At 40.5% G+C, this 60,000-nt stretch overlaps 2 protein-coding genes and 3 long non-coding RNA genes across 6 annotated transcripts; 2 read left to right on the top strand and 3 right to left on the bottom strand.

Annotated features, from left to right (window-relative positions):
- The first annotated feature begins 8,242 nt into the window (after window positions 1–8,242).
- LOC118938158 (GTPase IMAP family member 7-like) lies at window positions 8,243–10,608 on the top strand. The gene is made up of 3 exons (XM_036939929.1): window positions 8,243–8,394; window positions 8,574–8,645; window positions 9,003–10,608. Exons 1-3 carry the CDS (start codon window positions 8,385–8,387, stop codon window positions 9,956–9,958), a joined length of 1,038 nt encoding a protein of 345 aa, XP_036795824.1. The 5' UTR covers window positions 8,243–8,384; the 3' UTR covers window positions 9,959–10,608.
- Window positions 10,609–13,761: 3,153 nt separating this feature from the next.
- Window positions 13,762–16,351, bottom strand: LOC118938157. Its single transcript, XR_005035417.1, has 2 exons — window positions 15,225–16,351; window positions 13,762–15,058 (listed from the first exon to the last, which is right to left on the bottom strand). It is a non-coding gene; the product is annotated as an uncharacterized LOC118938157 (long non-coding RNA).
- A 931-nt stretch (window positions 16,352–17,282) lies between these two features.
- LOC110485435 (receptor-interacting serine/threonine-protein kinase 3) lies at window positions 17,283–28,287 on the bottom strand. 2 transcript variants are annotated; one of them, XM_036939927.1, is made up of 9 exons: window positions 28,125–28,287; window positions 26,100–26,263; window positions 20,975–21,305; window positions 20,582–20,730; window positions 19,497–19,558; window positions 19,150–19,305; window positions 18,857–18,939; window positions 18,556–18,703; window positions 17,283–18,417 (listed from the first exon to the last, which is right to left on the bottom strand). In XM_036939927.1, exons 1-9 carry the CDS (start codon window positions 28,128–28,130, stop codon window positions 17,459–17,461), a joined length of 2,058 nt encoding a protein of 685 aa, XP_036795822.1. In that variant the 5' UTR covers window positions 28,131–28,287; the 3' UTR covers window positions 17,283–17,458. The 2 variants fall into 2 exon arrangements, with proteins under 2 accessions (XP_036795822.1, XP_036795823.1); XM_036939928.1 differs by lacking the exon at window positions 28,125–28,287 and adding an exon at window positions 27,592–27,809.
- An 800-nt stretch (window positions 28,288–29,087) lies between these two features.
- On the top strand, window positions 29,088–30,824 carry LOC110485437. The gene is made up of 2 exons (XR_005035416.1): window positions 29,088–29,227; window positions 29,993–30,824. It is a non-coding gene; the product is annotated as an uncharacterized LOC110485437 (long non-coding RNA).
- A 20,359-nt stretch (window positions 30,825–51,183) lies between these two features.
- LOC118938156 lies at window positions 51,184–59,693 on the bottom strand. The gene is made up of 4 exons (XR_005035415.1): window positions 59,507–59,693; window positions 55,826–55,923; window positions 54,931–55,065; window positions 51,184–52,034 (listed from the first exon to the last, which is right to left on the bottom strand). It is a non-coding gene; the product is annotated as an uncharacterized LOC118938156 (long non-coding RNA).
- Between the last annotated feature and the right edge of the window lie 307 nt (window positions 59,694–60,000).

Here is a 60,000-nt window from a genome sequence, read left to right as displayed (position 1 = left end):
AAGATAGAACTTCAATATTCTCAGGCCAGTGGCACAACATATTAATTTATGGTTAGATCAGAATGCTGTCATAATCATTGACCTGTGTTAGAGTTGCGTCAATTCGAATCTGGTATCAGGATAAATATGACAATGAGTCACCGATTGTATGCTATGTATTTTTTATTAGCTAAGCAATAATTGGTAAATGCAATTTTCGTATATACGGGCTCTCTGTCCCACCTCGCAGGACAAACAGAGAACTAGCTTGTTCTTGACAAATATATTATAAATATACTCTGACAGAAAAAGTTCCTGCTTCCGAGCCGGCCTGTCAGAGTAGAGACTGGGCGTGGTTTAGATTCACCCAGCCCATCGTTGATTGTTGGTGCAGAGGCTGGTCCCAGCCCCCTAAGCGCTTCAGCGGTCAGTCGCTGTAGCTGTGTAGAATATGCAGTTGTGTAGAATATGCAGTTTTCAGGCACCTGGCTCCTGTTATCTAACAAAATACAGTTTGTTCTCGCAACCCCACGCTCTGAATGTGCCCCCCCCCAACTCATTCTGTATTTTTCCACCATGAGAAAGGCCCATGGCCCTGAAACGGTTAACAATGTTTCAAGTCAGCTATGTTGCCTAACACATACATACATCCACACAAGCCAACAGCAGATAATATTCAATCACATATATGGTAACGGGCTATAGTGCATAACACAGAATCCTCATACCTGTACAGAGAATTAAGTCAAAACTAAGTCTCCATCCATGGCTTAGGAAAGGGGCAAGTTAGCCAGCTAGCTACTGCAGGACATCAACACAAACAGACCAAGTTAGCCAGCTAGCTACTGCAGGACATCAACACAAACAGACCAAGTTAGCCAGCTAGCTACTGCAGGACATCAACACAAACAGCCCAAGTTAGCCAGCTAGCTACTGCAGGACATCAACACAAACAGACCAAGGACATCAACACAAGCTAGCTACTGCAGGACATCAACACAAGCTAGCTACTGCAGGACATCAACACAAGCTAGCTACTGCAGGACATCAACACAAACAGACCAGAAACACACACGTTTTTAATGAGGATTACCTTTTTCTTAGGATGTGATTTGATTGGTGTATCCCTTGGGGCTGTTTTGCTGCACCAGGACAACCCACATTTCAGCTCAACGCTGATTAGCTAATTATGTTATATCGTTTTTATCAAGAGAGGCTAAATGCTTGCTGGCATCAATCAACTGCTATGGCGGCAACATGTTATATATTCTATTTTGGTCCAGACGGCATCAGACACATCCTGAGACAGAGGGGCGTTTTCCTCGCTCGGATGATTTCTCTGTTGAGATTCAGCCACTTGCAAATGAACGGAAAATTATGTTAACATGGGTGAAAAGTGATTGCATTCGTTTTGGAAGAGGCTGCCTCCTGGGCCTCACTTTCAATAAAAGTGACGAAAGTTATGCACGTAGAGTTAAGAAAGATGCCCCTCCTTTCCCCCTTTTATCCGTTCACGTCACGGGACAAAGCCCGGTGCACCACGGTTCAGGTTAATCAAACTCCCTCAGTGGAGGACTCAGGTAATCAAGAAAATGTAACTGAGATCCTCCTTCAGAAGTGTGGGCCTTTTTGAAACCAGCACCGCCTATTCTGTCCTCCACCTCCACCTCCCTCTTCCCCTCTTCTCTTCTTCCTATTCCATCCAGCACCTCCATCCGCCTTTCTTCTCTTCCCTCTTATTCTGTCCAGCACCTCCCTCAGCCTTTCTTCTCTTGCCTCTTATTCTGTCCAGCACCTCCCTCCGCCTTTCTTCTCTTCCCTCTTATTCTGTCCACCACATTGTTCCGCCTCTCTTCTTTCCATATTCTGTCCACCACCTCTGTCCCCTTCTCTTCCCTTCCACCTATTCTGTCCACCACCTCTGTCCCCTTCTCTTCCCTTCCACCTATTCTGTCCACCACCTCTGTCCCCTTCTCTTCCCTTCCACCTATTCTGTCCACCACCTCTGTTCCCTTGTCTTCTCGTCCACCTATTCTGTCCACCACCTCTGTCCCCTTGTCTTCTCGTCCACCTATTCTGTCCACCACCTCTCTCCCCTTCTCTTCCCTTCCACCTATTCTGTCCACCACCTCTGTCCCCTTGTCTTCTTGTCCACCTATTCTGTCCACCACCTCTCTCCTCATCTCTTCAACACCATCTACAGGACAATAAGAAATACTGCAGGCCAGTTATGGTTTATTTGTGTGTGCTAATTATGATGCCATATTTTTGAAATGTAAAATAAAAAAACTAAATTCTTCAGCTTTTGCTCGTGGGCGTGGAGAGGTGTGGCCCTTTCTATCACATTTCTGGGACCCGATCAAATGAACAGGGTCCCAGAGCTACTGCCTTGAGGAGCAGACAGATAGGGAAGCCCTGGCTACACAGACCAGAGTCTGAGGGACCTTTTCTTGTAAACAAGCTCTTGTTTTAGACACTTCCCCTCTTTCTGGTCTTTTAGAGTTCACTGTAGAGCGTATGTGTGGTCTTATAGAGGTCACTGTAGAGCGTACAGTATATCTGGTCTTTTAGAGTTCACTGTAGAGCGAATGTGTGGTCTTTGTTTAAAAAATGGCCTGCGTCCCAATGTTTAAAACATGTACTCATAATGACTAACAGTATCAAATGCATTTTTGAAATCCAATAGTAGAATTATAGGGTGTCATCTAATGAATCGTTATATTCCATCAAGTCCAAGACCAGCCTGATCATTTCCTTTTAGATTTGACGCTCTTTCAAAAATCCAGATATCTTGCATTTTGCTAGAACGGAAGCTAGTATATTATCTTTTTTTTTTGTGTAATTGGGCTTCAAGTATCAAGAAAGAATGTATCCTCATGTGGTTTAGGGATAAGAGTTATAACACCTTATTTTAATGACGCTGGAAGCTCTCGTTTTTCGATGGCTTTGTTAAATGTGACAAGTAAGAATTAGAGGTTTGCCCATCAGTACCAGAATTAGAGGTTTGCCCATCAGTACCAGGGGATGTGATATTTTTTAACTGTGTGATATCAAATCTGATCTCCTTTGTAGTCAAATCTTCGCAGCAGACTTGATTGAATTCCTCATCAACAGAATTGCCATCAGGAATGGAGCTGAATAATTGATTTGAATTAAATCAGGCAAGAGTCATATTTAGTATCAATTCTTCTAAACGTTTGCAGTGAAGTATAATATTGATTTATTATCCTCAGTGACTATGGCATCAATGTTGAGTCTCCTAACCATATTCAGTTCACATCTTCTCATCAATGTTGAGTCTCCTAACCATATTCAGTTCACATCTTCTCATCAATGTTGAGTCTCCTAACTATATTCAGATGACCTCTTCTCATCAATGTTGAGTCTCCTAACTATATTCAGATGACCTCTTCTCATCAATGTTGAGTCTCCTAACCGTGTTCAGTTCATATCTTCTCATCAATGTTGAGTCTCCTAACCATGTTCAGTTCATATCTTCTCATCAATGTTGAGTCTCCTAACTATATTCAGATGACCTCTTCTCATCAATGTTGAGTTTCCTAACTATATTCAGATGACCTCTTCTCATCAATGTTGAGTCTCCTAACTATATTCAGATGACCTCTTCTCATCAATGTTGAGTCTCCTAACCGTGTTCAGTTCATATCTTCTCATCAATGTTGAGTCTCCTAACCATGTTCAGTTCATATCTTCTCATCAATGTTGAGTCTCCTAACTATATTCAGATGACCTCTTCTCATCAATGTTGAGTTTCCTAACTATATTCAGATGACCTCTTCTCATCAATGTTGAGTCTCCTAACTATATTCAGATGACCTCTTCTCATCAATGTTGAGTCTCCTAACCGTGTTCAGTTCATATCTTCTCATCAATGTTGAGTCTCCTAACTATATTCAGATGACCTCTTCTCATCAATGTTGAGTCTCCTAACTATATTCAGATGACCTCTTCTCATCAATGTTGAGTCTCCTAACTATATTCAGATGACCTCTTCTCATCAATGTTGAGTCTCCTAACTATATTCAGATGACCTCTTCTCATCAATGTTGAGTCTCCTAACCATATTCAGATGACCTCTTCTCTTTTACAAATTAAATATATACCTGCTGTTCTTTTCTAACCACTGTTTTCTAGATCTTATAAAAGCACCTCTATCTTTAAACGTGACATAGGAGAATATAGGTGGATTGAGACGCACCCAAAGAAAAAAAGTGCAACATCGGAGAATGCAGTGGATTGAGACGCATCCAAAGCAACAAAACAAACATATATGTCCAGTTTAAATTGAGATTTTTTATGGGGATGTTGGTTTTATGCTAATTTGATTTGCATGGGGCATTGACCTTAAGTTCTCAAATGGAAATAAAAAAAGTGCAATGAATTTAGGAAAATGTAGCCATCAACAATCTGCCGTACAGGAAGTGCACATTGCTAATAGTTAATGTAGGAATCAACTGTCTGCCATACAGGAAGTGCACATTGCTAATAGTTAATGTAGGAATCAACCATCTGCCATACAGGAAGTGCACATTGCTAATAGTTAATGTAGGAATCAACCATCTGCCATACAGGAAGTGCACATTGCTAATAGTTCATGTTGGAATCAACTGTCTGCCGTGCAGGAAGTGCACATTGCTAATAGTTCATGTAGGAATCAACTGTCTGCCATACAGGAAGTGCACATTGCTAATAGTTCATGTTGGAATCAACTGTCTGTCGTGCAGGAAGTGCACATTGCTAATAATGAATGATATCTCTATGATGTGTTTTGTTGTGTACAGAATCGTTGTTAGAGGACGGGACATGGTGCGTCTGTCGGGTGAGTATGTATACTCATGTTTTACCACACTAATCTAGTTCTGAATAGGTTTCTACTCAACGTGCAGTAATTATATTTACGGTTTTAAAATGGAGTTGCAAGGGAAATCGTTACAGTTGTTGTGTGGCTGAGAGAGTAATGTTGATGATTATAACAACACAAATGTACTTACTCTGTCTCTCTCTCACCTTCTCCTCCTGTCTGCTCATCCTCTCCTTCTCATGAGAGAGAGAGTTGTTGTGTGATAGAGAGAGAGAGAGAGAGAGAGAGAGAGAGAGTTGTTGTGTGACTGAGAGTAATGTTGATGATTATAACAACACAAATGTACTTACTCTGTCTCTCTCTCACCTTCTCCTCCTGTCTGCTCATCCTCTCCTTCTCCTGAGAGAGAGAGAGTTGTTGTGTGATAGAGAGAGAGAGAGAGAGAGTTGTTGTGTGTGGCTGAGAGAGTAATGTTGATGATTATAACAACACAAATGTACTTACTCTGTCTCTCTCTCACCTTCTCCTCCTGTCTGCTCATCCTCTCCTTCTCCTGAGAGAGAGAGTTGTTGTGTGATAGAGAGAGAGAGAGAGAGAGAGAGAGAGTTGTTGTGTGTGGCTGAGAGAGTAATGTTGATGATTATAACAACACAAATGTACTTACTCTGTCTCTCTCTCACCTTCTCCTCCTGTCTATCTCTTTCCTCTCCCTCCTGTCTGCTCATCCTCTCCTTCTCCTGAGAGAGAGAGTTGTTGTGTGATAGAGAGAGAGAGAGAGAGAGAGAGAGAGAGAGTTGTTGTGTGACTGAGAGTGATGTTGATGATTATAACAACACAAATGTACTTACTCTGTCTCTCTCTCACCTTCTCCTCCTGTCTGCTCATCCTCTCCTTCTCCTGAGAGAGAGAGTTGTTGTGTGATAGAGAGAGAGAGAGAGAGAGAGAGAGAGAGAGAGAGAGAGTTGTTGTGTGTGGCTGAGAGAGTAATGTTGATGATTATAACAACACAAATGTACTTACTCTGTCTCTCTCTCACCTTCTCCTCCTGTCTGCTCATCCTCTCCTTCTCCTGAGAGAGAGAGTTGTTGTGTGATAGAGAGAGAGAGAGAGAGAGAGAGAGAGAGAGAGAGAGAGTTGTTGTGTGTGGCTGAGAGAGTAATGTTGATGATTATAACAACACAAATGTACTTACTCTGTCTCTCTCTCACCTTCTCCTCCTGTCTGCTCATCCTCTCCTTCTCATGAGAGAGAGAGTTGTTGTGTGATAGAGAGAGAGAGAGAGAGAGAGAGAGAGAGAGTTGTTGTGTGTGGCTGAGAGAGTAATGTTGATGATTATAACAACAAAAATATATTTACCTCTCTGTAGACTCTGTAGAAACACATGTCTAGCTACTTCCCTTACAGGTTCAGCAACACCTACACCAGAAAGTCAGAGAAGTTTGAATCATCATTTTTTTCATGTACAGATGTAAAATCTTAATTTGACCAATATTGTTGTAGCAAAATAACACTGCGGCAACGGGATTTTAAAGTTTTGTCGATAATGTTGCTTGATCGGTGGTTAGGCTATTAGCTGGACTAAAGTACTGCAGTACTGTAAAATAGTGTTAATATGATCACATGTTAGTGTGGGTTTTCAGGTCATTTATGTTCATCACAAAGCAGGAAAATTCTCAGCAACAAAACAGTGATTAAATTAAGATCCTACAGCTATATGCATTGTTGTACGTGGTTGAATCAACTCTATATGTATTAAAATCTGTCATTCATTCTTCAGAACTTGGCCTACATTATCACTACCCACCCTCTTGGGTCTCCACGCCCTTAGCCTGGCCTTGGCATGGCCCCTTAGCCTGGCCCCTAGAGCCTGGCCCCTTACAACCAACCCCTAGCCTGATCTCTAGCCTGGTCCTTACAACCAAGCCCTAGCCTCATTACTACAGCCTACATACTTCCTGTAGATGTGGAGGAGCTGGACAGGTATAAGCAACATGGTAGTGATTCTACCTTGCCTTCTGATAGGTTAGGTCGAACTTCCGCCATATTGCTGACACCTACCTAAGCCTTTCAGATCTACTCCAGTCCCTGGGGGGTTGGGGCTAGGGGATGCAGAGGGTAGGGGAAGTTTCGAGAAACAGTCCACGTGTTCATCCCAAATGACACTCTGTTTCCTATATGGTGCACTAGGGCCCTGCTCTACAGTAGCAGACTATAAAGGGAATAGGGTGCCGTTTGGGACACAGGCCATGTTTGTCAGAACTGTAGACAATCCAGGGAAGCAGGAACCTCCCCTCCATTCTGCCAGATGCACAGGATATTCCTTTCTTTGTTTGTGAGAAAACATCAGTACTCAGACCGCTGGTTCAACGCAGGCAGAGGAGCTGAGAGAGCTGGTTCAACGCAGGCAGAGGACCTGAAAGAGCTGGTTCAACGCAGGCAGAGAACCTGAAAGAGCTGGTTCAACGCAGGCAGAGGAGCTGAGAGAGCTGGTTCAACGCAGGCAGAGGAGCTGAGAGCTGGTTCAACGCAGGCAGGGAAGCTGAAAGAGCTGGTTCAACGCAGGCAGAGGAGCTGAGAGAGCTGGTTCAATGCAGGCAGAGGAGCTGAAAGAGCTGGTTCAACGCAGGCAGAGGAGCTGAGAGAGCTGGTTCAACGCAGGCAGAGGAGCTGAGAGAGCTGGTGCAACGCAGGCAGGGAAGCTGAAAAAGCTGGTTCAACGCAGGCAGGGAAGCTGAAAGAGATGGTTCAACGCAGGCAGAGGAGCTGAAAGAGCTGGTTCAACGCAGGCAGAGAACCTGAAAGAGCTGGTTCAACGCAGGCAGGGAAGCTGAAAGAGCTGGTTCAACACAGGCAGAGGAGCTGAAAGAGCTGGTTCAACGCAGGCAGAGGAGCTGAAAGAGCTGGTTCAACGCAGGCAGAGGACCTGAAAGAGCTGGTTCAACGCAGGCAGAGGACCTGAAAGAGCTGGTTCAACGCAGGCAGAGGATCTGAAAGAGCTGGTTCAACGCAGGCAGAGGACCTGAAAGAGCTGGTTCAACGCAGGCAGGGAAGCTGAAAGAGCTGGTTCAACGCAGGCAGAGGACCTGAAAGAGCTGGTTCAACGCAGGCAGAGGACCTGAAAGAGCTGGTTCAACGCAGGCAGGGAAGCTGAAAGAGCTGGTTCAACGCAGGCAGAGGACCTGAAAGAGCTGGTTCAACGCAGGCAGAGGATCTGAAAGAGCTGGTTCAACGCAGGCAGAGGACCTGAAAGAGCTGGTTCAACGCAGGCAGAGAACCTGAAAGAGCTGGTTCAACGCAGGCAGGGGAGCTGAAAGAGCTGGTTCAACGCAGGCAGAGGACCTGAAAGAGCTGGTTCAACGCAGGCAGAGGATCTGAAAGAGCTGGTTCTACGCAGGCAGAGGACCTGAAAGAGCTGGTTCAACGCAGGCAGAGGATCTGAAAGAGCTGGTTCAACGCAGGCAGAGGATCTGAAAGAGCTGGTTCAACGCAGGCAGAGGACCTGAAAGAGCTGGTTCAACGCAGGCAGAGGGAGCTGAACGAGCTGGTGACATTTGACAATATATTGGCAAAGAGGGACAGAACCATGACTGAAGGTAAAACGTTTGGTTTAATATCTTATCTTATATAATGAAATATCATATACATGAACTGTTTGAGAAGGATGCAGCAGACTGAACTGTTCATTCAACCTGGAACACTCGTAGCCATCACAATGATTCTGTACTTCAGCTAATACAAGACTGTTTATATACTTGTTATGTTATCCTAACAGCTACACCACTGAGAGAGATGGAGCTGAAACGGCAGCCTGAGTCTGATGGGTGTGGCTCAACAAATCATGATGGTATGTACTCTGTTTGGTCTGTGATGTCATGGTCTCTCGTGGTTGAGTCAAATCATGATGGTATGTACTCTGTTTGGACTGTGATGTCATGGTCTCTAATGGTTGAGTCAAAACATAACACACCACACATTACAGCTGGGCAACTTATAATACTAACTCTACTAGTTACTTTGAGCAGGATGGTTATGGTTAAAATAATCATTGAATGAATCATTGAATCAATTGAATGAATTAAATGAATCAACATACATTATCTCTATTTTACAGCGTGATTGTGGAGTTACTTTAAATGTTTTGTTGTTGTTGTTGCTATAGTTACTGGGAGCTACATTGTCTTTATCTGTGTGGTTTTTACAGGGTCTGGTTTGACCGCTGAGCTGAGGATTGTGTTGCTAGGGAAGACTGGAGCAGGGAAGAGCGCAACAGGAAACACCATCCTGGGGAAGGATGTATTTAAAGTCGACTCTTCCCCTGCGTCAGTGACCGGACAGTGTGAGAGACAGAGTGGAGAGGTCAATGGGACGACGGTTCATGTGGTTGACACGCCGGGCCTCTTCGACACGGCCCGGTCGGACGAAGAGGTGAAGGAGAAAATAGAGGAGTGTGTTAACATGTCCGTCCCGGGCCCCCACGCCTTCCTGCTGGTGATCAGGCTGGGGGTGAGGTTCACAGAGGAGGAGAGGAACGCCGTGAGGTGGATCCAGGAGAACTTCGGAGAGGACGCCTCCATGTACACCATCTTGCTGTTCACCTGTAAAGACCAGCTGAAGGGGAAACAGGTGACAGATTCTCTGAAGATGTGTAAAGAGCTGCGGAGACTCTCCATCACGTTAGGCGGCGGGTATCACTCGTTCAACAACGACGCCAAAGACGACCCCACTCAGGTCCCAGAGCTGCTGGAGAAGATCAAAGAGATGGTGGAGCTGAACGGAGGAGAGCACTACACCAACGAGATGTACCAGAAGGCTCAGAGGAAGATCAGAGAGGCGGAGGAGAGGAGGAGGGAGGAGGAGAAAAGACGGAGGGAGGAAGAGGAGAGAAAATTAAAAGAAGAGGTAAAGGTAGAGATAGAGAAAGAAAAGGAGGAAGAGAAAAGGGAGAAGGTAGATAAAAAGAGGAATCTCCACATCGCTCTAGCAGTAACAGTAGTGTGTGTGGTAGTAGGGGTGATCATAGCAGTTGCTGCTGATACCACAGTGGCCCTGGCTCTAGCTCCACTCCTACTGGTGCTGGGAGCAGCCAGTGGAATAACGGCTATCTGTCTAAAGAATGGAAGGTGTGGAGCTAAAACACCCGTCTCCGTAGCTGTATAACAATCACATACTGTATACCTCATTAAGGCTGTTTTTACACAGGCAACCCAATTCTGATCTTTTGCCACTAATTGGTCTTTTGACCAATCCGATCTATTATCAATAATTGGGCAAAATATCAGAATTTGTCTGCCTGTGTAAAGATCAGAATTAGGCTGCCCGTGTAAAGATCAGAATTAGGTTACCTGTGTAAACGAGGCCGAACAAGACCTAACAACAGAAACATAGATTGAATGATTGATTGATAGATGGTTTTATAGATAGATAGATAGATAGATAGATAGATAGATAGATAGATAGATAGATAGATAGATAGATAGATAGATAGATAGATAGATAGATAGATAGATAGATAGATAGATAGATAGATAAAAATGGTCTTAAATCTGTTCCCTTAAGTATTTCTCTGGGTGTCCAGTGATCTATTTATTGAATCATGTGTTCAGGGATGACATTTATGAACACTTAATAAAGAGAAGTAAAGAGTCTGACTGATGACTGATGTTTTTATTACATTTCTCTGATATGTTTTAGAACACGTTTCCTCCCGGTATTATGGCAGAGTGACTGTCTGCCTTATAGTTTCACTATCTAGGTTACAAACCTCGAGAGGAACCAGGCTCTGAGGGCTGTGCCGGGTGGAGATTTATAACAGAACATGGCCAAGATGTTCATAGATGACCAGCAGGGTCAAATAATAATAATCACAGTGGTTGTAGAGGGTGCAACAGGTCACAACCTCAGGAGTAAATGTCAGTTGGCTTTTCATAGCCGATCATTGAGAGTATCTCTACCGCTCCTGCTGTCTCTAGAGACTTGAAAACAGCAGGTCTGGGACAGGTAGCACGTCCGGTGAACAGGTGTGGGTTCCATAGCCGCAGGCAGAACAGTTGAAACTGGAGCAGCAGCACGACCAGGTGGACTGGGGACAGCAAGGAGTCATCAGGCCAGGTAGTCCTGAGACATGGTCCTAGCGCTCAGGTCCTCCGAGAGAGAGAGAAAGAAAGAGAAAGAAAGAAAGAAAGAAAGAGAGAAAAATAGAGAGAGAATTAGAGAGAGCATACTTAAATTCACACTGTATAAGACAGGAGAAGTACTCCAGATATAACAAACTGACCCTAGCCCCCCGACACATAAACCGTTGCAGCATAAATACTGGAGGCTGAGACAGGAGCGATCAGGAGACACTGTGGCCCCATCCGACGATACCCCCGGACAGGGCCAAACAGGCAGGATATAACCCCCCCCACTTTGCCAAAGCACAGCCCCCACAACACTAGAGGGATATCTTCAACCACCAACTTACCATCCTGAGACAAGGCCGAGTATAGCCCAGGAAGATCTCCCCCACGGCACAAGACAAGGGAGGGGGGGGGCAACCCGGACAGGAAGATCACGTCAGTGACTCAACCCACTCAAGTAAAAGCACCCCTCCTAGGGATGGCATGGAAGAGCACCAGTAAGCCAGTGACTCAACCCCTGTAATAGAGTTAGAGGCAGAGAATCCCAGGATATCAGGTATCACAACATATATAGGCTGCTATGAGGACAGCAGGAGGAATTAATTGATATCACAACATATATAGGCTGCTATGAGGACAGCAGGAGGAATTAATTGATATCACAACATATATAGCCTGCTATGAGGACAGTGGGAGGAATTAATTGATATCACAACATATATAGGCTGCTATGAGGACAGCAGGAGGAACGAACACATGGAATGGAATGGACTAGTACATGTGAAACAGGTCAGATCAGGGATATTGTCTCTGCGTATTGAAACAGGTCACATCAGGGATATTGTCTCTGCGTATTGAAACAGGTAAGATCAGGGATATTGTCTCTGCGTATTGAAACTGGTAAGATCAGGGATATTGTCTCTGCGTATTGAAACAGGTAAGATCAGGGATATTGTCTCTGCGTATTGAAACAGGTCAGATCAGGGATATTGTCTCTGCGTATTGAAACAGGTAAGATCAGGGATATTGTCTCTGCGTATTGAAACAGGTAAGATCAGGGATATTGTCTCTGCGTATTGAAACAGGTCAGATCAGGGATATTGTCTGCGTATTGAAACAGGTCAGATCAGGGATATTGACTCTGCGTATTGAAACAGGTAAGATCAGGGATATTGCCTCTGCATATTGAAACAGGTAAGATCAGGGATATTGTCTCTGCGTATTGAAACAGGTCACATCAGGGATATTGTCTCTGCATATTGAAACAGGTAAGATCAGGGATATTGTCTCTGCGTATTGAAACAGGTAAGATCAGGGATATTGTCTCTGCGTATTGAAACAGGTCAGATCAGGGATATTGTCTCTGCATATTGAAACAGGTCAGATCAGGGATATTGTCTCTGCGTATTGAAACAGGTAAGATCAGGGATATTGTCTCTGCGTATTGAAACAGGTAAGATCAGGGATATTGTCTCTGCATATTGAAACAGGTTGGTATTGTGGTGAAATGGAAGAGGAAAGACGATGTAACTGTGTAACTGCTGTGAATGTTGTATTGTCAATTTGTTGTCTGTTGTATTGAAACGGCACTTTAAACGAGTACGTGATACTGCAACGTTTCCCCATGGGGGCAATGAAGTCAGTAAAGTGAAGTATATCACCTCGGAGAGATGCATTTTCTCTTCTATTGCCCTTTCTACCACAATATACAATGTGAAATATTGTGATTAGTATATGTGTATAATCACGTATTGTTTCCCTGTTATACAGTCTGAACGTAGTAAAAAGTGGATCCTCTTTGGGGGTAAATTTGAAACCCCATTGGAGCTCACAGGACTATTTATTCTCTCTTTTCTCATACATTCTCTCTTTTCTCATACCTCTCCATCCAGAACTGACACCATTCAGCCAGCAGCAAACCACCCTGCATCCCACAGCTGGCTTGCTTCTGATGCTAAGCAGCGTTGGTCCTGGTCAGTCCCTGGATGGGAGACTAGCTCCTGCTGGAAGTGGTGTTGGAGGGCCAGTAGGAGGCAGCCTTTCCTCTGGTCCCCAGGGCAATGATTGGGGACATTGCTGTCTTTTGGATGGGATGTTAAACGGTGTCCTGACTCTCTGTGTTCACTAAAATATCCCATGGCACTTATCATAAGAGTAGGCGTGTTAACCCTGGTGTGCTGGCTAAATTCCCAATCTGGCCCTCATACCATCATGGTCACCTAATCACCCTCAGCTTCCAATTGGCTCATTCATCCCAGGTTGTCAATCAACACACCTGATAGAACAAGGGATAAATAAATAAAAGCAGGCAATATTTAAGTTCTGGATTTTGAAGACTATTAACACTGTAAATGCAATTAGGAATGATGAATACATTGTCTTATAAACCAATGTGGGCATTCTGAAGACGCTTAATAATACAATCAAATCAAATCAAATCTACCTTAAGTTTGTGTGTGAGAGGAATTCAAACTCAAAGGCTGTCTGTGATGTTCCTGCATCATCATTCCTTATTAAATCACAGACAGTATTCAGAGCTGTTTACTTGTGGAATAGACACGAACTGGAATGCGGTTTTAACCAATCGGCATTCAGGATTAGACCCACCCATTGTATAAAAGGGCATAACTGTCCTGAATCTCTTGTACATCTGTAGTTCTCCGAGTCTCAATAAAATACCAGAGGGGAAAACTCACTAGAATTATGGATGATTTCATTTTTACGTCAGCAAGTAGAGAGTGAATTACATCTCATATGTAAATACAAACAAAACGAGTCTGATGTCGGCAAACAAACAGGATGAGACGAGCACAAGTAGCCATGAAACCAGGAAAGCAACCAGAAGGAGGGAACCATTCTTTAATAACATTGGTGAACAGTGGACACTAATGAACAGAAAACAGAGAACATTAGTTTAGGTGGGAGATGTTGCTGGTGACTGAAGCTCAAAGGAGGGTTAGGGTACGTTTTAACATTAGCTGAGCCATAAAAAAGTTGTCGTGTCTGTGACTATCATTACATGTGAAGACTGCTTTTTTTTATCAAATAAATTCTATATGTGTAATTATGTGATTAAACTAATCATGCAAACTTTAATTAACTAGGAAGTCAGGGCACCACGGGAAATTTTTATAGTCTCTATTTTCCAAATCGAGTACAGTCTTGTATTAATGCATCATTATTACCTCATCAGTTTACATTATTGAAAGTCGCAAACCCTTGGATATCTGCACGAACCCTAGCCTAAATGATGAATCAGCGATATACAAATTGGCTTAATTATTTATTTACTAACTAACTAAATAATCACAGAAATACATAACAAACAAACAGTAGATATTGGTTACTAACGCAATGCATTGATAAGTCCCTACGTGGACTAAACCGGTATGACGGCTTGGTAGACAATGGAAAGGGGTGGGGACAGATAAAAGAGCGGGAAAGACAAAATGGATTCACTACGCACAGTTGATAATTATATTCATTGAAATGCTAATCGTTTACACATGAACAGCTAGTATTTGCTCTTATTCTGTAGTCATATATAGTCTCAGATTTGAACCATTTCCAGCTGTGTAGCCATTGCTGCACGCTGTCTGGTCTAATGTAAATTTCGCCAGGAGTGGGTTTTATACACTTCTGAGAAAAGGGCGGTCCATGACGCTGACGTAATGTCTATGATCACGTGGGCGTGGCCACTGACCTGGTTAATACTTTACATGGAAGACAATTCTCTCATTTTGAAGGTTAACATCGCATTACATCTTTTCACAAATAGTTTCATGTTTAATCACATACGTTTCACAAAATGTAGATGTAAACCTTGAAAGTGTCCACAAACAGAGATACAGTAATGTGTGTTTCCTGTCCTTCATGAGATCACCAAATGAAACACGCTCGTCATGACTGTCTCTTAGTGTCCACGGACCATTGCCACATTCTCAAAAGTAGAAATATTGTTTAATTAATTAAACTTTTGATGTCCAAGTGTCTCTCTGTATTCCACAGTTTACATTCCAATCTCAAACACTACAGAGCATAGGGGCAGTGTATTTTATGACCGACCATAAAACAGCCGACTTCCCGCTCTCCCCCTCTACGAGAGAGAGAACAGGCTGTAGAGCAGACCCACTCTAACCTGATCCTTCAGATCGTCACAGGAGAGTCATGACATTCCCCCTCTACGAGAGAGAGCAGGCTGTAGAGCAGACCTACTCTAACCTGATCCTTCAGATTGTCACAGGAGAGTCATGACATTCCCCCTCTACGAGAGAGAACAGGCTGTAGAGCAGACCCACTTTAACCTGATCCTTCAGATCGTCACAGGAGAGTCATGACATTCCCCCTCTACGAGAGAGAGCAGGCTGTAGAGCAGACCTACTCTAACCTGATCCTTCAGATCGTCACAGGAGAGTCATGACATTCCCCATCTACGAGAGAGAGCAGGCTGTAGAGCAGACCCACTCTAACCTGATCCTTCAGATCGTCACAGGAGAGTCATGACATTCCCTATCTACGAGAGAGAACAGGCTGTAGAGCAGACCTACTCTAACATGATCCTTCAGATCGTCACAGGAGAGTCATGACATTCCCCCTCTACGAGAGAGAACAGGCTGTAGAGCAGACCCACTCTAACCTGATCCTTCAGATCGTCACAGGAGAGTCATGACATTCCCCCTCTACGAGAGAGAACAGGCTGTAGAGCAGACCCACTCTAACCTGATCCTTCAGATCGTCACAGGAGAGTCATGACATTCCCTATCTACGAGAGAGAACAGGCTGTAGAGCAGACCTACTCTAACCTGATCCTTCAGATCGTCACAGGAGAGTCATGACATTCCCCCTCTACGAGAGAGAACAGGCTGTAGAGCAGACCCACTCTAACCTGATCCTTCAGATCGTCACAGGAGAGTCATGACATTCCCCCTCTACGAGAGAGAACAGGCTGTAGAGCAGACCCACTCTAACCTGATCCTTCAGATCGTCACAGGAGAGTCATGACATTCCCTATCTACGAGAGAGAACAGGCTGTAGAGCAGACCTACTCTAACCTGATCCTTCAGATCGTCACAGGAGAGTCATGACATTCCCCCTCTACGAGAGAGAACAGGCTGTAGAGCAGACCCACTCTAACCTGATCCTTCAGATCGTCACAGGAGAGTCATGACATTCCCCCTCTACGAGAGAGAACAGGCTGTAGAGCAGACCCACTCTAACCTGATCCTTCAGATCGTCACAGGAGAGTCATGACACAGTCATAGAAACAGACAGCATATTTTCCAGAATCTTTCCTTATTATAAACTGGGAGATTGGAGCCGTGAATACTGATTGGCTGACAGCCATGGTATAGCAGACCGTAGTATGTATATACAGTATATATTATTTTATTTTTTTAACTGGGAAGTCAGTTAAGAACAAATTCTTTTTTACAATGACAGCCTAGGAACAGTGGGTTAACTGCCTTGTTCAGGGGCAGAACAACAGATCATTACCTTGTCAGCTCGGGGATTCAATCTAGCAACCTTTCGGTTAATGGCCCAACGCTCTAACCACTAGGCTACCTGCTGGTTAATGGCCCAACACTCTAACCACTAGGCTACCTGCTGGTTAATGGCCCAACACTCTAACCACTAGGCTACCTGCTGGTTAATGGCCCAACGCTCTAACCACTAGGCTACCTGCTGGTTAATGGCCCAACGCTCTAACCACTAGGCTACCTGCTGGTTAATGGCCCAACGCTCTAACCACTAGGCTACCTGCTGGTTAATGGCCCAACGCTCTAACCACTAGGCTACCTGTTGGTTAATGGCCCAACGCTCTAACCACTAGGCTACCTGCTGGTTACTGGCCCAACGCTCTAACCACTAGGCTACCTGTTGGTTAATGGCCCAACGCTCTAACCACTAGGCTACCTGTTGGTTAATGGCCCAACACGCTAACCACTAGGCTACCTGCTGGTTAATGGCCCAACGCTCTAACCACTAGGCTACCTGCTGGTTACTGGCCCAACGCTCTAACCACTAGGCTACCTGTTGGTTAATGGCCCAACGCTCTAACCACTAGGCTACCTGCTGGTTACTGGCCCAACGCTCTAACCACTAGGCTACCACACCCCCTTGTGTGTTATTGCTTAAATAACATTGGTGGACAGTGGACACTAATGACCAGAAGAAAAACAACTGAGTTTAGGTGGGAGATGGTGCTGGTGGCTGAAGCTCAAAGGAGGGTTAGGGGGAAGGTTTATCATTAGCTGAGCCATATACAGTCATAGAAACAGACAGCATATTTTTTTTTTAATCCAGAGTCAATGACCTTCCTACAGATAGTAAAGTCTACAATCAACGACCCAGTTAGTAAGTAATAATCAGCATGTTTTTGTATTTATTGAAGAACAGGGATTTAATGTGAAAGGAAAGTTGAAGATTGGTATGATTATGTCATGTAATGATGTTAAATGTCTGGTTAATGTTTGTATAAAGATGAAAGTACACACAGTTCCATTCAGTGGGTTAGGACATGGTGCTGGCCACAACAAGGTTAAAGGTTTAAAAGCCGTTCGAACCAATTTCTCCTGCTCCTCTTCCTCCTCTTCTTTTCCATCTTCCCCCTCTCATTTTCCATCTTCCCCCTCTCCTCTTCAATCTTCCTCCTCTCCTCTTCCATCTTCCTCCTCTCCTCCTGTCTCTCCTCTTCCATCTTCCTCGTCTCCTCTTCCGCCTTCCTCCTCTCCTCCTGTCTCTCCTCTTCTATCTTCCTCAACTCCTCCTCTCTCTTTATTTCCTCCTCTCTCCTCACCTCTTCTTCCCGCTTCCTGATCGCCTCCTCTTGTTTCTTCATTTCTTCCTCTTTTTTCTTCCTCTCCTCCTCCTCTTCGATCTTCCTCTGGACCTTCTGGTACACCTCGTTGGTGTAGTGTTGTCCTCCGTTCCTCTTCACCATCTCCTCTATCTTCTTCAGCAGCTCTGGGACTTGGTCAGGGTTGGCGCTACTGTCACTGTCATTGATGACAGAGTGATATCCACCTCCACATTTGCTGATGAGATCCTGGAGGTTAACACTTTCTCCTACAAACTGCTCAACAGATTTTTTTCTCAGCTGGTCTCCTCCAGTGAACAGCACCATGGTGTACTTTGAGGCTTCTTCTCCAAAGTTGTCCTGGATCCACTTCACAGTGTTCCTCTCCTCCTCTGTGAACCTCCCCAGTCTGATCACCAGCAGGAACACGTGGGGTCCTGGGACTGACATGTAGAAGCACCGTTCTAGTTCACCTTTCATTTCCTCTACAGTCACTGACGTGTCAAAGTGTCCCGGCGTGTCAATCACATCCATCTTCCTCCCATCCACCTCTCCACTCTGTTTCTCACACTGAGCAGTCACAGACTCAGGGGAGGAGTCTTCTTTAAACCCCTCCCCACCCAGGATGGTGTTTCCTGTTGCGCTCTTCCCTGCTCCAGTCTTCCCCACCAGAACTATCCTCAGATGAGCTAGACCAGTTTCTGTGAATTAAAAAAAAGAAGAATATAGAGGCACCATTATATGCTGAAGAATTAAAGAATTATCAAGTCAATTATTAAAATAATGTCATTTACAGTACATAGTAATGTTGATGATTATAACAACAAACATGTACTTACTCTGTCTCTCTCTCTCCTCCTCCTCCTCCTGTCTCCTCATCCTCTCATCCTCCTGTCTATCTCTCTCCTCTTCCTCCAGTCTCCTCATCCTCTCCTCCTCCTGTCTTCTCATCCTCTCCTCCTCCTGTCTTCTCATCCTCTCCTCCTCCTGAGAGAGAGAGAGAGAGAGAGAGAGAGAGAGAGAGAGAGAGAGAGAGAGAGAAGGTGGAGCTAAAATGAGGAGTTGTTCAGCTACGTTGCTATAAGTGAACGTTACACATATAGAACGAGAGGCTTTGAATCAGAGTGTCTTGTACAGTATCAGTTTGAGGAGCACTTGATGGACAACGTCGTTTATTGATTGCTTGTGCCTCTCATATGTTCTCTCTGTCACAGTGAGGCAATCTGAATAATAGGCAGAACGAGTTAACAACCAAATAGTCTCTTGTGACAGACTGCTGACATAAATGTCCAATCAGTATTTGGTCCTGGGTTCCAATACGAACAACCGAGCAACATATCAAGGTAAAAAAAAAGGTTCATTATCATGATTAATGACACCTGTTACTCATCAAGTGACAGTCCAAAGTATAAACAACCTTCCTGTAGTCTCACCCAGGAAATGGGGTCTATTAGAAGGCTGTTGGTCCCAGCAATTCACCATGAGGTCCACCATCTCCCCCAGCCCACCAGCCTGGTCCCTGTCCACTGCCTCCAGAGGAGGCCTGTCGCCCAATGGGACCCGGAACCTCACCATACTGGACTGGAGATCTACAGGAGAGTGAAGTAAGAGAACAAGAAAGTGTCAATAATAGTGAGTAGTGACGGGTGAGATGGAGGAGAGACGTAGAGGAAGACGTGTGTGTTAATGTGTGTGTTAATGTGTGTGTGTTAATGTGTGTGTGTTAATGTGTGTGTGTTAATGTGTGTGTGCTTAACAGTGACACTGAATTACCACTTACGAGGGTTATCTGCATAATAGGGCACTTTTCCAGTGAAGATGGACCACAGCAGTATGCCGTAACTGAGACAGAGGAAATAGAGAGAGTTATCGAATGTCCGCGGTGCATTCTGAGTGCTGTCTCTCTGTGTTGTACCTGTAGATGTCAGTGAATGCTGTCTCTCTGTGTTGTACCTGTAGATGTCAGTGAGTGCTGTCTCTCTGTGTTGTACCTGTAGATGTCAGTGAGTGCTGTCTCTCTGTGTTGTACCTGTAGATGTCAGTGACTGCTGTCTCTCTGTGTTGTACCTGTAGATGTCAGTGACTGCTGTCTCTCTGTGTTGTACCTGTAGATGTCAGTGAGTGCTGTCTCTCTGTGTTGTACCTGTAGATGTCAGTGAGTGCTGTCTCTCTGTGTTGTACCTGTAGATGTCAGTGAGTGCTGTCTCTCTGTGTTGTACCTGTAGATGTCAGTGAGTGCTGTCTCTCTGTGTTGTACCTGTAGATGTCAGTGAGTGCTGTCTCTCTGTGTTGTACCTGTAGATGTCAGTGACTGCTGTCTCTCTGTGTTGTACCTGTAGATGTCAGTGACTGCTGTCTCTCTGTGTTGTACCTGTAGATGTCAGTGAGTGCTGTCTCTCTGTGTTGAACCTGTAGATGTCAGTGAGTGCTGTCTCTCTGTGTTGTACCTGTAGATGTCAGTGAGTGCTGTCTCTCTGTGTTGTACCTGTAGATGTCAGTGAGTGCTGTCTCTCTGTGTTGTACCTGTAGATGTCAGTGAGTGCTGTCTCTCTGTGTTGTACCTGTAGATGTCAGTGAGTGCTGTCTCTCTGTGTTGAACCTGTAGATGTCAGTGAGTGCTGTCTCTCTGTGTTGTACCTGTAGATGTCAGTGAGTGCTGTCTCTCTGTGTTGTACCTGTAGATGTCAGTGAGTGCTGTCTCTCTGTGTTGTACCTGTAGATGTCAGTGAGTGCTGTCTCTCTGTGTTGTACCTGTAGATATCAGTGAGTGCTGTCTCTCTGTGTTGTACCTGTAGATGTCAGTGAGTGCTGTCTCTCTGTGTTGTACCTGTAGATGTCAGTGAGTGCTGTCTCTCTGTGTTGTACCTGTAGATATCAGTGGCTCGAGTTGGTTCATACGATGATTCAAAAGCCTCAGGGGGCATGTAGCTTAGAGTGCCTCCTTCCTTCCCGGGCTCTTCTCTGGACATCTCCAAAACACTATGGGAGACTTCAGCAAGGCCAAAATCTGTAAGCTAGAGAGAGAGAGACAGCGAGACAGAGAGAAAGAGAGTGGGCGTGTGAGAGAGAGAGAGACAGAGAGACAGAGAGAAAGAGAGTGAGCGTGTGAGAGAGAGAAAGAGAGAGAGATGGGCTTAACATAGACTAAACAGAAATAGTAATGTTCAGTAAACATGTATACTGCCTGTGGGTAGTGATGACTGCATATAGTTCAGACGTATCTCACCACTAGTAGAGACTCAGGATCTTGGGACTTGCCTTTGCATTAAGGTTGTCATCCAGCAGCACGTTATTGGGCTTCAGGTCGCGATGCAGAAGTGGCTGAGGAAGGTTGTGAAGGAAGTTAATTCCCAGAGCGATCTGGTGGGCCAGGCGGAAGGCCAGGGGCCAGGGTGGGGGGCCAGAGAGGCTGGCCGGGAGGGTGGCCAGGGAGCCTATGTTCAATAACTCCATCACAATACCCAGCTGGGTGGAGAGGCCTCTACCTGGAGAGGGAGGGCACCCCTGGTACACCCCCAGAATCCTCACCACATGGGGGCTCCCTCCCTTCTGCATATTCTTTACCTCCTTAAGCAGGGAAGTGCTAGAGCTGGAATGAGGTGTGTGTGTGTGTGTGGGGGGGGGGGGGGGGGGGGGGGGGATAAAGACAGGGATTATAGTCCATGAGCCAAGCCAACAAGTTATTTATCACATACTGCACACCCTTTAGAGTCACAGCTATCCATCAGACTCATTTTGGGGAAAGGTTCAGGTCAACATAACTAGGTTAAATATTAGAATTACCTGTATAAATTGCTTTAAAAAAGAAACATACATTTTAACTTTGTTTGACGAGTGGTACTGAAAGGTCATGAAATGACCTTTCTAATGATGTATAACATAACCCACTTTGAAAGGACCAGCTACAACTATTGTTTAAAAATCAGCCATATTGTGCCATTGACATTAGACTGTTGGAAGTTTAGCCATAGAATTCCACGAAGAAGGGAAGCTATGTTTTTGGATTGTACACTTTGTTGATAGAGGCACCACATGTCACACACACAGCTAGAACATGGTTTTAAAAAAGATTTGTAGATACAGGGCCATCACAGGATGGACACAGTAACCCGACAGAAATATGGCCGCCAAACAACTCAATGGGGTCTTATTGGATTCATTTTGCTTGACCATACCTGTATGAAATAGAACTGTAGTACGCCCAATAATGTCTTAAAATGTCCATAGTGACCCAGATACATTATGATGTCACATTATGAAGTCACATTATGACGTCACATTATGATGTCACATTATGATGTCAGATTATGATGTCACATTATGATGTCAGATTATGATGTCACATTATGATGTCACATTATTCACTGCCTTCTGAATATTTCACCGTCAAACGTTTTAAAATGGATATGTACACGTGAATAGTCGCGGATGTGAGCTCATTCAACTGACAGACAATGTGATCCTGTCAACGGTTTTCAGAAAAGGTTCAAGAAAAGAGCAGAAGCTCTGAATGATCCGCTCAGACTCCAGTTCTACTGCCCTACAGGTTGTGGAAAATGTGCTGCTTTAATATTGCACCTGTCGGGTTCCTCAAGAAGAAAGCCTGCACTTCTATGTAAAAACACAACAACAACTAAAACACTTTAGTAAAAGCTACGGTAATGTCCGCAAAATTAAAATAAAATTAATACTACAGTATACTACAAAGAGCAAAAACACCACGTTAATTACTATGGTAAATACTACAGTATACTACAAAGAGCAAAAACACCACGTTAATTACTATGGTAAATACTACATTTTCTTTCACTACAGTGTTTATACTCTTTAAAAAAAGGTGCTATCTAGAACCCTAAAATGGTGCTCTGCCAACTGACCTACACAGGACCAGTTTACCCAAGTATTTCACTGAGCTACACAGACCAGTTTACCCCAGTATTTCACTGAGTAACACAGGATCAGTTTACCCCAGTATTTCACTGAGCTACACGGGACCAGTTTACCCCAGTATTTCACTGAGCTACACAGACCAGTTTACCCCAGTATTTCACTGAGTTACACAGGATCAGTTTACCCAAGTATTTCACTGAGCTACACGGGACCAGTTTACCCCAGTATTTCACTGAGCTACACAGACCAGTTTACCCCAGTATTTCACTGAGTTACACAGGATCAGTTTACCCCAGTATTTCACTGAGTTACACAGGACCAGTTTACCCCAGTATTTCACTGAGTTACACAGGACCAGTTTACCCCAGTATTTCACCGAGCTACACAGACCAGTTTACCCCAGTATTTCACTGAGCTACACAGGACCAGTTTACCCCAGTATTTCACTGAGCTACACAGGATCAGTTTACCCAAGTATTTCACTGAGCTACACGGGACCAGTTTACCCCAGTATTTCACTGAGCTACACAGACCAGTTTACCCCAGTATTTCACTGAGTTACACAGGATCAGTTTACCCCAGTATTTCACTGAGTTACACAGGACCAGTTTACCCCAGTATTTCACTGAGTTACACAGGACCAGTTTACCCCAGTATTTCACCGAGCTACACAGACCAGTTTACCCCAGTATTTCACTGAGCTACACAGGACCAGTTTACCCCAGTATTTCACTGAGCTACACAGGATCAGTTTACCCAAGTATTTCACTGAGTTACACAGGATCAGTTTACCCCAGTATTTCACTGAGTTACACAGGACCAGTTTACCCCAGTATTTCACTGAGTTACACAGGACCAGTTTACCCCAGTATTTCACTGAGTAACACAGGATCAGTTTACCCCAGTATTTCACTGAGCTACACGGGACCAGTTTACCCCAGTATTTCACTGAGCTACACAGACCAGTTTACCCCAGTATTTCACTGAGTTACACAGGATCAGTTTACCCAAGTATTTCACTGAGCTACACGGGACCAGTTTACCCCAGTATTTCACTGAGCTACACAGACCAGTTTACCCCAGTATTTCACTGAGTTACACAGGATCAGTTTACCCCAGTATTTCACTGAGTTACACAGGACCAGTTTACCCCAGTATTTCACTGAGTTACACAGGACCAGTTTACCCCAGTATTTCACCGAGCTACACAGACCAGTTTACCCCAGTATTTCACTGAGCTACACAGGACCAGTTTACCCCAGTATTTCACTGAGCTACACAGGATCAGTTTACCCAAGTATTTCACTGAGCTACACGGGACCAGTTTACCCCAGTATTTCACTGAGCTACACAGACCAGTTTACCCCAGTATTTCACTGAGTTACACAGGATCAGTTTACCCCAGTATTTCACTGAGTTACACAGGACCAGTTTACCCCAGTATTTCACTGAGTTACACAGGACCAGTTTACCCCAGTATTTCACCGAGCTACACAGACCAGTTTACCCCAGTATTTCACTGAGCTACACAGGACCAGTTTACCCCAGTATTTCACTGAGCTACACAGGATCAGTTTACCCAAGTATTTCACTGAGTTACACAGGATCAGTTTACCCCAGTATTTCACTGAGTTACACAGGACCAGTTTACCCCAGTATTTCACTGAGTTACACAGGACCAGTTTACCCCAGTATTTCACTGAGCTACACAGACCAGTTTACCCCAGTATTTCACTGAGCTACACAGACCAGTTTACCCCAGTATTTCACTGAGCTACACAGGACCAGTTTACCCCAGTATTTCACTGAGCTATGATGAGGGTTTTCTTGTTAAAGCAATTTATACAGGTAATTCTGATGTGTACCCTAGAGGTCAAAGGTAACATTTATTTTGACCTGAACATTCCGAAAATGTGTCTGACGGATAGCTGTGAATGTTAGCTTTCCAACGAAGAGGGAATACGTGATCAGTAACTTCTGATGGATAGCTGTGAATGTTAGCTTTCCAACGAAGAGGGAATATGTGATCAGTAACTTCTGATGGATAGCTGTGAATGTTAGCTTTCCAACGAAGAGGGTATACGTGATCAGTAACTTCTGATGGATAGCTGTGAATGTTAGCTTTCCAACGAAGAGGGAATATGTGATCAGTAACTTCTGATGGATAGCTGTGAATGTTAGCTTTCCAACGAAGAGGGTATACGTGATCAGTAACTTCTTGTATGCTGGCATGGTTTGTCATAGGGTAAAATCCCGATGGGAAAAATAGATGGGATGGATGAATAAAAGAGTGATAACACAGAGAAAAGCTCCCATTGCTAAACTGCTGTCACACATTTTCAAACTTGAGGGAATTAGACCTTCAACAAAAATCTAAGAGACATCGTCACCCCAAGTGAGCAGGTCCGAACCCCCTGGCTCATGAACTAGAGCAGGGGTGTCAAACTCATTCCATGGAGGGCCTAGTGTCTGCAGGTTTTAGTTTTTGTCCTTTCAATTAAGACCTAGACCACCAGGTGTGGGGAGTGCTATACTAATTAGTGACCTTAATTCATAAATCATGTACAAGGGAGGAGTGAAAACCTGCAGACACTCGGCCCTCTGTGGAATGAGTTTGACACATGGACTAGAACCTTAACGAAACCTTTACTTCCCCTAGTGGTACCTTGACATAAATACATTTGACCTAAGAGCAACAACAACAACAAAAATATTTAACAAAGACTGTAGGGGCAGCACTTTAAACCAGAAATAAATTACAGATTGCACCTTTAATCAAAATGGTTGACATCATTAAAACATAAACACTACTGTTCAACAGTTTGGGGTCACTTAGAAATGTCCTTGTTTTTAAAAGAAAAGCTTATTTTTTTGTCAGTTAAAATAACATCAAATTGATCAGAAATACTGTGCAGACATTGTTAATGTTGTAAATGCCTAATCGAACCCACAAATGCTGATGCTCCAGATACTCAGCTAGTCTAAAGAAGGCCAGTTTTATTTCTTCTTTAATCAGAACAACCGTTTTCAGCTGTGCTAACTTAATTGCAAAAGGGTTTTCTAATTATCAATTAGCCTTTTAAAATGATAAAGTGATAAATTTGGATTAGCTAACACAAAGTGCCATTGGAACACAAGAGTGATGGTTGCTGATAATGGGCCTCTGTACACCTATGAAGATATTCCATTAAAAATCATCAGTTTCCAGCTACAATAGTAATTTACAACATTAACAATGTCTACACTGTATTTCTGACTAATTTTATGTTATTTTAATGGACAAAAAAATGTGCTGTTCTTTCAAAAACAAGGACATCTCTAAGTGACCCCAAACATTTGAACGGTAGTACATATATATAAATATATATATAATGTAATGCAGTTCAATTAGTTTTTTTTCATATTGGCCAGGGCCCTTTATTTAGAGATTGTGACTGGAGCAAACAGAATAAACACATTGTCTTATGCACGGCTGTGGGATGGTCATATTTACCCATCATCATAATGCAGCAACTTGATGGCCACATCAAACCTCCACTTTATATGCCTGGCCTTGTGGATCTGTCCGAATCCCCCTCCACCAATCACTTCCCAGTCCTGCAGGCTGTCATTACCGATCAAGTCCAGTGGCGGGCTGCTGGGCAGCGGCAACGCCATCTTTCATTAAAAAAATTATTACAAAACACTGATGTTAAATACCTCAACTCAGACTTATCAAAATAGCATGAAGACATTTACAGTCAAGATATGAAGTTGACACAAAAAGTACATAACAGACTATCGCAACTCAGTTATTTGGCCAAATTAGTTTATATATATATATATATATATATATATATTGCACTAAACAATTAAACTCTGTGTTGGGATTCGCATGTCAATAACCTGTGAACTGAACCTTTCTCTTTACGTCAGTATCATGTCCTAAAGGTCGTGTTCCCCTGCTCAGCGGCTGCATTCATCAACCAATGGGTGAGTGGCATATCATCAGCTGTGCCGTTGGGCACCAGACTGCTGTTTGATTTGATTTGATATTAAATGACTTAGTTTTAAATGAACTAACGTCATGTTCCATTGGTCAGACATTACTGACACCTGACATCATATGATGTGGTTGGCTGATGGTCCAGCCGTTGTAAGATCTGGCAGGTGTCAGTAATGTCTGACCAATGGAACATGACCTTAATTCATTTAAAACGCAGTCATTTAACATCAAATCAAATCAAAATGTATTTGTCACATACACATGGTTAGCAGATGTTAATGAGAGTGTAGCGAAATGCTTGTGCTTCTAGTTCCGACCGTGCAGTAATATCCAACAAGTAATCTAACCTAACAATTTCACAACAAGTACCTTATACACACAAGTGTAAAGGAATGAATAAGAATATGTACATAAAATAAAGGATTGAGTGATGGCCGAACGGCATCGGCAATATGCAGTAGATGGTATAGAGTACAGTATATACATATGTAGGGAGTAATGTAGGGTATGCAAACATTATATAAAGTGGCATTGTTTAAAGTGGCTAGTGATACATTTATTACATCAGGATGGCAAAATGCAGTAGATGGTATAGAGTACAGTAATTACACATGTAGGGAGTAATGTAGGGAATGTAAACATTAGTGGAATTGTTTAAAGTGGCTAGTGATACATTTATTACATCCATTTTTCCATTATTAAAGTGGCTAGAGTTGACCAATATATATATATATATATATATATATATATATATATATATCATATTGGGTGGGGTTCTGAATTAATGTAAATTTAGAAAATGCAAAAATAAAGTTGTTTTAGACCGGCAAACTGTGGAAAGAGAGACATTATACAGCTAGTGGGAGTTGTAGTTCATGTTTGTAGTTCTAAATAAACGGATGTAACTTTTCGGATTCGCGCTTCTTCTTGGCAGTCAAATACAGAGTTTCGAAACCCAGAGGTGCAAGACGAGACTTCCAGGAAAGATTGCGATACACACCAAACAGACCAGCCCGGGGTTTCAGAAGTCAATTAGAGAAGTGAAAGATTCTTCCGAAGTTGTTAACTTTCTCGAAATCTAAAGGCACAAGCTAGATTGGAGCCAATGTCTTAAATAGTTGAACATGGTATTACTCCAACCTCTGAAAGTAAAAACTGATACGTTTTCATTTTCGAAAAAACTGTATATTGTAGTCCTGCCTTTGATTTGACGGTCCGCACATGCGCAGTTCGCGTTAGAATAGATGACGTCATCAGTTTGAATAGCTTCATACTGTACGGTCTTTGTCAAATACTTTGAAAACCGTCAAATAAAAGTAAATTCACCCGGAAACACTTACCCGTTTTAATATTTATCTTAGTATGATCGCGTTGTCATGTCTTTGACAATGCAAACTTTTAGACACATTTTTTGCGTACAAAATAAAAATACGGAAGTTACATTTCAGGATCTGACAGTTTCTTCGACGTAAATAATGTAAATGTTATTCAATAGAAAATGTTATTAGCGATCATTATGAAACAACCACGTACCTGCATTTGGTGTGATTTGTTTAAACTGTTGGTCAATCGTGTGCAAATCGATGTAGGCTTATTGGTTCAGTTTAGCGAAGTATGAATTACTGATTGTTTATTGAAAAAGAGTCTGGCTGCTCTGTGTCTGGAAGTAGTGGGGATTTCCACTCTTATGCCAATTGCTACCACGTCATTTCTGGTGAAATATAATTCTTGCAGGATTTACTGATTCTGTTACACATAAAGGCAACAACAATAACAACATTTGTAGTAACCTGTATTAGCCTTTTGGTGTTTGGTGGACAGTCCCTGGGTTCGTGCCCCAGTTGGGGCTAACTATTTTTGTGTACATAAATTATTCTTTGATCGTGTATATTTGGTTGATCTAGACATGCACAGTGCTTAATTTGAGCCGGATCCGGTACATCTACACGAGAAAGAAAATCACTGTTTGTAATGTAAACATTATAATAAAAGCAACCAGAGTTCATTTCAGTTATGCCCTCAATACCTAATTCTGCTGCCCCCTAAAAAAAAACGTAATTGTAAAACGTAGATTTTCAGTCCGCGCCTGATATTCTTAGAATTCATTGTGTTGGGCGGGTCCGGTTTTATGGTTTGCGCAATATTATAGACTATGTTTTTGAGACCAACGTGTGGTCGTTGCTGCGGTGCGAGAGAGAAGCGCGCCTGTATTTCAGAACTAGAATGAGATTCACTCGATCTATTATCTTGCTCCCTCTCTCTGCTCTAATTGACACGCAACTCTCATCTCTTAAACGGTTGCACTTCATCATTTATACACTTATAGAATCATACCGCGGGAAGGTGCTGAAAGAGCAGCACCCCTGATTAATTTAAATGCATTTGCCGAAGTTATAAAATTATTATTTTGTTCTATGTTTATTCTTCTCTGTGATCTATGTTTATTCTGTTCTATTTTCTATGTTTATTCTTCTCTGTGATCTATGTTTATTCTGTTCTATTTTCATTGTTTAACTGGTAAACAACATCACTTCATTGTCTAATTTCTATGCTTTATTGTAGACACCGTCTTCATTGAGTTGAATTGAGTTCAGGATAAACAACAGAGGAAAAGTACAACAAAATGATGACTTCAGGTGAGTGCTTTACCGTGATTAAAACCCAAACTTCCCTCTCCCATAGGAGAGGACAGTTCAGTAGTGATACTCTACTGTTGTAGTGTAACAGCTTCCCTGTCATAGAGGACAGTTTAGTAGTGATACTCTATTGTAGTGTAACAGCTTCCCTATCATAGAGGACAGTTCAGTAGTGATACTCTACTATTGTAGTGTAACAGCTTCCCTATCATAGAGGACAGTTCAGTAGTGATACTCTACTATTGTAGTGTAACAGCTTCCCTATCATAGAGGACAGTTCAGTAGTGATACTCTACTATTGTAGTGTAACAGCTTCCCTATCATATAGAAGAGGACAGTTCAGTAGTGATGCTCTACTATTGTAGTGTAACAGCTTCCCTATCATATAGAAGAGGACAGTTCAGTAGTGATGCTCTACTATTGTAGTGTAACAGCTACCCTATCATAGAGGACAGTTCAGTAGTGATGCTCTACTATTGTAGTGTAACAGCTTCCCTATCATAGAGGACAGTTCAGTAGTGATGCTCTACTATTGTAGTGTAACAGCTTCCCTATCATAGAGGACAGTTCAGTAGTGATACTCTACTATTGTAGTGTAACAGAATGGGGAACATAAAGCTGACAAAGATGCCTGAAGCCAAAGTAAAAGATAACCACTTGTTTTGTTTTTATTCTTTCAAGTATCATTAAATGACAGATCTGCTGAATACTGTAAAATGCAGCAGATTCTTAATGATTAATACTCGGTGTGTCTGTGTGTCACAGCTCCTGATAAACCAGATTGTGGGCCGATGGTGGTTACTTTTGGATTCTTGACGTTGGTCATTGGAATCGCTGTTGGAGTGAAACTGAAGGAGGCCACAGACCAGTTCATTCAACAACATAAATGGAAGATCATTGTCTTTGTCACTGTTTTTATTGTTGTTTGTATCATGGTGCTTCTGATCTTGAATAAACAGGAAGTATAGAGGGATATTAAGGAATGACCCAAACAATTAGCAAACACTTCTCAGTCAGTCACACACAACTCCCTCTGGAAAATAACATCTGCTAAATGACTGAACTGTAAGCAACATTTGGAAAAAAGTGACTCATAGTAGGCTAGATGTATTTGTCTAAGATTGTATTTGTCATCCTATTTTAATGTGACCAAGATCCCTTTCCATCTCTGGCCATCTCTGTGTGTGCTCGTACTTTGTCAATGTTTGTGATTTATAGTTGTAAGTGTCTTTATAGATCAGTGGAACATCGACTTAATATTATGTTTTTGTAACCAATTGCCTGTGTCTCTTCAACTCATGTGTTTTTTTAACCAATTGCCTGTGTCTCTTCAACTCATGTGTTTTTGTAACCAATTGCCTGTGTCTCTTCAACTCATGTGTTTTTGTAACCAATTGCCTGTGTCTCTTCAACTCATGTGTTTTTGTAACCAATTGCCTGTGTCTCTTCAACTCATGTGTTTTTGTAACCAATTGCCTGTGTCTCTTCAACTCATGTGTTTTTGTAACCAATTGCCTGTGTCTCTTCAACTCATGTGTTTTTGCTCATCAACCTGTCAGTATGTTCTGGGCTGATTAAACCAAATAGTAAAATCACATTTTAACTGACGTCTTATTCTACAAGCTGACCTTAGAACTATGACCCAGTGACTAAAAACATTTCAACTAGACAAACACAGGGGACAACATTGAGGCCAACACCCCCAGCACGTAAGAGGGTTCACCGCATACATCGGGGGAAGAAGAACCCCCCCCCCCAATGAGACCCAGGACGGGCCACAGTTCAACAGGAGCTAAATGTCTTCAACTTATCAAGCAAGACCCTGACATCAGCTCACCTCAGTGTTCTCTATAAGGGGTTATGACCCTGACAGCAGCTCACCTCAGTGTTCTCAATAAGGGGTTATGACCCTGACAGCAGCTCACCTCAGTGTTCTCAATAAGGGGTTATGACCCTGACAGCAGCTCACCTCAGTGTTCTCAATAAGGGGTAATCATTGTACCCACTGCACACATGAATGAATTTGACGTCCAGATAGATCTATTCAAGTTTTTCCTTAGTCTGAGATTGCGTGAGTTCTTTGATAAGAGTGACACTACATGACCCCACGTGAAATGTCATCCTCAGTGAGATGTATACACAGGTCTACCCCGCTATTCAATAGACGTACTTGTCCTACCTTGAGTCAAGGAGAAGATGGAGCCTTTAACCCAGCTGAGGTACCTGACAACTCTGAGAGAACAACATTTAGAGCAAAACGTTTGTTTGTACCTCCCCCCAAATGCAATGCGTCCATAGAAACCTTCTGTAGGATTGTTGAATATTATGTAGGTGACCTACTGAAAGACAAACAGAAACACAAATCCTATGATAACCTGAGTAGAGACAAGAGAACGGCTCTTCAGTCAGATCCTTTGATTATCATAAAATAAATGTGACAAAGGAGGAATTTGTAAACAAAACAAATGTGACTATGTGAATAAATGTCGTCGACAACTATCTAAAGCACCAAATAAGAGCACCAGTACAAGATGCAATACCAACAACAATACCAACAACAATACCAACAACAATACCAATACCGACAACAATACCAACAACAATACCAACAACAATACCAACAACAATACCGACAACAATACCAACAACAATACCGACAACAATACCAATACCGACAACAATACCGACAACAATACCGACAACAATACCAATACCGACAACAATACCAACAACAATACCAATACCGACAACAATACCAACAACAATACCAATACCGACAACAATACCAACAACAATACCAACAACAATACCGACAACAATACCGACAACAATACCGACAACAATACCGACAACAATACCAATACCGACAACAATACCAACAACAATACCAATACCGACAACAATACCAACAACAATACCGACAACAATACCAATACCGACAACAATACCAATACCGACAACAATACCAATACCGACAACAATACCGCCAACAATACCGCCAACAATACCGACAACAATACCGACAACAATACCGACAACAATACCGACAACAATACCAATACCGACAACAATACCGACAACAATACCGACAACAATACCGACAACAATACCGACAACAATACCAATACCGACAACAATACCGACAACAATACCAACAACAATACCAACACCAATACCGACAACAATACCAACACCAACAACAATACCAATACCAACAACAATACCGACAACAATACCAACAACAATACCGACAACAACACCGACAACAACACCGACAACAACACCGACAACAATACCAACACCGACAACAATACCAACACCGACAACAATACCAACACCGACAACAATACCAACACCGACAACAATACCAACACCGACAACAATACCAACACCGACAACAATACCAACACCGACAACAATACCAACACCGACAACAATATCGACAACAATACCGACAACAATACCAACAACAATACCAACACCAATATAGACAACAATACCGACAACAATACCAACAACAATACCAACACCAATATAGACAACAATACCGACAACAATACCGACAACAATACCAACACCAATACCAACACCAATACCAACAACAATACCAACAACAATACCAACACCAATACCGACAACAATACCGACACCGACAACAATACCAACACCGACAACAATACCAACAACAATACCAATACCGACAACAATACCAACACCGACAACAATACCAACACCGACAACAATACCAACACCGACAACAATACCAATACCGACAACAATACCAACAACAATACCAACAACAATACCAATACCAACAACAATACCGACAACAATACCGACAACAATACCAATACCGACAACAATACCGACAACAATACCAACAACAATACCAACACCAATATAGACAACAATACCGACAACAATACCGACAACAATACCAACACCAATACCAACAACAATACCAACAACAATACCAATACCAACACCAATACCAACACAAATACCGACAACAATACCGACACCGACAACAATACCAACACCGACAACAATACCAACACCGACAACAATACCAACACCGACAACAATACCAACACCGACAACAATACCAACACCGACAACAATACCAATACCGACAACAATACCAATACCGACAACAATACCAACAACAATACCAACAACAATACCAATACCAACAACAATACCGACAACAATACCGACAACAATACCAACACCGACAACAATACCAATACTGACAACAATACCGACAACAATACCAACAACAATACCGACAACAATACCGACAACAATACCGACAACAATACCGACAACAATACCGACAACAATACCAACACCGACAACAATACCAATACCGACAACAATACCAACACCGACAACAATACCAACACCGACAACAATACCAACACCGACAACAATACCAACACCGACAACAATACCAACAACAATATCGACAAAAATACCGACAACAATACCAACAACAATACCAACACCAATATAGACAACAATACCGACAACAATACCAACACCAATACCAACACCAATACCAACAACAATACCAACACCAATACCGACAACAATACCGACACCGACAACAATACCAACACCGACAACAATACCAACACCGACAACAATACCAACACCGACAACAATACCAATACCGACAACAATACCAACACCGACAACAATACCAACACCGACAACAATACCAATACCGACAACAATACCAATACCGACAACAATACCAATACCGACAACAATACCAACAACAATACCAACAACAATACCAATACCAACAACAATACCGACAACAATACCGACACCGACAACAATACCGACACCGACAACAATACCAACACCGACAACAATACCAACACCGACAACAATACCAATACCGACAACAATACCAACACCGACAACAATACCAACACCGACAACAATACCAACACCGACAACAATACCAATACCGACAACAATACCAATACCGACAACAATACCAACAACAATACCAACAACAATACCAATACCAACAACAATACCGACAACAATACCAACACCGACAACAATACCAATACCGACAACAATACCAATACCGACAACAATACCAACACCGACAACAATACCAACACCGACAACAATATCGACAACAATACCGACAACAATACCAACACCAATATAGACAACAATACCGACAACAATACCGACAACAATACCAACAACAATACCAACACCAATACCGACAACAATACCGACACCGACAACAATACCAACACCGACAACAATACCAACACCGACAACAATACCAACACCGACAACAATACCAACACCGACAACAATACCAATACCGACAACAATACCAATACCGACAACAATACCAACAACAATACCAACAACAATACCAATACCAACAACAATACCGACAACAATACCGACAACAATACCAACACCGACAACAATACCAATACCGACAACAATACCGACAACAATACCAACAACAATACCAATACCAACAACAATACCGACAACAATACCGACAACAATACCGACAACAATAACAACACCGACAACAATACCAATACCGACAACAATACCAATACCGACAACAATACCAACACCGACAACAATACCAACACCGACAACAATACCAACACCGACAACAATATCGACAACAATACCGACAACAATACCAACAACAATACCAACACCAATATAGACAACAATACCGACAACAATACCGACAACAATACCAACACCAATACCAACAACAATACCAACACCAATACCAACACCAATACCGACAACAATACCGACACCGACAACAATACCGACACCGACAACAATACCAATACCGACAACAATACCAACACCGACAACAATACCAACACCGACAACAATACCAACACCGACAACAATACCAACAACAATACCAACAACAATACCAATACCAACAACAATACCGACAACAATACCAATACCGACAACAATACCAATACCGACAACAATACCGACACCGACAACAATACCGACAACAATACCGACAACAATACCAACACCAATACCAACACCAACACCAACACCAATACCGACAACAATACCGACAACAATACCGACAACAATACCAACAACAATACCGACAACAATACCGACAACAATACCGACAACAATACCGACAACAATACCGACAACAATGCCGACACCGACAACAATACCAACACCGACAACAATACCAACAACAATACCAACACCGACAACAATACCAACACCGACAACAATACCAACACCGACAACAATACCAACAACAATACCAACAACAGTACCAATACCGACAACAATACCGACAACAATACCGACAACAATACCAATACCGACAACAATACCAATACCGACAATACCAATACCGACAACAATACCAATACCGACAACAATACCAATACCGACAACAATACCAACAACAATACCAATACCAACACCGACAACAATACCGACAACAATACCAACAACAATACCGACAACAATACCAATACCGACAACAATACCAATACCGACAACAATACCAACACCGACAACAATACCAACAACAATACCAATACCAACAACAATACCAATACCGACAACAATACCAACAACAATACCAATACCGACAACAATACCAATACCGACAACAATACCAACAACAATACCAATACCGACAACAATACCGACAACAATACCAATACCGACAACAAAACCGACAACAATACCAATACCAACAACAATACCAACAACAATACCAATACCGACAACAATACCAACAACAATACCAATACCGACAACAATACCAACAACAATACCAACAACAAAACCAACAATACAAACAATACCAACAACAATACCAATACCGACAACAATACCAACACCGACAACAGTACCAACACCGACAACAATACCAACACCGACAACAATACCGACAACAATACCAATACCGACAACAATACCAACAACAATACCAATCCCGACAACAATACCGACAACAATACCGACAACAATACCGACAACAATACCGACAACAATACCAATACCGACAACAATACCGACAACAATACCAATACCGACAACAATACCAACAACAATACCAATACCAACAACAATACCAACACCGACAACAATACCAACACCGACAACAATACCGACACCGACAACAATACCGACAACAATACCGACAACAATACCGACAACAATACCAACACCAACAACAATACCGACAACAATACCGACAACAATACCAATACCAACAACAATACCAATACCAACAACAATACCGACAACAATACCGACAACAATACCGACAACAACACCGACAACAATACCAACAACAATACCAATACCAACAACAATACCGACAACAATACCAACAACAATACCGAAAACAATACCAACACCGACAACAATACCAATACCGACAACAATACCAACACCGACAACAATACCAATACCGACAACACCAACAACAATACCAATACCAACAACAATACCAATACCGACAACAATACCAATACCGACAACAATACCAATACCGACAACAATACCAATACCGACAACAATACCAATACCGACAACAATACCAATACCGACAACAATACCAACAACAATACCAATACCAACAACAATACCGAAAACAATACCAACAACAATACCAATACCGACAACACCAACAACAATACCAATACCGACAACAATACCAATACCGACAACAATCCCAATACCGACAACAATACCAATACCGACAACAATACCAACAACAATACCGATAACAATAGCAATACCGACAACAATTCCAACAACAATACCAATACCGACAACAATACCGACAACAATACCAACAACAATACCAATACCAACAACAATACCAACAACAATACCGATAACAATACCAATACCGACAACAATTCCAACAACAATACCAATACCGACAACAATACCAACAACAAAACCAACAACAATACAAACAACAATACCAACAACAATACCAACAACAATACCAATACCGACAACAATACCAATACCGACAACAATACCAACACCGACAACAATACCAATACCGACAACAATACCGACAATACCAATACCGACAACAATACCAACAACAATACCAATCCCGACAACAATACCGACAACAATACCGACAACAATACCAATACCGACAACAATACCGACAACAATACCAACACCGACAACAATACCAACACCGACAACAATACCAACACCGACAACAATACCAACACCGACAACAATACCAACACCGACAACAATACCGACAACAATACCGACAACAATACCGACACCGACAACAATACCGACAACAATACCGACAACAATACCAATACCAACAACAATACCGACAACAATACCAACAACAATACCGACAACAATACCGACAACAATACCGACAACAATACCAATACCAACAACAATACCGACAACAATACCAATACCAACAACAATACCAATACCAACAACAATACCGACAACAATACCGACAACAATACCGACAACAATACCAACAACAATACCAACACCGACAACAATACCAATACCAACAACAATACCGACAACAATACCAATACCGACAACAATACCGACAACAATACCAATAACGACAACAATACCGACAACAATACCGACAACAACACCGACAACAATACCAACACCGACAACAATACCGACAACAATACCAATACCAATACCGACAACAATACCGACAACAATACCAACCACAATACCAACAACAATACCGACAACAATACCAATACCGACAACAATACCAATACCGACAACAATACCGACAACAATACCAATAACAATACCGACAACAATACCAATAACAGCATAACCAGCCCTACAAATATATCATATGTGTTAGGGTAGTAGTTGTCATAGGGACAACACCAGGACTCTAGTGGGTTACTGACTTCCCTGAGGAAGATGCCTGTAACGATTTTCTTGTGTCAAAGGAGAGGCGGACCAAAACGCAGCGTGGTTATTATTCATGGTTCTTTAATAAAGAAACTATACATGAATAGACGAACAAAACCAATAAATGTGAAAAACCCAAACCAGCCCGATCTGGTGCAAACACAGCGACAGGAACAATCACCCACAAACCCCAACACCAAACAGGCTACCTAAATATGGTTCCCAATCAGAGACAATGACTAACACCTGCCTCTGATTGAGAACCATATCAGGCCAAACACAGAAACAGACAAACTAGACACACAACATAGAATGCCCACTCAGATCACATCCTGACAAAACAAAACATAGAAACATACAAAGCAAACTATGGTCAGTGTGTGACAATGCCATCCTTTTTTGTGTCAGGTTTCCCCTGCTAGTACTATTGCATTGAATATGAACTCAAAATCAGTTAAACAGTCATATTGAAATGTTTAAAGATTGCCCACCCACCTGTGTCAGGTGATCTGATAAGTCACTTCCAAGAAGCTATCAAAGGTTGTCTCAGAACATGTTAGGGTGTCAATGAAATGCAGGTTGACATTTATTTTCATTCATCTTAACCTGGAGGCAGAACTGAGAGATTTCCGCTAGATGAGTCAGCTGCAAAGTCTGAATGTAGCCATTCAAACAACACAATATTAGAAGGTAGCCATCAAAACAACACAATATTAGAATGTACCCATCAAAACAACAGTATTAGAATGTACCCATCAAAACAACAGTATTAGAATATAGCCATCAAAACAACACAATATTAGAATGTAGCCATCAAAACAACAGTATTAGAATGTACCCATCAAAACAACAGTATTAGAATATAGCCATCAAAACAACACAATATTAGAAGGTACCCATCAAAACAACACAATATTAGAATGTAGCCATCAAAACAACAGTATTAGAAGGTACCCATCAAAACAACACAATATTAGAAGGTAGCCATCAAAACAACACAATATTAGAAGGTAGCCATCAAAACAACAGTATTAGAATGTACCCATCAACACAACAGTATTAGAATGTACCCATCAACACAGTATTAGAATGTACCCATCAACACAGTATTAGAATGTAGCCATCAAAACAACACAATATTAGAATGTACCCATCAAAACAACAGTATTAGAATGTACCCATCAACACAGTATTAGAAGGTAGCCATCAGCACAATATTAGAATGTAGCCATCAACACAATATTAGAATGTAGCCATCAAAACAACACAATATTAGAAGATAGCCATCAAAACAACACAGTAATAGAATGTAGCCATCAAAACAACACAATATTAGAATGCAGCCATCAAAACAACAGTATTAGAATGTACCCATCAACACAACAGTATTCGAATGTACCCATCAAAACAACAGTATTAGAATGTACCCATCAACACAGTATTAGAATGTAGCCATCAAAACAACACAATATTAGAATGTACCCATCAAAACAACAGTATTAGAATGTACCCATCAACACAGTATTAGAAGGTAGCCATCAACACAATATTAGAATGTAGCCATCAAAACAACACAATATTAGAATGTAGCCATCAAAACAACACAATATTAGAAGATAGCCATCAAAACAACACAATATTAGAATGTAGCCATCAACACAATATTAGAATGTAGCCATCAAAATAACACAGTAATAGAATGTAGCCATCAACACAACAGTATTAGAATGTAGCCATCAACACAATATTAGAATGTAGCCATCAAAATAACACAGTAATAGAATGTATCCATCAACACAATATTAGAATGTAGCCATCAAAATAACACAGTAATAGAATGTAGCCATCAACACAATATTAGAATGTAGCCATCAAAACAATATTAGAATGTAGCCATCAAAACAACACAATAGTAGAATGTAGTCATCAACACAATATTAGAATGTAGCCATCAAAATAACACAATATTAGAAGGTAGCCATCAACACAATATTAGAATGTAGCCATCATAATAACACAGTAATAGAATGTAGCCATCAACACAATATTAGAATGTAGCCATCAAAACAACACAATATTAGAATGTAGCCATCAACACAATATTAGAATGTAGCCATCAAAATAACACAGTAATAGAATGTAGCCATAAAAACAACACAGTAATAGAATGTAGCCATCAACACAATATTAGAATGTAGTCATCAACACAATATTAGAATGTAGCCATCAACACAATATTAGAATGTAGCCATCAACACAACACAATATTAGAATGTAGCCATCAAAACAACACAATATTAGAATGTAGCCATCAAAACAACACAATATTAGAATGTAGCCATCAACACAATATTAGAATGTAGTCATCAACACAATATTAGAATGTAGCCATCAACACAATATTAGAATGTAGCCATCAACACAATATTAGAATGTAGCCATCAAAACAACACAATATTAGAATGTAGCCATTAACACAATATTAGAATGTAGCCATCAACACAATATTAGAATATATCCATCAAAACAATATTAGAATATAGCCATCAAAACAACACAATATTAGAATGTAGCCAACAAAACAACACAATATTAGAATGTACCCATCAAAACAACACAATATTAGAATGTAGCCATCAAAACAATATTAGAATGTAGCCATCAAAACAACACAATATTAGAATGTAGCCATCAACACAATATTAGAATGTAGCCATCAACACAATATTAGAATGTAGCCATCAAAACAACACAATATTAGAATGTAGCCATCAACACAATATTAGAATGTAGCCATCAAAACAACACAATATTAGAATGTAGCCATCAACACAATATTAGAATGTAGTGATCAACACAATATTAGAATGTAGCCATCAACACAATATTAGAATGTAGCCATCCACACAATATTAGAATGTAGTCATCAACACAATATTAGAATGTAGTCATCAACACAATATCAGAATGTAGCCATCAACACAATATTAGAATGTAGCCATCAAAACAACACAATATTAGAATGTAGCCATTAACACAATATTAGAATGTACCCATCAAAACAACACAATATTATAATGTAGTCATCAAAACAACACAATATTAGAAGGTAGCCATCAAAACAACAGTATTAGAATGTACCCATCAACACAACAGTATTAGAATGTACCCATCAAAACAACAGTATTAGAATGTACCCATCAACACAGTATTAGAATGTAGCCATCAAAACAACACAATATTAGAATGTACCCATCAAAACAACAGTATTAGAATGTACCCATCAACACAGTATTAGAAGGTAGCCATCAACACAATATTAGAATGTAGCCATCAACACAATATTAGAATGTAGCCATCAAAACAACACAATATTAGAATGTAGCCATCAAAACAACACAATATTAGAAGATAGCCATCAAAACAACACAGTAATAGAATGTAGCCATCAAAACAACACAATATTAGAATGTAGCCATCAAAACAACAGTATTAGAATGTAGCCATCAACACAACAGTATTAGAATGTACCCATCAAAACAACAGTATTAGAATGTACCCATCAACACAGTATTAGAATGTAGCCATCAAAACAACACAATATTAGAATGTACCCATCAAAACAACAGTATTAGAATGTACCCATCAACACAGTATTAGAAGGTAGCCATCAACACAATATTAGAATGTAGCCATCAACACAATATTAGAATGTAGCCATCAAAACAACACAATATTAGAATGTAGCCATCAAAACAACACAATATTAGAAGATAGCCATCAAAACAACACAGTAATAGAATGTAGCCATCAAAACAACACAATATTAGAATGTAGCCATCAACAAAATATTAGAATGTAGCCATCAAAATAACACAGTAATAGAATGTAGCCATCAACACAACAGTATTAGAATGTAGCCATCAACACAATATTAGAATGTAGCCATCAAAATAACACAGTAATAGAATGTATCCATCAACACAATATTAGAATGTAGCCATCAAAATAACACAGTAAAAGAATGTAGCCATCAACACAATATTAGAATGTAGCCATCAAAACAATATTAGAATGTCGCCTCCAAAACAACACAATATTAGAATGTAGCCATCAACACAATATTAGAATGTAGCCATCAAAATAACACAATATTAGAAGGTAGCCATCAACACAATATTAGAATGTAGCCATCATAATAACACAGTAATAGAATGTAGCCATCAACACAATATTAGAATGTAGCCATCAAAACAACACAATATTAGAATGTAGCCATCAACACAATATTAGAATGTAGCCATCAAAATAACACAGTAATAGAATGTAGCCATAAAAACAACACAGTAATAGAATGTAGCCATCAACACAATATTAGAATGTAGTCATCAACACAATATTAGAATGTAGCCATCAACACAATATTAGAATGTAGCCATCAACACAACACAATATTAGAATGTAGCCATCAAAACAACACAATATTAGAATGTAGCCATCAAAACAACACAATATTAGAATGTAGCCATCAACACAATATTAGAATGTAGTCATCAACACAATATTAGAATGTAGCCATCAACACAATATTAGAATGTAGCCATCAACACAATATTAGAATGTAGCCATCAAAACAACACAATATTAGAATGTAGCCATTAACACAATATTAGAATGTAGCCATCAACACAATATTAGAATGTAGTCATCAACACAATATTAGAATGTAGTCATCAACACAATATTAGAATGTAGCCATCAACACAACACAATATTAGAATGTAGCCATCAACACAATATTAGAATGTAGCCATCAAAACAACACAATATTAGAATGTAGCCATTAACACAATATTAGAATGTAGCCATCAAAACAATATTAGAATGTAGCCATCAACACAGTAATAGAATGTAGCCATCAAAACAACACAGTAATAGAATGTAGCCATCAAAACAACACAGTAATAGAATGTAGCCATCAACACAATATTAGAATGTAGCCATCAACACAATATTAGAATATATCCATCAAAACAATATTAGAATATAGCCATCAAAACAACACAATATTAGAATGTATCCAACAAAACAACACAATATTAGAATGTACCCATCAAAACAACACAATATTAGAATGTAGCCATCAAAACAATATTAGAATGTAGTCATCAAAACAACACAATATTAGAATGTAGCCATCAACACAATATTAGAATGTAGTGATCAACACAATATTAGAATGTAGCCATCAACACAATATTATAATGTAGCCATCCACACAATATTAGAATGTAGTCATCAACACAATATTAGAATGTAGTCATCAACACAATATCAGAATGTAGCCATCAACACAATATTAGAATGTAGCCATCAAAACAACACAATATTAGAATGTAGCCATTAACACAATATTAGAATGTACCCATCAAAACAACACAATATTATAATGTAGTCATCAAAACAACACAATATTAGAAGGTAGCCATCAAAACAACAGTATTAGAATGTACCGATCAACACAACAGTATTAGAATGTACCCATCAAAACAACAGTATTAGAATGTACCCATCAACACAGTATTAGAATGTAGCCATCAAAACAACACAGTAATAGAATGTAGCCATCAAAACAACACAATATTAGAATGTAGCCATTAACACAATATTAGAATGTAGCCATTAACACAATATTAGAATGTAGCCATCAAAACAATATTAGAATGTAGCCATCAACACAGTAATAGAATGTAGCCATCAAAACAACACAGTAATAGAATGTAGCCATCAAAACAACACAGTAATAGAATGTAGCCATCAACACAATATTAGAATGTAGCCATCAACACAATATTAGAATATATCCATCAAAACAATATTAGAATATAGCCATCAAAACAACACAATATTAGAATGTATCCAACAAAACAACACAATATTAGAATGTACCCATCAAAACAACACAATATTAGAATGTAGCCATCAAAACAATATTAGAATGTAGCCATCAAAACAACACAATATTAGAATGTAGCCATCAACACAATATTAGAATGTAGTGATCAACACAATATTAGAATGTAGCCATCAACACAATATTAGAATGTAGCCATCCACACAATATTAGAATGTAGTCATCAACACAATATTAGAATGTAGTCATCAACACAATATCAGAATGTAGCCATCAACACAATATTAGAATGTAGCCATCAAAACAACACAATATTAGAATGTAGCCATCAACACAATATTAGAATGTAGCCATCAAAATAACACAGTAATAGAATGTAGCCATAAAAACAACACAGTAATAGAATGTAGCCATCAACACAATATTAGAATGTAGTCATCAACACAATATTAGAATGTAGCCATCAACACAATATTAGAATGTAGCCATCAACACAACACAATATTAGAATGTAGCCATCAAAACAACACAATATTAGAATGTAGCCATCAAAACAACACAATATTAGAATGTAGCCATCAACACAATAGTAGAATGTAGTCATCAACACAATATTAGAATGTAGCCATCAACACAATATTAGAATGTAGCCATCAACACAATATTAGAATGTAGCCATCAAAACAACACAATATTAGAATGTAGCCATTAACACAATATTAGAATGTAGCCATCAAAACAATATTAGAATGTAGCCATCAACACAATATTAGAATGTAGCCATCAAAACAACACAATATTAGAATGTAGCCATTAACTCAATATTAGAATGTAGCCATCAAAACAATATTAGAATGTAGCCATCAACACAGTAATAGAATGTAGCCATCAAAACAACACAGTAATAGAATGTAGCCATCAACACAATATTAGAATATATCCATCAAAACAATATTAGAATATAGCCATCAAAACAACACAATATTAGAATGTAGCCAACAAAACAACACAATATTAGAATGTACCCATCAAAACAACACAATATTAGAATGCAGCCATCAAAACAATATTAGAATGTAGCCATCAAAACAACACAATATTAGAATGTAGCCATCAACACAATATTAGAATGTAGTGATCAACACAATATTAGAATGTAGCCATCAACACAATATTAGAATGTAGCCATCCACAAAATATTAGAATGTAGTCATCAACACAATATTAGAATGTAGTCATCAACACAATATCAGAATGTAGCCATCAACACAATATTAGAATGTAGCCATCAAAACAACACAATATTAGAATGTAGCCATTAACACAATATTAGAATGTACCCATCAAAACAACACACTATTAGAATGTAGCCATCAACACAATATTAGAATGTAGCCATCAAAACAACAAAATATTAGAATGTAGCCATCAACACAATATTAGAATGTAGCCATCAACACAATATTAGAATGTAGTGATCAACAAAATATTAGAATGTAGCCATCAACACAATATTAGAATGTAGCCATCCACACAATATTAGAATGTAGTCATCAACACAATATTAGAATGTAGCCATCAACACAATATCAGAATGTAGTGATCAACAAAATATTAGAATGTAGCCATCAACACAATATTAGAATGTAGTGATCAACAAAATATTAGAATGTAGCCATCAACACAATATTAGAATGTAGCCATCCACACAATATTAGAATGTAGTCATCAACACAATATTAGAATGTAGCCATCAACACAATATTAGAATGTAGCCATCCACACAATATTAGAATGTAGTCATCAACACAATATCAGAATGTAGCCATCAACACAATATTAGAATGTAGCCATCAAAACAACACAATATTAGAATGTAGCCATTAACACAATATTAGAATGTACCCATCAAAACAACACAATATTATAATGTAGTCATCAAAACAACACAATATTAGAAGGTAGCCATCAAAACAACAGTATTAGAATGTACCGATCAACACAACAGTATTAGAATGTACCCATCAAAACAACAGTATTAGAATGTACCCATCAACACAGTATTAGAATGTAGCCATCAAAACAACACAATATTAGAATGTACCCATCAAAACAACAGTATTAGAATGTACCCATCAACACAGTATTAGAAGGTAGCCATCAACACAATATTAGAATGTAGCCATCAACACAATATTAGAATGTAGCCATCAAAACAACACAATATTAGAATGTAGCCATCAAAACAACACAATATTAGAAGATAGCCATCAAAACAACACAGTAATAGAATGTAGCCATCAAAACAACACAATATTAGAATGTAGCCATCAAAACAACAGTATTAGAATGTAGCCATCAACACAACAGTATTAGAATGTACCCATCAAAACAACAGTATTAGAATGTACCCATCAACACAGTATTAGAATGTAGCCATCAAAACAACACAATATTAGAATGTACCCATCAAAACAACAGTATTAGAATGTACCCATCAACACAGTATTAGAAGGTAGCCATCAACACAATATTAGAATGTAGCCATCAACACAATATTAGAATGTAGCCATCAAAACAACACAATATTAGAATGTAGCCATCAAAACAACACAATATTAGAAGATAGCCATCAAAACAACACAGTAATAGAATGTAGCCATCAAAACAACACAATATTAGAATGTAGCCATCAACACAATATTAGAATGTAGCAATCAAAATAACACAGTAATAGAATGTAGCCATCAACACAACAGTATTAGGATTTAGCCATCAACACAATATTAGAATGTAGCCATCAAAATAACACAGTAATAGAATGTATCCATCAACACAATATTAGAATGTAGCCATCAAAATAACACAGTAATAGAATGTAGCCATCAACACAATATTAGAATGTAGCCATCAAAACAATATTAGAATGTAGCCATCAACACAATATTAGAATGATGCCATCAACACAACACAATATTAGAAGGTAGCTTTCAACACAATATTAGAATGTAGCCATCATAATAACACAGTAATAGAATGTAGCCATCAACAATATTAGAATGTAGCCATCAACACAGTATTAGAATGTAGCCATCAACACAGTATTAGAATGTAGCCATCAACACAATATTAGAATGTAGCCATCAACACAATATTAGAATGTAGCCATCAACACAGTATTAGAATGTAGCCATCAACACAGTATTAGAATGTAGCCATCAACACAATATTAGAATGTAGCCATCAACACAATATTAGAATGTAGCCATCCACACAATATTAGAATGTAGTCATCAACACAATATTAGAATGTAGTCATCAACACAATATCAGAATGTAGCCATCAACACAATATTAGAATGTAGCCATCAAAACAACACAATATTAGAATGTAGCCATTAACACAATATTAGAATGTACCCATCAAAACAACACAATATTTTAATGTAGTCATCAAAACAACACAATATTAGAATGTAGTCATCAACACAATATTAGAATGTACCCATCAACACAATATTAGAATGTACCCATCAACACAGTATTAGAATGTAGCCATCAACACAATATTAGAATGTAGCCATCAACACAATATTAGAATGTAGCCATCAACACAATATTAGAATGTAGCCATTAACACAATATTAGAATGTAGCCATCCACACAATAGTAGAATGTAGCCATTAACACAATATTATAATGTAGCCATCAACACAATATTAGAATGTAGCCATCAACACAATATTAGAATGTAGCCATCCACACAATATTAGAATGTAGCCATCCACACAATATTAGAATGTAGCCATCCACACAATATTAGAATGTAGCCATCAACACAATATTAGAATGTACCCATCAAAACAGTATTAGAATGTAGCCATCAACACAATATTAGAATGTAGCCATCAACACAATATTAGAATGTAGCCATCCACACAATATTAGAATGTAGTCATCAACACAATATTAGAATGTAGTCATCAACACAATATCAGAATGTAGCCATCAACACAATATTAGAATGTAGCCATCAAAACAACACAATATTAGAATGTAGCCATTAACACAATATTAGAATGTACCCATCAAAACAACACAATATTTTAATGTAGTCATCAAAACAACACAATATTAGAATGTAGTCATCAACACAATATTAGAATGTACCCATCAACACAATATTAGAATGTACCCATCAACACAGTATTAGAATGTAGCCATCAACACAATATTAGAATGTAGCCATCAACACAATATTAGAATGTAGCCATCAACACAATATTAGAATGTAGCCATTAACACAATATTAGAATGTAGCCATCCACACAATAGTAGAATGTAGCCATTAACACAATATTAGAATGTAGCCATCAACACAATATTAGAATGTAGCCATCAACACAATATTAGAATGTAGCCATCCACACAATATTAGAATGTAGCCATCCACACAATATTAGAATGTAGCCATCCACACAATATTAGAATGTAGCCATCAACACAATATTAGAATGTACCCATCAAAACAACACAATATTAGAATGTAGCCATCAACACAATATTCGAATGTAGCCATCAACACAATATTAGAATGTACCCATCAAAACAACACAATATTAGAATGTAGCCATCAACACAATATTCGAATGTAGCCATCAACACAATATTAGAATGTAGCCATCAACACAATATTAGAATGTAGCCATCAACACAATATTAGAATGTAGCCATCAACACAATATTAGAATGTAGCCATCAACACAATATTAGAATGTAGCCATCAACACAATATTAGAATGTAGACATCAACACAATATTAACCTATGGAGAGTGTCTTCAGAATGGAGACCAATGAAAGGTAGCCATCAAAACAACTGACACACATTCTTCAACCCGATGGTAGAATAGTGTATGGTGGGAATAGTAGGGTGAAAACATTCTGTGAGTCATCCCCCACTGGGCACAGTCGTACGTCAGTTCAACGTCTTGTTATGATTTACGTTTGATTGAGTTGTCAACTAGCCGTGGATTTGAAGTGAAATCAACAACAAATGCCATCATGTCATTGGATTTGAGTTAAAAGTTGTTTGAAAAAAAAACTAAGAAATGTGTTTCAAATCCAATCGGTTATCCACATTGATTAAATGTCATCACATTGATTTGTTTGCTTGAAATGACGTGGAAACAATGTTGATTCAACCAGTGTGTCACAGTTTCTGTTTCATTTTTGAGTGTGCTCCCTGAGGTTACCACTGGAGGGCACCCTTACTTTGTTTCTAGTGTCCAGGTTACCCTGATTGTTATCATTGGTTTCACCTGTGTGTTGATTGCCCTCTCGGTTCACCTGTTGACTGGCTATTTAGGGCAGATCTCTTTGCTTAGGTCTCATGTTTTGATTACTGTGCATGTGTGGGTTTCCTTTCCTTTGTTCTGTGAAGACCTTAGTAAATGTTCTGGATTTACCCCTGCCTGCTGTGTTTCTCTGCGCCTGGGTTTGTACTAGCATTATTGTCACACAGTGGCCACATGCTCCAGGCTGCAGTAGACTGCAGCCTGCAAGCTGAAAGGCCATACAGTTAAAATTATGCATAAGGTCACAGCATTCCATAAGGGCACAGCATTCCATAAGGTCACAGCATTCCATAAGGTCACAGCATTCCATAAGGTCACAGCATTCCATAAGGGCACAGCATTCCATAAGGGCACAGCATTCCATAAGGGCACAGCATTCCATAAGGTCACAGCATTCCATAAGGTCACAGCATTCCATAAGGTCACAGCATTCCATAAGGTCACAGCATTCCATAAGGTCACAGCATTCCATAAGGGCACAGCATTCCATAAGGGCACAGCATTCCATAAGGTCACAGCATTCCATAAGGGCACAGCATTCCATAAGGGCACAGCATTCCATAAGGGCACAGCATTCCATACTTGTGAAAGGGGCACTTGTTGGTAGCCTTGAGTTTTCAGTTTGCTTCCATGACTGGTTTCACAATTGTCTCCAGCATGCAAAAGTAAAAATCATCTAAAACAATCTGTTTGTATTTACAATCCCCTTCTCCAAACAGATTAGAACCTACTCATTTACCTAGTTTGAATTTTACAACTTAAAAAACAACAACTATTAAACTTTAGCCCCACCCATCTCTTTAAGGATTCACTTGTGAGGCCATGTACTAAACAAACAAAGATTTCAAGACTAAAGACTGGTTTAAACTACGGTTGTGTTCGTAAATTTAATCTGGAGTGCCAGTGTTTTCTGGGTGTTCCTAAACTCAGAGTGTTGTCAGATTGTCCCTTCATAAACTCAGAGCGTTGTCAGATTGTCCCTTCATAAACTCAGTGTTGTCAGATTGTCCCTTCATAAACTCAGAGTGTTGTCAGATTGTCCCTTCATAAATTCAGAGTGTTACGCCCTCGGAGCATTCAGCACGCCACACTGGCCGATGAGTAGGGGTGATTTGAGCATTCTGCCATGACAGTAATGAGAGCAGGGTTTACTGATTCCATGACAGATTGAGAGCAGGGTTTACTGATTCCATGACAGTAATGAGAGCAGGGTTTACTGATTCCATGACAGTAATGAGAGCAGGGTTTACTGATTCCATGACAGTAATGAGAGCAGGGTTTACTGATTCCATGACAGATTGAGAGCAGGGTTTACTGATTACATGACAGTAATGAGAGCAGGGTTTACTGACTATATGACAGATTGAGAGCAGGGTTTACTGATTCCATGACAGTAGTGAGAGCAGGGTTTACTGTTTCCATGACAGATTGATAGCAGGGTTTACTGATTCCATGACAGATATGAGAGCAGGGTTTACTGATTCCATGACAGTAATGGGAGCAGGGTTTACTGATTCCATGACAAATTGATAGCAGGGTTTACTGATACCATGACAGATATGAGAGCAGGGTTTACTGATTCCATGACAGACTGAGAGCAGGGTTTACTGATTACATGACAGACTGAGAGCAGGGTTTACTGATTCCATGATTCCATGATGACCAGGGCTCGTAAGAGTTCTGATCTAGCATCAGTTTTTGACGTTTCGATCATAATGATTATATGGACAGATCCTAGATCAGTACTCCTACTCTGAGGTCCTTTCTGGATACAGACTGTGATCTTGGCCAAACTGTGTTGGGTTGACAGTCGCTGGATCGGGGTTCTAGTAGGATCCCTATGTTTGTTTACGTAAACTATTCATTGATCATGTATATTTGGTGATCGAGTCACTAGCTCTTGTTGCTGTTATTTGTAAGGATTTTACAGGGTAGGATGAAGGTCTTTCATTGGCCTGGCCATAACTACTGTCACACAATATCTGAATACTTGGTCAGATGAAATCAGGGAACGATATTTCTGGAAGAATCTCTGTTTTAATTTGTTCATGAGTAACAGGTTCAGACCCATATCAGGACTGACTTCACAGAAGTACTGTAGGTTAACACTGGTGATGAATATGAGGGTTTCATCTCTCTTTAAAAATAATCAATATATTCTCTGTTTCTTATCTCTTTATTGGGCTTTTATTCAGTTCCAAATTATTCATAATTAAAGTTGGATAAATGCATCAAGAAACAAGACCAAGACTTAAGCCCTTCTATCTATACATGTTCAAATTGTTTTATCCTCCAAATGTCTTTATAAAAGTAGATCCATAGCCTACACATGGTGTCTCCCAGTGAATCAGGGGCTCCACCAGTTCCTAACCAGTCCTGTTGTAAACCATATCACTGCCCCTGTCAACCCTCCCATGACAACACCTCCAAAACCACCTGTCAGAACCCCCATCAACAACCCCGTCCCTATGGCGACGAAGAGCTCCAATCTGTCACCGACGATTCTCTGCCTGTCCTCCTTCCTCCACTGGTATCTGTAGCGCTCCCTCTCCTCCACCTCATTGGTCCGCACTGCCAAGGGGAAGACACACCCCTCTTTACTCACAGGGGGAAAACAGTCACCAAGGTGGAATAGATCTATGTTCTTTGAGGGAAGTGTATGAAAAAGAACCTCCTAAATACTATATTGTTCTGTATTTTACTGCATTTTAACTATTGTGAATAAGTATAATTAAGTAAATGGCACAGATTATTTATTCAACGTATTTCACACATCACTGCTGGGTGGAGAGCTTTCACTAAAACACTGATAAAGGAGATATTTCTATTAATGGAGAAAGATGAAGTAGCCCCTGATCTGAGGTCAGCCTTGGTGTTTTAGTCCTATAAAGGGGTCCTGGCAGGATTGTATAGGTTGGAGAAAGATAACGAAGCCCCTAGACACTGATCTGAGGTCAGACTAACGTTTCCTTCCTATTGAAACAATGGAATGCAATGTGTAATATTTTTGGGGGGATGACCAAATTCACATAGAAATGTAAGTTATAGATCTGCCACTCTTATTGAATGCAAGTCTAAGAAGCAGAAGATATGTTCTATGTATGCTATTTCTATGCTTCCCACTCTTAAGTGTAGCTTTTGCATCTTTAAGTTTCGGTTTCGTACGCCAGTTTAAAACCATAGACATCGGCCGTGTTCCAGAGAATCTAAACCGTGATGTCACATGGGTAAATTGTGACTGATTGACTGATCTACAAATGATATTGAGCAGATATTTATGATGCAAGGTGATTTGTAGATCAGTCAGTCTTGACACACACATCTTTACTCACAAGGGAGAGCGGTCACCAAGCTGCAATACATCTACATTCTTTGAGGGAAGTGTATGAAAAATAACCGTATAAATAATGTATTGTATTTTATTGTATTATTACTATCAACTATTGTTAATAAGTAAAAAAATATAATTATATGGTAGAGATAATTTCATCAACAGATTTCACAATTCACAGCTAGATAGAGTGCTTTCTCCAAAAGACACGAAAAGGAGCTATTTCTCTTTATGGAGAAAGATGAAGTAGCCCCCAGACACTGATCTGAGGTCAGTTTTGTGTTTTGGGCCTGTAAGTAGGGCCTGACAGGATTGGATAGGTTGGAGAAAGATGAAGACGCCCCTAGACACTGGTCTGAGGTCAGTTTTGTGTTTTGGGCCTGTATGTAGGGCCTGACAGGATTGGATAGGTTGGTGAAAGATGAAGACGCCCCTAGACACTGGTCTGAGGTCAGTTTTGTGTTTTGGGCCTGTAAGTAGGGCCTGACAGGATTGGATAGGTTGGTGAAAGATGAAGACGCCCCTAGACACTGGTCTGAGGTCAGTTTTGTGTTTTGGGCCTGTATGTAGGGCCTGACAGGATTGGATAGGTTGGTGAAAGATGAAGACGCCCCTAGACACTGGTCTGAGTGTCTTTGTGTTTCAGTCTTATAAAGGCATTGACAGTATTGGATAAGTGCAATCAAGGTGTAGAAATATTCACAGAGCCTTTCAAAGAGTAAGGTGGAACTACAGTACAGGTCCTAATGGCTGTCCTAGGATCAGATTACCCTGACTAAATACTAACCAAACCATTAAAGAGTAAGGTGGAACTACAGTACTGGTCCTAATGGCTGTCCTAGGATCAGATTACCCTGACTAAATACTAACCAAACCATTAAAGAGTAAGGTGGAACTACAGTACAGCTTTAATACTGGTCCTAATGGCTGTCCTAGGATCAGATTACCCTGACTAAATACTAACCAAACCATTAAAGAGTAAAGTGGAACTACAGTACAGGTCCTAATGGTTGTCCTAGGATCAGATTACCCTGACTAAATACTAACCAAACCATTAAAGAGTAAGGTGGAACTACAGTATAGGTCCTAATGGCTGTCCTAGGATCAGATTACCCTGACTAAATACTAACCAAACCATTAAAGAGTAAGGTGGAACTACAGTATAGGTCCTAATGGCTGTCCTAGGATCAGATTACCCTGACTAAATACTAACCAAACCATTAAAGAGTAAGGTGGAACTACAGTACAGGTCCTAATGGTTGTCCTAGGATCAGATTACCCTGACTAAATACTAACCAAACCATTAAAGAGTAAGGTGGAACTACAGTACTGGTCCTAATGGTTGTCCTAGGATCAGATTACCCTGACTAAATACTAACCAAACCATTAAAGAGTAAGGTGGAACTACAGTATAGGTCCTAATGGCTGTCCTAGGATCAGATTACCCTGACTAAATACTAACCAAACCATTAAAGAGTAAGGTGGAACTACAGTACAGGTCCTAATGGTTGTCCTAGGATCAGATTACCCTGACTAAATACTAACCAAACCATTAAAGAGTAAGGTGGAACTACAGTATAGGTCCTAATGGCTGTCCTAGGATCAGATTACCCTGACTAAATACTAACCAAACCATTAAAGAGTAAGGTGGAACTACAGTATAGCTTTAATACAGGTCCCAATGGCTGTCCTAGGATCAGATTACCTGACTAAATACTAACCAAACCAGAAAACCTTTGCCATTTACTGGATGCTAAAATTCTAATAGTTTTCCTAATTTCAGTTTATGCGACAAAACAAACAGTCGCTGTGTAGAGAATCACTGCACCATTTAAAACGTTTTGCCATCATTCATTGTATTTCCAGCTGTTTGAAGCTACAAAACCCAAAGTGAAAGACGCAAAAAACAACATTCAGGAACGGTAAGCATAGAAATAGCACGCATAGAACATACCGCTTCTTAGACTTGCTTCCAATGAGAATGAAATATCTATAACTGACATTTCTATGTGAATTTGGTCGGGTCATCCAAAAAGCTACATACAGTGTTGTAACTTAAAAGCGCTAAACCCTATCTAACAGATATACAGTGGACTATATAGAACGCAGTATGTTGTTTTATGTCGGGTCACTCACCCACTGTAGGTTTCTGGAAAACAGCAGTGCTCTGTGCAGCTCTGACCAGTTCATTTCTGTAGCATGCCTCGATTTGGACTCTATCTCCCATGATCCTTCGCTGATACTCCTCTGGCTTCTCCCTAGAGAGACTGGCTGATGAGGTGGGAAATGTAGTCATTGGACTTTGTTCTGTTATGTAACATTCTCCACATTGGAGTCAGACCTGAGCAAGGCACTGGTACATAGAGACACTATTTACTAATCACTGGTATATAGATACACCATCTTCTAATCACTGGTACATAGATACACCATCTACTAATCACTGGTACATAGACACACTATCTACTAATCACTGGTACATAGAGATACTATCTACTAATCACTGGTACATAGAGACACTATCTACTAATCACCGGTACATAGACACACTAACTACTAATAACTGGTACATAGAGATACTATCTACTAATCACTGGTACATAGAGACAGTATCTACTAATCACTGTCAATTCCAAACAACTACCCATTATCATGTGATCATTACTCGTTAAGACCAGAATCTATACAGCAGTTTTATGTTTCATGGGTTATTGAAGCAATCAGGCCCAAGGGGGTGTGGTATCTATATCAGGCAGATGTTATTGCAGGTGTTCCTAACTCCAACAGTGCATTAATATCTAACAATTCACAACAATACACACAAATCTAAAAGTAAAAGAAAGGAATTAAGAAATCTATAAATATATTTCTGAATGTGTATTTTAATGATGTAATCAACCTGGCTACTACAGTTATTGGAATAAACAGGAAAGCACAGGTGAGTGTCAACAGGCACTACAACAGGATATTTTAGGATTTATCAATGTTTAGTTTAACGAAGTAAGGAAATCAAGAATAGCTCAGAACTTACTCCGACTCACTTCCATCTCAACTCAGCCGGGGTTAAGGAGACTCTCACGACACGTGATGTTATCACACCCCACTGAGGAAGTTATGAATCAAATATTGCTGAAAGAGCGAATCACAAATTGTCAGGTGAACCGTCACATGTAGACTACAAGTCTAAGGACCAAAAGGCTCCTTAACAGCTTCTACCCCCGAGCCATAAGTCTGCTGAACAATTAATCACATGGCCACCAAACTATTTACTTTGACCCCCCCCCCTCCACTCCATTTGTTTTTGTACACTGCTGCTACTCTCTGTTTATTATCTACACATAGTCACTTCACCCCCACCTACATGTACTCTGCTGCTACTCGCTGTGTATTATCTACACATAGTCACTTCACCCCTACCTACATGTACAAATGACCTCCACTAACCTGTACCCCTCCACATTGACTCGGTACCGGTACCCCCTGTATATAGCCTCCACATTGACTCGGTACCGGTACCCCCTGTATATAGCCTCCACATTGACTCTGTACTGGTACCCCCTGTATATAGCCTCCACATTGACTCTGTACTGGTACCCCCTGTATATAGCCTCCACATTGACTCTGTACTGGTACCCCCTGTATATAGCCTCCACATTGACTCTGTACTGGTACCCCCTGTATATAGCCTCCACATTGACTCTGTACTGGTACCACCTGTATATAGCCTCCACATTGACTCTGTACTGGTACCCCCTGTATATAGCCTCCACATTGACTCTGTACTGGTACAATGTTACTTTTTATTATTATTTGCTTTAGTTTATTTGTTAAATATTCTCTTAACTTTTCTTGAACTGCACTGTTGGTTAAGGTCAGTAAGCATTTCACGGTAAGGTCTACACTTGTTGTATTCAGCATATGTGACAAATAGTTTGATTTGATTACACACATCCTAGACTCTATCAGGTGGACCATGAATGGAATGTTATGATATCTGTACATTATAGGAACACCTGTAATTAGAAAAGTACAATGATTGATGTTTTGCTTTATCTTGAGACCGAGAATCAATGGTAGAGAGTTTGTAAGTGCATGAAGAGGTCAACGGTACAAAAGTCAGATGTCTGTGTGTTGAAACTACATTTTCAGTTCCTGTTGATAATATGTTCCAGTCTTACTTCTACAATAGGAGGAAGAAGGATTGAGAAACTAACTGCAAATAACAATGAGCTGAACTCCACCTAGCCGAGACTTCTTTGTATTAGCAACTATTAATTATGAGGTTATACTACAGGGCCTCCCGGGTGGCGCAGTGGTTAAAGGGCCACCAGAGACTCTGGGTTCGCGCCCAGCCTCTGTCGTAACCGGCCGCGACCGGGAGGTCCGTGGGGCGACACACAATTGGCCTAGCGTCGTCCGGGTTAGGGAGGGATTGATCTGTAGGGATCTCCTTGTCTCATCGCGCACCAGCGACTCCTGTGGCGGGCCGGGCGCAGTGCGCGCTAGCCAAGGTTGCCAGGTGTACTGTGTTTCCTCTGACACATTGGTGCGGCTGGCTTCCGGGTTGGATGCGCGCTGTGTTAAGAAGCAGTGCGGCTTGGTTGGGTTGTGTATCGGAGGACTTTCAACCTTCGTCTCTCCCGAGCCCGTACGGGAGTTGTAGCGATGAGACAAGATAGTAGCTACTAACAATTGGATACCACGAAATTGGGGAGAAAAAGGGGTAAAATTCAAAATAATAATAATAAATAAATAAAATATATGCTACTACAGTTAAGGGACATCAGCCTGGGAGGGGTGGTCCTCAGTAGGGATATAAAGGGACATCAGCCTGGGAGGGGTGGTCCTCAGTAGGGATATAAAGGGACATCAGCCTGGGAGGGGTGGTCCTCAGTAGGGATATAAAGGAAAATCAGCCTGGGAGGGGTGGTCCTCAGTAGGGATATAAAGGAAAATCAGCCTGGGAGGGGTGGTCCTCAGTAGGGATATAAAGGGAAATCAGCCTGGGAGGGGTGGTCCTCAGTAGGGATATAAAGGAAAATCAGCCTGGGAGGGGTGGTCCTCAGTAGGGATATAAAGGAAAATCAGCCTGGGAGGGGTGGTCCTCAGTAGGGATATAAAGGGAAATCAGCCTGGGAGGGGTGGTCCTCAGTAGGGATATAAAGGGAAATCAGCCTGGGAGGGGTGGTCCTCAGTAGGGATATAAAGGAAAATCAGCCTGGGAGGGGTGGTCCTCAGTAGGGATATAAAGGGACATCAGCCTGGGAGGGGTGGTCCTCAGTAGGGATATAAAGGGACATCAGCCTGGGAGGGGTGGTCCTCAGTAGGGATATAAAGGGACATCAGCCTGGGAGGGGTGGTCCTCAGTAGGGGATATAAAGGGACATCAGCCTGGGAGGGGTGGTCCTCAGTAGGGATATAAAGGGAAAACACCATCTTTTGAACTGAGTGTGTTACTTGCAAATTGCTGTAAGTGTAAACTCCGGGTTGCAATCCTTATTAAACAAACTAACCTCTGATCAAAGAAGTTTCCAGTGGTTGTATGAACAACCATCACATGGTACAGTGAACACACATCCTAGACTCTATCAGGTGAACCATCACATGTAGACTACACACATCTAAGACTCTATCAGGTGAACCATCACATGTAGACTACACACATCCTAGACTCTATCAGGTGAACCATCACATGTAGTCTACACACATCCTAGACTCTATCAGGTGAACCATCACATGTAGTCTACACACATCCTAGACTCTATCAGGTGAACCATCACATGTAGTCTACACACATCCTAGACTCTATCAGGTGAACCATCACATGTAGTCTACACACATCCTAGACTCTATCAGGTGAACCATCACATGTAGTCTACACACATCCTAGACTCTATCAGGTAAACCATCACATGTAGTCTACACACATCCTAGACTCTATCAGGTGAACCATCACATGTAGACTACACACATCCTAGACTCTATCAGGTGAACCATCACATGTAGTCTACACACATCCTAGACTCTATCAGGTGAACCATCACATGTAGTCTACACACATCCTAGACTCTATCAGGTGAACCAACACATGTAGACTACACACATCCTAGACTCTATCAGGTGAACCATCACATGTAGTCTACACACATCCCAGACTCTATCAGGTGAACCAACACATGTAGTCTACACACATCCCAGAAATAGACCCCCCCGCCCCAAAATCAAACATCAGTCATTTTCAATCTGCGACACTGGAAGAGCAACGTTCATGACTCGTACACTAAGAGCATTTAAATGATTTGAAACGGTCGCCATTTTATGCTGTCTCATCAGCTGATGCTAATCTTTAACATTCATTGTAATTGAGGCCATCTGATTCGTCCTGAGGGCAGCAGGATCTAGACAATATAACACATTGAACATGGACTCAACTGACATTTTTATCACTTTAGAATTATTAAAACATCCGACAAAGCATTGTGGGAGGTTAACAATACATTTTAAAAACGTTGGAGTTTAAAACATTACCTCGCCAACACGCGGGCGGGAGCCTCACGGATCCTACACTTATCTTTTCAGCAGAGATACATTTGGAAATCGTTTATAAGCAATAGGTTATACATCTCTCCTTTCTCTAAGGTTTTTCTTTGTAAAATTTCACATAAAATTGGTTTAAAGACACTAACTTTGAAAGTTTCAGATTTTTCAGTACCTGTTTCAGGTGATCTGTGGCAAGACTGTAGTCCAAGGTGATGTCAAGATTTTTCCGGGATGTGATAACATCAATAAAACCCAAGGGTCAAAGTTTTACCACTCCTGCAACAACAGAATGTTCACACTTTACCTGCTGAAATAAATGATAGAAGACATGAACTGAATCTAGAATGTTCACACTTTAACTGTTATAATACATGGTAGAAGACATGAACTGAATCTAGAATGTTCACACTTTAACTGTTATAATACATGATAGAAGACATGAGCTGAATCTAGAATGTTCACACTTTAACTGTTATAATACATGGTAGAAGACATGAACTGAATCTAGAATGTTCACACTTTAACTGTTATAATACATGATAGAAGACATGAACTGAATCTAGAATGTTCACACTTTAACTGTTATAATACATGGTAGAAGACATGAACTGAATCTAGAATGTTCACACTTTAACTGTTATAATACATGATAGAAGACATGAACTG

Source organism: Oncorhynchus mykiss, chromosome 13, assembly GCF_013265735.2.
Source record: "Oncorhynchus mykiss isolate Arlee chromosome 13, USDA_OmykA_1.1, whole genome shotgun sequence".
NCBI classification, from domain to species: domain Eukaryota; kingdom Metazoa; phylum Chordata; class Actinopteri; order Salmoniformes; family Salmonidae; genus Oncorhynchus; species Oncorhynchus mykiss.
The sequence above is the reverse complement of the archived record's forward strand: the minus strand, read 5'-3'. Positions and strand labels throughout refer to the sequence as shown.

Coding starts and splice junctions, on each gene's coding strand:
- LOC118938158 (XM_036939929.1), top strand. Junction 8,646..9,002: donor TGGCTCAACAAATCATGATG/GTATGTACTCTG, acceptor TGGTTTTTACAG/GGTCTGGTTTGACCGCTGAG.
- LOC110485435 (XM_036939927.1), bottom strand. Junction 18,704..18,856: donor ATCAAGTGCTCCTCAAACTG/ATACTGTACAAG, acceptor TCTCTCTCTCAG/GAGGAGGAGAGGATGAGAAG. Junction 18,418..18,555: donor GGAGGAGAGAGAGAGACAGA/GTAAGTACATGT, acceptor TTTAATTCACAG/AAACTGGTCTAGCTCATCTG.